We start from the raw sequence: 72,089 nt of genomic DNA, 5'->3' as shown, positions 1-72,089 counted from the left end.
TTTTGAATAGCTCCTGGAGCTTTATTCTCTCATTAGCTGGCTACATCTATAGGGATTATCCACTCTGAGCCACTGTAGGTTAATGGTCACTAGGCTTCACTTCAAGTCCTCTAAGCAAAGTAGTTTTAGAAGGATGTAGTTATTGTGTTGTGACACCAGATGGCAGTGATTTCACAAATGTTTCACAGATTTTGCAAAGGAGTAGCAACAGCAGTTCTTGGCATGGATGTAGTTGAAATATTTATTCAGTGTTAAGACATATGATAGGCATTATAAACCTTGTAATAATTAAGACAAATTATTATTACAAGACATGTAAAAATTATGACCTGTTATAAGAATTTGTGTGTAATGAAATTCTGTGATGATTTTTTTGTTGTTGTTAAAAGGACTTTTGGGGTTAGAACTATTTTCATTGACATATTTTTTTTGTTTAACTTTGGTTACTGGGGATGTGGTGGCTTAGTGGCTGGTGTTGGACTACTAAATGGAAGTCTGAATCCCTGGACCACCAAGCTGCCACTGTTGGGCCAATGAGTAAGGTGCCTTACTCTCAGGTGCAAGTAGTTCTGGATAAGGGTGTCTGCCAAATGCTGTAAATGTAATGGTTTCTTCCACAAAGCTGTTTGACTACACACTACCATTAGTGATAGTGGGATTTAACCGTTTCTTTAAGAAAACCATGCAGCAGCACTTTATTCATTTAAACTGTCCAGCTTTCCTACACTCTACTCAAACAGTTTAGGTTGTAAAGCTTTATTCAAATATCGCCATCAATCACAAGATATTACAAGCTGACAAATCAAGTTGGTTCTCTGGTGTAACTGTAAGTCAGCTGTGTTGAATAGATGCACTGCATTCTATAGCTTGAGGCCATTGCTTACTTGCTTACAAATAAAATACTGCATCAACCAACAAACCAAATCTCTTGATTTTGAAAGAATCATATGTGATCCAAGCTTAGGTTCCATTTCCTTAAAAATGCATCATTACTATCACAAAAATATCGCCATTACTTGATACAATTCCCTCAGCCTCTTCACAGTTGCTACTTGACTGTTCGGACATAAGTTTAACACAATTGCCTAGAAACCAGCCCACTTATAGGGTCAAAGTAGCAGGAAACGGACTCTGCAAGGCTGGGCAGAGGTTATTGTCCGTACATTGAGCATTCAGAGAAAGCCATCATAGAATAGTGGGCCCACAGCCAGACATTGTCCATTCATAACAAGCATCTGAATATGATAGTTGTTTACAGTCTCTGGAATAAATGCAGGGAATTTACACCACTGTTTACCAAATAATGTCAGTATGGTCCCACCTTCCATCGGTGGGTGCAATCACATGACTCATGTCACCTTCTTTCTCCTCAACCCCCTTGTTGTTACTGCTAGGAGCTTTTATTTTGGGATTGTGTTCTGAGGCTCACACAGGGAAGACTTTATCAAGAGCTGTAAAAAGATCTGCCTTCATATTTTCATGTAATAAGACACGGTATGTGTTTAGATTGAGCAATTATGCAAGTGTGATGTTTTGTGAAGTGCACATTTTTAGCAATGTCAGTGGAGGATAAGCAGCTGGCAAGACAGATAATGATACGGTTGCCAGGGATGTGGTTTTTATGCCAAATCAGGCTACTTTAAAAATACCCTGCAGCCACCATTAATTAAATCTAATGCATTTTCACAAACAAAGGCAACAGGTATGTTCACACATGAGGTCTGTGATGTTCAGAACCATTTCTGTTGTAAGATGCCGCATATTGCAAAGATCAGGAGAAGGGAAAAGAAGATTATGGAGTGGATAACGTCTGAACTTCAGAAATGCGTGTGCGCCACTGTGACCTTGTTTCCCACACAAAGGTTGAGGAAAAAAAGAAGAAAATGTTTTTTTCCTTTTCAAATGCCTAGATCTTTAGGGGGGTACAATCAGATCTTTTGTGTGTTTTTTTTTAAATGGAACCTGACAGTCCTGGCTTATGATAGACCTTCTCTGTGCACCTTGCACTGACAATTAACAAAGTTAATAATAGTAAAAATAATAATAGTAAAACTGCTCAAAATTATCTGCTAGAATGTATGCTAGATGTTGGTGAATCTCTGCTTCCTATTACAGGGTTACGCTAAACATTCAATAGTATCCTAATTAAGTATTATAGCGTCTTATATAGCCTCTTAACTTGTATTTGAAGCTGCCTAAATCTTGGGTCACAAGATTCATTTACAAAATCCTACAAAATTGTGCTTAAAATTAAGTTACTAGTTTGTTTTTATTGTAGAAAAAAGGACTTACAAAAATAAGAACTAGAAAGCATGATTAAAACACAGTCTCGTGTACATTTGAAATTGAGACCAATTAAATACTTGAGCTGTGGATCGGTCAGGGCCAGAAATCACAGACCGATGGTGACAATGCTCATATTTCTACCTCTTAGGGTGTGTTCTAGAAAAAGGTTCATATTCATATGTATCCAAATATACATATTTATTACATATTTGTGGACACATGACCATCACACCCATAAGTGGGCCTTCCCCAAACTGTTTCAACAAAGGGTGAAGCACATAATTATATAGAATATCTCTGTGTTCTGTAGTATTAATCATCTCTTCACTAGAACTAAGGGAAACATGTTTATGCTTGACAATCTCCCTATACAGGGCCATGGTTTGCTAAGGTTGGTGTGGGAGAACCTTAGTGTCCTTTACAGAACCCTGACCTCTGAAAACTCTTGGGATGAACTGGAACATGCCCCTCTCCTTCTCATCCAACATCAGTGCCCTACCTCACTAATACTCCTATTGATACATGAACACAAATCCCCACAGTCATACCCAAAATCTAGTGGAAAGCCTTCCCAGGAGAGATTATTATACCTGTAAAGGTTATACTAAACCTGAAAAAAAGCATGTGTGTGATGCTACAGTGTCCAAAAACTTTTGCCAAGACAGTGTATACACAGCATAACAATATTACTATTTCATTCCATCTTTCACAGCTGACCTTAAAATGTACCCCTTCTGTGAAATGGGGTTATTTTACACTAATTCAATTCAGTCTTAATTTTTTTTAACTTGGCAGAATGCAGACTGTAAGGGATACAAAACTTATTATCTTCCTATTATGTTTGCAGATATATTCTAATAAAACCTATCAGACTCACTGATATCTAATGAAATTCTTTTTCTTTTTTTTATTTGCTGTTAAAGTGTAGACAAAGCATTGCCTTCTTGGAAAATAGCAGGCATTATTGTGCATACCTTCCAGAAGTAAGAACAGTTGGCACAGGAATATTCAGTATTCAGTGTTTTTAGCAAGATTTTCATTCTTACTACAGTTACTACACGGAAATGACGGGCGTCTCATGCATTATTGCAGCAAGGTTTCTATATCTGCAGTGAGCATTATTTTCACCCCCTTAAATCATTTAATCCATCTGTCCTTTTTGGGGGAGCAAAGTATACTCCTTTAAGATTAAAAATACCAGAGAAAGAGAGCATTCATTGTGCAGAAGTCACATGGTTCTTAATGATGCACAACAGAATAATTTTGTCCATGATGCAATTCTATTATGTAACTGATTCCCAGTCATTTCATAAATCCCATGTAAATACTTTCTACACAGATTTTCTGCATTTTAAGTACATCTTATTTTAGGGTTTAGAAAAAGGTTTTTACCAGCAAAGGTATAACCCTCTATAGGAAACCCTAAAAGTTTTTTTTTTTTTTTTTGTAAAGCCTACAAGTGAGGGTTTCACTTGCAGAGTGTGCTCCTTTGGTAAACTAAGAACTCTTTATTTCTAAGAGCGAGAAACTTTAATCAAAACACAAGCTGTAGGCAAGTCAAAATCGTTTCAGAGACTCATCACTGTCTATTTCTTTTGCCCCTGACAGATAAACTGTTCTCTTGGACTGACACTCAATCCTCTGAGTGGGAGATCAGCAAAGATAAATTAGGGAGGATCCAGTCCCTCCTTTGCCCTCATATTTCAGGAGGGGATTGGAGATTTGGCATCAGGATTTGACATTCATTCTCTTAGGTGTGCAGAGTTCTCACATTTTAACTCCACTTGATAGCACAAGACATTGACATAGCTGGAGGCCTAGAAGGACTTGCCAAGGTCAACAAACAGCAAAGGGATTTTTTTTTTATGAAAAACATACCAGAACTGACATCATAACGCAAAACCAAACACAAGACCTCAATAAAATGTAAAAGAAAACAGACAGAGCTGTTCTGTACTCTCACTTTTCTTTTGAGTGGCACAATTGCACGGCTGTTTTTCTTTTCCACGTCATTAAACGAACGCCAAACTTAGTTTCAGGCTCACTTTGTGCAAAAACGCCTCCAAAGGAACCGGCACGAAGGCGGAACTCACGCGTGCTGCTCTCGCGTGCGCGCCGTGCTGCACGAGTAAACTGCGCTCGCGCTTTTTTCCTCTCTTTACTCTAGGGTGTAGGGTGCTATCCATGTGCACTTCTACCCCAATATATGCACTCACCGGACATCTCCCTCCTGCATCTTTTGGCTTGAACAAATCCTCCTTCCCAGCTGTGCTTCATGAGCAGAGCCTGCGCGGTGGCTGAAACGATGCGAGCTTTAAGGTTCTCTGCTGTTCACGATCACCTGAGTAAAACAGCTGCAGGTGGATTTCACTTATTTTGAACGATTCTCTGCTGGATGATGCTCCCAACTCAAGCGCACCTTCTTCTTGTCTTCACTCTCACCGGTCGCCTGTGGTGGTAAGTTACAACTTAGTATAATATTAGAATAAGCATAACCTGATACATGCACAGGATTAAGTCTAAACTAAATCTAGCCTACTTACGCACTTTGTTACTTACTGCATGCGTCACAGAAAGCAGAGAAATATACTGCACAGAAAGCAGAGAAATATACTGCACAGAAAGCAGAGAAATATACTGCACAGAAAGCACAGAAATATACTGCACAGAAAGCACAGAAATATACTGCACAGAAAGCAGAGAAATATACTGCACAGAAAGCAGAGAAATATACTGCACAGAAATATACTGCACAGAAATATACTGCACAGAAAGCAGAGAAATATACTGCACAGAAATATACTGCACAGAAATATACTGCACAGAAAGCAGAGAAATATACTGCACAGAAAGCAGAGAAATATACTGCACAGAAATATACTGCACAGAAAGCAGAGAAATATACTGCACAGAAAGCAGAGAAATATACTGCACAGAAATATACTGCACAGAAATATACTGCACAGAAAGCAGAGAAATATACTGCACAGAAAGCAGAGAAATATACTACACAGAAAGCAGAGAAATATACTACACAGAAAGCAGAGAAATATACTACACAGAAAGCAGAGAAATATACTACACAGAAAGCAGAGAAATATACTACACAGAAAGCAGAGAAATATACTGCACAGAAAGCAGAGAAATATACTACACAGAAAGCAGAGAAATATACTGCACAGAAAGCAGAGAAATATACTACACAGAAAGCAGAGAAATATACTACACAGAAAGCAGAGAAATATACTACACAGAAAGCAGAGAAATATACTGCACAGAAAGCAGAGAAATATACTACACAGAAAGCAGAGAAATATACTGCACAGAAAGCAGAGAAATATACTGCACAGAAAGCACACTGGCTACTACACAGATTGAAGGAACAATTGCAGGTTTTTATGTGATTACTGAAACAAATGAGCTAAGTTATGAGCTCAAAGCATGAAAGTAAGATAGTAAGAGAGGTTACTCATATCTGAGGATATAGTAGGTTATGCAATAAAGTAAAGCAAAACAATCATTTCACAGAGAAGAGCTCACAGTTTCAAATTTGCCTCAAGCAATAACATTTATAAGATGCACTTCTTGGACTGCTTGGTAATAGAGGTCACTGTTTGCAAAAAAAAAAAAAAAAAAAAAACACATGGTTCATGCAAGTTCATATTGTGTACACAAAACATTTAGAAGACAAACGAAAGAAGAGAAAAAGAAATTCATGTTTGGACAGATCAGTATGTTCAGAAAATTGATCTGTGTGGAGGTGTGTGTGTGTGTGTGTGTGTGTGTGGATGCTCTGAGAAAAGTTCTTAATATTATTCTATGCTTTACTAACTGCAGTGTGACGGGCAGTCCTCTTGTGATGGACCCAAACAGCATTTGCAGGAGGAGTAAGCCCGCAGGAGGTGCATATACTGAATTGTGTCAAACCCAGCCTGAAATAATCCAAAAAGTTGCCAAAGGAGCACGGTTGGCTATACGCGAATGTCAACACCAGTTCCGCTATCAGCGCTGGAACTGTACAGGTCACGGCAAGAGTCTAGGCAAGATCCTGCAACAAGGTGAATCTCACTTTCACTAATGTAGTTATATGTGATCACGTCTCAAGCCAGACGACAGAAGAATTCCAGGAAATTATAGTTTTCGAAAAACAGGGCTTTTATTTATAGAAGGGTAAAACATGTATTAAAGGCATACCTGCAATCAGAGGGTATATTTCTGTGTGGCTGTTTTTGATTTAACTCCTTTGGGATATTTGACAACTTTAATTACATAGTCTCAAATTCTGTAACACTATCACTTTCAGACAAATGAAACTAAATTAAACATGTGCGTTATAGTGTGGTGCTGCTCTTTAGTTATTTCAAAAAACACCCCGATATTTTGAAAGAAGGGGCTGTCTGTTGCTGAAAAACATTTTCTCTTGGAAATGTAACCTGCTTTAATTCCCAGAAAGAGAGCATGGTGGGAGCATTTTCCCAGGGAATGTCTAATATGTAGAGTGATGCTTAGCTACAGGAGGTCAACTCACTCCTTAGTCAAAGATTAGTCACAGCTTAGTGAGGCCTGTAGTGTTACAGACACATGCACACACGCTGTCTGTGTGCTCCGGTATCGTTTTTACTCACACCATCGTCAGCCTCCTGTACCTTTGTACTTAAGGAGAAATTCCATTACCATCATACAGCCTGTAACACTAGAGCTACTGAGTCAACATGTCAGAATATTTCAGTTAGAAAACATCCTCTCAATGTGCTTCTTCTGAGACATGTGAAGCCTCATCTTTTCAGACTGCATTAAATACTTGGAGGAAAACGCAGTCTGCCCTCCTCCACATACATGAGCCTACAAATGCCTATGATTGGCTAACATCTCCGTGATTGATAAGAGAGAGAGAATATACTGCTCCTCCCATGCAGACAGCTTGCCCACATTTACTCCCTTGGCACCTGTGTACAGATGACCATGACTATTGATCTCCCAATGATTGGCAGGTATAATATTTAAAAAAATCCATAGAATTTAAAGAATGTAGCAAAAGACTTTATTTAAAAGAAATAGACTAATCGATAAATCCCACATTCCCTCCATTCCCTTATACACTCCTGTGCTCATGCTGCAAGAGGCTACTTGTGTGATGTATTTGCTCAAGACTTCTCAGACATGAATCAACAAGAGCTTGTTAAAGCATTATTGAAATGCAAGACATGAATGCTTATCCTATGGTAGCTTAACAGAGTAGGGGTTCTCAACTTCAATACTCGGGATTCACAGCCAAGTGTTTCCTGAGCTGAATCAGGTGTATTGGGAGCAGGAAAAGATCTCTCTGAGATCACCTGTGCTAGAGAATTGTGAGCGCCATACAGTTCTTATGTAGGCCAAGAGAGGGCAGGACATTCCACCATCACACTGGTCAGGAGTGCATTAACAGATGACGATCTTTTCCCACCCCATCCATTTGAATTGAAGTATAATACTGTCTTGGTGTGAGTTCCTGGTAGTGACTGCAACTCGAGCCAAACTTTCTTATTGAGAAATGAGAGGCATTCTCTCATCATTACACACCTGTATGAGCAGGGCTTTCAGGAATGTGACATGCAAAAGGTCAGCAATTTGCTCAATTCCGATAGATGGAATGTGGCCTGCGTGAATTCGACACCAATAATTACTGCTTCTTGGAGAACTCCTTGATTCTTACAGAAGAAAACACACCCTTTTGGCAAATGAAGGTGCATCCAGGCAAGTCTAGACAAGAGAGATGTGCAAGGAATACATACACAGTTAGGTCAATAAGGTAATACTTCATAAATTCAGAATGTGTCTTCGGAATGTATGTAGACTATAAACAAGTGTTGTTAACTAAAAAGAGGAGGTATATACATATATTTCAAATGCCTGACAATATGTCAGTCTTCCCCCAGAACTGTAACCACAAAAAAGTCTTTGTTTGTCATAACAGTATGGCCCATGATGACATAGTTTGTGGTTTGGCAATGTTGGAATGGAGGAACTCAATTGACTTTCCTAAAGCAGGCTACAGTAACTCAAACAACCACTCTTTATAACCATGATGAGCAGAAAAGCATCTCAGAACACACAAGACATCAAACCTTTAGGCAAATGGGTTTCAACAGAAAAAGGATGCACTCAAAAAGACCAATGTAATGAGTATATGTAATGTTTTGTGTACATTATGTTATGTGCTTTGTTTTCAGATATTCGGGAAACGGCTTTCATAAATGGCATCATGGCTGCAGGAGTGCTGCATGCGGTAACATGGGCCTGCAGCCAGGGGGAGCTGCTACAGTGTGGCTGTGTGGCTACTAAGAGCTCTTCTGGTAGCCCCAAAGAGGAGGCTACGGAAAGTCCAGTCCTTGCTCTCCAGGATCAGCGCTGGGAGTGGGGGGGTTGTGGGGATGATGTGGACTTTGGCTACAAGATTTCCCGGCAGTTCATGGACACCAGGACGCGGAAGGGCAGGAATGATATCAGGAGCCTGATTGATCTGCACAACAACGAAGCAGGCAGACTGGTACGGAAAAACAGCATGTTTTACTGGTAGTGGTCGGGGTTTGGAAGCATTAGGAAGAAATAAGTTAAAAAGGTCTATCAAATAATACTTGACTGACTAATCAAAATCAGTCTTCAGTAGCCTCTTTGTCATTATGGACCTAGAGCATTTCCAAGGAATTAGGCAGGAATACACAATGCAAGGGACACCAGTCCATCTCAGGGCACCATGCACATATTCACACCATGATGTTGACCACATAGTGGCATGCATGTGGGAGATCGGAGGAAACAGCTCCGGGGGAACAGGTGGAGAGCATACAAAAAATCCTCACAGACAATAACCCCAGTTTAGGATTGAACCAGGGACCATGGAGCTGTTAAATCATGAAAATCATGAAAATCATTCTTTATTTTTATTGGTCAGTTACTTGAAGTTACTTCAAGTGTTTTGGCGGTTATGACTTTGCTAAATACTACACTGTAGTAAACTGTTAAAAAAGCCTTTAATGGTGTTGTGATGGAACTTTGCAGGTCTGTTTACTTAGAAAACACCAGACTATGAAGCCACTGTTTTCAGGATAACGCTTGTGTTTTGGGTCGAGTACAAGTTCCCAGAGCTCGGCAGCCCTCTACAGGAAACTGAAGCATTGTTGAACCAACAACACTGTTCAGTGTGTGTCTCTCTCCGGACTTTAGTGAGCTCTGTGTTTTTGCTTTAATGGGATCTCTGTTTTTGTTAACAGGCTGTTGTTATGATACGTTTTAATAGGTGTACCATTTACACAGTTTTATTCGTGTACACATCCATTTGAGCAATACAGAGCAAAAATAGCTTTAAGGAGTGGAAAATATAGTATAAATATGATATGTAATTAAGTATAATATGTAATGCTAGTGCATATGATCCGTATTGTGTTTTGCATTATTTTGTTACTGCTAACAAAGTGAAGAGTATTTAGAAAGGAGTTTAGTGTATCCATCGTATAAAAAAAAATAATATACATAATAAAATTTCAATATGCAACAAAATTGTTTTTCACAGTCAGCTCCTTTTGAGCATGATTAAAGTTTGTTGAGTAAAAAAAAAACATTACTATTTAGCAAGAAAAATAATAGCTGCATTAAATCAGTTAAGTTCTGCTGTTAAGCTACTATACTACAAGCAAGTGTAAATAAATGGAGTAGCATTTAGTAGACAGATTTGAATTTGTGGTACTGCTTAGCATGTGTTCAATCAATCTTGGACTAAATATCCCCACAAAGATAGGAATATCTGATAGTTTTATCCTTGTAGGGGCATTTGGCTGGTCCCCATTTGGCTTGTCTTTCTTGTTTTTTGTAAACTGTGTTTGTGTTTGTGTGTGTTTGTGTGTGTGTGTGTGTGTGAGGCAGGCTGTAAAGACGAATATGCGAACCGAATGTAAATGTCACGGCCTCTCTGGTTCCTGCACGCTCCGCAGCTGCTGGAGGAAGTTGCCTCTGTTCCGCCAGGTTGGAAATCACCTCATGCAGAGCTTCCGAATGGCAGTTCGTGTGATGGGTGGCAATGACGGCAAATCCATCGTCTCCCTTGACAGGGATGCCCTGCCCCTGGGTGCCCACAGTCTCATCTATTCAGATGAATCCCCAGATTTCTGCGTGGCCAATCGCAGGACAGGATCCGAGGGGACACGTGGTCGGGTGTGTAACGGTACAGAGACAGGGCCTGGAGCCTGTGATTGGCTGTGCTGCAACAAAGGACATGAGGAACACACTCTTGAGTATGAGGAGAACTGCCAGTGCCAGTTTCAGTGGTGTTGTGAGGTACAGTGTGAGCGATGTGCTGTGAGAAAAGAGGTCAATGTCTGCCTTTAGACTTTAAACTGCATTAGATTGTAGTTTCTCTGTCCCAAAGACTAAACTCGGGTCATCATTTGGAAAAATAGGTTCTGCAATGTGTTCTCATCAAGCCAGCATTTCTGAAATTCCCCAAATTCTGACAAATCATTTCAGACGGAGAAACACAGATACATGGCCATTCACTGAGCATTCTTTGAGCCCAAACATTTTTTTTTTTTTTTGCACACATGCAGTCATTTGGGACACGTGTATGTTAGGTTTCCTAAGGAAATCCTAGATCTGCCTAATTTATACAGGCCAAAAAAAATATCTTTTCAAAGACCTGTTGTACGCATTTTATTTAATCTCTGTCATTTAGTCTGTATTTAAATTCCTTATGCTTCCTGAGTGCATTTTCTTTGAATAAAATTCAGTTGTTATTCATTATGTAAAGCTGATTTAAAGACTCATTGTGTGTAGTCTTGGCTTCTAGTCATCCAATACATTCACACACAAGCCACAATGTATTTTTGTAATGAAACACATTAGGAAAAATATTATAACTGCAGTAAAATAGTACAGTTGATTAATTTATTGTTTCATTTTGGCACGAAACATTTTAATGAATGTTTAATATCTTGAAATTTGACACCTATTTTCAAATTAAACATTATGGGCAGCATTTCAACATATTTTATGCTATCTATATATTTTCTGTACTGTGTAGTCTACACAAGGTCACAGGTGGCCTGGAGCCTTGTGGAGGTGAAGGATACCCTGGATGGGGAGCCAACCCATCACACACACACACACACACACACAATTTAAATAAATATTGCAATCAGCCTACAACAGATGTCTTTGGACTGGGGGAGGAAAGCAGAGGAACTCCCAGAGAAGGGGGAGAGCATGCAAACACAGAAGGCAGAAATCCAACCCCTAACCCCAAAGGTGCAAGGTAAACATGCTATCCACTAAGCCACAAAGCCTTCATGTTATAACCTTTGCCAAAACATTATTCACAGTCAATATCTTACCTTAGTCTTCAGTCTTGCCCTGCCAACTCCTCTTTGATAAAACTTTGATATTTTCTCAGAGTCTCACGTTATCTGGGTTGAGGCTGCAGGCAGCATTTAGACTATGCAATACTGCCATCTTCTGGGATAATGCTGTATATGCGAACAAACTGGGAGTGTACAGGGAGTGTAAAAAATGGAAATATTTCATTGCGGATGAAAATGTTTGCTGAGTAAATTAGATGATAGAAATGTTTTTTTCTTGTGAGTGTGTACAATCAATGCATTTGAATGTGTTATTAGTTTTGGGGGAAAAACACTATGAGATAATTTTACAAAACAGGGAGGCATGGACCTTTTTTGTACAGTTTAGTCTATGAACATCATTCTTATAAGTCTTTTTTTCATAGTGCTGAAACACAATTTGCTGCTGTCACTTAGTACATTTATCAAGTATCAACTTTGTTGAAACGTGTAACTCTGGACTAAACTGAGATTATATACAGTATGACATTTGGTATTGGAATGAATTAGGATGTCAGTATTTGTTTTTTACATTTGCTAATGAAAATTACTTAGATTAGCAAATTTTGTCAATAGAGTTTACGATTCTGGTTTAATTGCTATAATTTTATATAGTGCGTCTTAGTGGGTTAATAGAGACTAGCTGTTCTGTGCTGTTTGTTTGTTTTGTTGTTGTTGTTGTTTACATACATTTTAATTCATTATTAATCGATTAATCATATTGGTCTACCCACAAGAAATTTTATTTAGAACAATTAAAAAAAACTTTAGGTAGTCCTGTCTACAGCCTTTATTGGGCAAATATGTCGGCCATGTAATTTACACCTCTGCCTTAGCCAGTTACTATTGTCCAGTGTTGTAAAGAAGAAAGATAGAAGACAAAATTGGAAAATAAACACACGTGTGCTTTATAACTACCTAGATACCTGAGGTCTAGCACAGTTAGTGGACTTAGTCTTTGGTAACCGCACTGTTCTTGCCGTCCAGTTGTGAAGCCCTTCTCTCGCACACTGCCAATGGCACTACTATAAACTGACCACTAGAGGGAGGAATTGCATGGCTCTGTGAATTTTGGCCCTACTTGTGATGTGAGAACAGTTACATTGCTTCACACCTGGCCGTGGGCTAGTTTCAGGTGAATTTATATGAAGGTCTTCGAGATATATCAGGGTATTTTGCTTAATGATGAATTGAGATTAAATCGATTATAATGATGTAAAATAATTTATTGATGATATTTTTCTTCTGGTATATACTGCATCCACAAGTAACTTGCATGCAGATGCTAACAAGGATTTTTTAACCAGATATTCGTCACTCAATCTCTGCAAGCAGGTGTTTTTTTTCCGTTTCCCTCCCTCTCTGTTCCACCATTACTCTGTCAATTCTGGCAAATTAATTAAAGAACTTGTCATTAAATCAATGTACTAGCCTATGACCTGACAAGTTGTGACGTCACCCTGCCTTTGGCTTATATTGTACTATTTTTTGCTGGTGTTGGATAAAATCCAAAAAAAAGAAAAAAAGAACTATAACCTGAAGCAAAAAATAGAAAACTGTGAAACAGAAGGTCTAACCCATATGATGCGCTGAGAAATAGGTAGACGCTGCTTTTATAGCTCCTCCTGGATTGGTGGAATAATTGATCAATCATGGTGCATTGACCAGGGATTGGCCGAGTGGGGAGGCTTATCCCGGCTTACGGGTCTTTGCCGTGTGTGTTTTTGCCCGGCTACACATCTCAGGTCCTGCCCATTCCTCGCGCTCGGTAAAGGCTGCGCGCGCAGCGGGATGCAGAAGGAGTGGCGGAGCGCGCGCACGAATGTTGCAGACTCACATATTTTATAGGCACCGTAATCTCTCCGATTCAACATCTGCCGATTTTTTTCTCCTTACCGCCTGTGCAATGGTCCGGTGAGTCGTAAATGGACGAGAATCTCTGACTCTGAAGTCGCACCTCCCCGGCGCAGTCTACGGGACATAAGGCGAGAGACATAGCATTCCAACAGGCCGGTGGGTGTTGGTCGTCAACCGCAACGATGGGCACAGTGCTCTCCATTTCCCCCACCTCCAGGAAAGGAGGGATTCTAGACGAAAAACCGGATGCTGGACACGGTGCCAGTGGCAAGACGGAGAAAAGCCTAAAGCGTCATTCCGTTCTCATATCAGCCCTGACGTGGAAGAGGTTAGTGGCCGCGTCGGCCAAGAAGAAGAGTGCCAAAAAAGTGAACCCCAATCCTCCAGTTTCTCAAATCAGTAACCCCGTGGACCAGCTGAACACCGAAAATCTCAAGAAATCACAATCAGGCTCCGAGCGCAAAAAGCCTGGACCGCTAGCAGTGCCGGTTCCGACTGTTCCAGATAAAAGCCTTCGCACCAATCAAACCCAAAATGGCTCACAGAACGGAAAACAACTTCTCCCGGTCCAGAGACAAGCCAGCACACGCTCGATAATCTCCCCACGACGCGTGATTGTCCAAGCGTCCACTGGCGAACTGCTGCGCTGCTTGAGCGAGTTCATGTGCCGCAGGTGCTACAAGCTCAAAGAGCTGAGCCCCAACGAGATCATCCTGTGGTTCCGAAATGTAGACCGTTCGCTGCTTATTCAAGGCTGGCAGGACCAAGGTTTTATCACACCTGCCAACCTTGTGTTCGTCTATCTGCTGTGCCGGGAAGCCGTGACCGAGGACATCAGCAGCGAGTACGAGCTGCAGGCCACGTTCCTCACCTGCTTGTACCTGGCCTACTCTTACATGGGCAACGAGATCTCGTACCCGCTCAAGCCTTTTCTGGTTGAAACCAACAAAGAGGTATTTTGGGAGCGCTCGCTGCGCATAATTGACAAAATGAGTGCCAAAATGCTGCAGATCAACGCCGACCCGCATTTCTTCACCGAGGTTTTCCAGGACCTAAAGAATGAAGGAGGTTCGAAGGACACTAACGCCAAATGGACAAACACCTTGGATCGCTAGCTTTATTTTAACGCGAGAGAGAAGCTCTCTGTTAAGCTCCTCATACACCCCGTCCATGAAGGGTGAATTGAATGTAGGGCCCTGAACGGGAGAATGCGTGAGGTCTGTTTCACGCTATGTACTGCCGGTGAATTTAAAAAAAGGCTGCGTCTCCAAGACAGGGGTTTCATGTTATTATATGTGTATAATAACCACCACACTGACCCCGTGAATGTCATCCGGGGGTTTCTGGGGGTCTACTTCTAGTTTACTTATAATGCATGCTTAAAGTATTCTAAGTGTATCTTCGTTGTGGCTTTTAAAGAAAAAAAAACGAAAAGAAAAAGAAAATGCTACCTGGTGCCGGGCTACAGTAAGAGGTGTATAAAATGTTAGCTTGTGCGTCAGTGTTCAGATCTTTTATTTCTCTATCCATTTGAAACTATTTTTGGCGCTAGAGGCTAGACGCGATGTTATCACTGATTCCGAGCGGTCCGTGGTGCTGGCCTCCGACACACACACACACACACACACACAAAATACAACACACTGCTCACGTGTTCCCTGATGCTATCTATTTAAACGTTGAATGTACCTATTTTGCAACAAAACAATTCTCTACCGTCCAATGTGCCAATTGTTATAGTATAAAACGTATGTTTTATATTGTATATTTGAAAATATATGAATAACAAATATGATCGGGGTCCTTTTTTATTTCTTTACTATTTGAAATGATAATTTGCTTTTTCTTAAATTATGATGTGTTTTCAGTATTGACGTGCTTACCCAGACTGGATTGGGAAAATGGAAAAACTTTAGATTTATTTAGATTTAGTTATTTGCTCTCTCAGATTTGACTGGTGAGTCAGGGTTCTGTTGACACCACGCATAAACAAGCAACAGTTTAGTTAGATATTTCTGTCATTCCTTGGCAGGCACAGGACGGCCTTGTCATGATCGAGAGATAATCATGCGGATAAAGACTATTACAGCACCCTGACACTAATCTTAAATCTAATCCTTTGATGATATAACAGTATTTTGGTGGATAGCCTATTTTTGCACTTGTCTAGCTAATTCTAGACAAGAGGATAATAATTTTTTTTTTAAATATTTATGTATTAGCTTGTTTGTTTGTTTGTTTATGTATTTAAAATCAGAGCAGGCCCCAGTTTTGAATGGTTGTCTCGGTCGCTGACCGTGGTGCTGAAAACGTGAAACCTCGCTCCATTTAAAATCACACTTGACACTTTCCCCCCCAAAACAAATAATTATTTGAAGCTAATCTGCTCCCAGAACAGCTAATGCTAGCTCTAGGGTCTATTTAACACAAAACAGAAGGTTTAGTTTTGCACTTGAGAGGTCACCTTTCCCAGACACGACACAGTGTGGTGTAGTCTGTGAGATTACGAATAGTTAAAAATCAATAGCCTGCAATGTTAACAGCAAGATGAAGAGCGGGTTGAATTTCTAAAGAATCCTGAATATCTGGCTTTTTAAAAGTAAGATCAATGTTTGCATGCACCCTGGAAGGAAAATGTATCATTACTGAAATTTCTAAAAGGCTAATTGCGGCCTCTTTGCTTCATCAGCACAGGTCTTTTGCAACAGATGTACCTAGGCATTGTAAGACTGATGGTGGGGGTTCGCGTGACTCATTGCGAGAGTAAAATAAAGCAGTAAGGTTCTGAATCCCCCAGAATTTGTGAATAGAGCACGTGGGTCGCGAGCTCATCCCACTGATTGGCTGGAATTTGGTGCAGTCTGACAGAGGTGTCACTGTGACGGAGGAGCTGCGGAACCGGCCACAGGAATTCTGCATTCCCGCGCGTCACTATGGCAACGCGCGCGGATACAGGGCGAAGCTTTTAGGGGTTATGCGTTGCAGCAAGCTAGCCACGATTTAAAAGATAAACCTGGTGAGTTCTGCAAACACTGTAGCACAAGCATGACAAGCAACAGGACAGGAACCTTCCTGCCAGTTCATCTGTGGTCACGTTCTCCTAAAGCTCTCCACAAAATTATAAAAGGTTGTGTGCATTCAGGTCTGGCTCATAATGCAAAGACGTGGCACAGTATAGCACGGTGCCTGGGTGGATTTGCGTTCTACTTTCTTATTAAGTATGTCAGTTATATAAGTTCAGTGTGAAGTCATCCTCAGTGATGCAGCCGAAGAAACGCGGTTTCCTTGGAGACCTCGGAGGAGAGGCGCTGTGAAAATGCTGCTCCATAAGTAATTCATAAAATCGCATTGCATTATCAGCCTGTTGATAGAGGGTGACATGATTCGTGATGCTATTTTAATTCATCAACTCATACAACAAAATCGCAATACCTACCGTGTTGAATAAAATATATAATGAATAATCTAAACATTATATATAGAGAGAGAGAGAACACAAATAAGCGAAGGTTTATTCACCACTGCCTATTGGCTGTGACAAAAGTAATGCCATCTTACTATATAAAACTGTGTTTTGCAGATCCATTTAAGAAGTACTTGAAACCCCTCTTAGTATCGGTTAGAAACGATTAATCTATAATCATGTATTGAATGTATTGATGTCTGTGCGTAATCCTTGTTATTATCACAGAACAGCTTTTCTGAACATTGTAACTACGCAGTGATGTCCCGGCACAGAAAAACATTTTTTTTAAATTCATTTACATATTTCGATTGTGAAGAATTTTAATGACCTCTGTTTATCTACAGTATAAACATCTTAACTGGACTCGAAAATAAAGGACGTAATATTTTGTTACTTTTATCTCATAAATGTTATTTAATGAGTTTCCCAAAAACTCTTAGAGCATAGATATCCAAAATTAAAATTAGCACAAAGAGAAGTAATAATAACAATAATAACAACAATAATATTGATTTTATATTTGCTACTTATAATAATAATAATAATAATAATAATAATAATAATAATAATAATAATAATAATAATAATAACAGTAGTAGTTATAATAATAAAAATACATATTTTTGTTTACATATAATGTTGTGGAACATTCATGAGACTATTTAGTTTTTGTTATCCCTGACATTATATCAGATATTCCCTCACCAACTTCTCTTTCTTTGCTCCTTTCACATTATTAAAATGAGAAAACACACAGCTGTGCCAGATTACTGGGAGACTGCAACTGATTCTGTCCAAAAACATTACTACAGCAGTAGTGTTTATCTCTGTATTTCTTTGTGAATCTACATGACATACAGTATCTGCCCTGGGTAAAAATAAATGTCCTCCTTAATTTAGCAGCAGGACAGTTTGCAAAAGGATACCACAGGAAGCTTGCTCTTATACTCTCTCCTCAGTTACCTCTTCAGATTGAAGACAGTGGTGGAGTTCTGGAGTATGTGCAATGTTGTAATAAAGTAAACATCAGCTATTTAGACGATGCACTTTCAGGGCCTTCACACCATGTTGCCATGGATGCTGAGGGTGTCAACCCCATCTCATCAACCTCAGGTGCCTGAAGGTTCTCCATTCAATCACAGAACATTCTTCATATTGTTCCTTTTTATGTACCTGTTTTAATTCCTTTCTAATTCAGACTTGACTTGGTTTGTAACACATTCTGATGCTGTGTAGTGTTAGCAAAGACATATATCACTGGTAAATGGTGCCAATACCAATACTGTGACTGTGATTCACTCAAACTGTTAACACCTACTTCCTACTTGCTTCCTGGGAATGACAATTACTCAATTATAAAAGTGTTGATAGAGTTCTTTAGACTCTTGATTACGACTATAAGTCAAGTCCTGATACTGTTCAAAAGAATAAAGAATACTCAGAATAAGAATCACTCAACATTCTGATAGTGCTCTTTGATGAGGGTGAGAATTACTCATTGTGCTGATACTGTACTCTATTGAGGATCAGAATCAATCAGACTTCACTCAACATTCAAATAGTGCTCTCTTTTGAGAGTGAGAATTACTTATGATACTGATATTGTACTCTTTTGATTATAATTAATTAGTCTGTATTCTATTGAGGGTCACTGGAACTCGTCACAAAGAACACAAAGAGCACAAACTATGTGCAGACCAATAATGCATACAATTCAGTTTGTCTGTCTGTCATACTGATTACTAGTCATAATCCAAAGTCACTTTAAATCAGCATCATGTATTGGATTAGATGGGAAATTATATAAATTAGCTAGGTGCCATGTACAGATCCAGCGCTATCACTGTTATGCATGAAGGTGGGTGAAGATTTAAGAACATTTTGGTTTAGTTTATGGTTGACACTTTAAATCTGGGTCCTGTGCTCAGACACCCAGAAAGGGGCTTCTAGTTAATTCTAGTTAATTCTGCAAAAGCATAAATTACTTTAGATATAAAAGGATTATATGTCCATGTGAGTTTTCCACATTCCTGCATACAACTTGCCTACATGTAATGTGTCTAGGAAATTTGTCTCTGTGATTCTGTGACTTTTTCTTCTGAGACAAGAGGTTTGTTATATGGGTAGAGGGCTTTAGGAGTAAGAGGGCCACTAAGCAATGCTAACATCAGAAGGTACCAGGATGGAGCATTGGGCACTGATTAAATGGTCCATCAGATGTGCTGTCATCCATACAGTGACAGAGGTAATGGGAAGGCTTATAGTACAGGTATGTTTCTGTATATATCCAAAATGACACATAATGCACTAAAGATTTGTCCATGGTTTATCATGCTTCAACAAAGACACCCGAACTTGTCTCCTCATTTGTGCTATCAGCTCTTATACATTTGCTTGAAATGATGTATCTGGAGTATCTCTGTGCCCACTGCATCTCTTGTTGTAGCATCTTTTCATTGAGAACCAGGAGTACATATGCCATGGTATTAGAAATATAAATTACACTCATCAGTGTATCATATGTTTTGCAAACCAGGATGTAAGCTCCTGTTTTTATTTGAGCTGTAAGTAGTGTATCTTTACTGGCAAGGATACAACTTGCACCTTAGTTCACAGAAATTCATTTACACACTCCAGGTTCATTTACACCCATCATTCCATTTGCATTTTTTCATGATTTGCCATGTTGATAACATGCAATTTACCTCATTCTCATTCTTTGCTAACATTTTTTTATTAGGTGTATGGATTAAATATTACCATGTACCTTTGATTATTCAACATGTCTGTCCACCAAAACCTGGCTCAAAAGCGGAGCATTGCAGAGGGCACACTGGGTAAAGGTGAGCACAGGGTTATCCACAATTATATGATAGGTGGGTATCAATTTCTACTTGGTAGCATACCTCTTTGGATACCTACAATTCAGTTGCACTGGATACACTCGGATGTCCTTACTGGAAGTAGCATAATAAATTGCTCCAGTATCCTCAAGTCCATCGGCTGTACAAGCATGAATGCTGAAGGCACAGAGTCAATAATTTAAACCTCTGGATATGTGCCGGTATGGCTGACCTTCAGGGTACCTAATTTATAGCCAACTGTAACTCAGGCTAAACCCCTGCCACTTCCATGAATGTCTCAGCATCATCCTGCAGAACCATCTTCATCTGGGTGTCATAAGGTGTTAAGGGTGATTACAGATGACTTGGGGTTAAGCTTGGAGTCTGGTGATGTACTTGAGATTCTCAGTACAGAGCAAGGGTTCCATTTTTACATATTTAATATTTTTTTGTGAATTGAATAATTTTTTTTACCCCCAGGTTTCCTCTCTCATGTGGCACTTGACCACTCTATCACTACAATGCATACATACAAGCAGGTTGCTAGTGGTAACTGTAATCTGAATTACAGATTATTTATCTATAAATAAATAAGTCTATTTATTCATCCATCCATCCATTTTCTATACCTGCTTTATTCCTAATTAGGGTAAGGGGGTTTGCTGGAGCCTATCCCAGCACAGATTGGGTGAAAGGCAGAGGCCACAGATAGACAGACAACCTAACACACTCACTCCTATGTGCAATTTAGAATTACCAATCAACCTAATGTCCATATTTTTGGACTGCGGGAGGAAACCAGAGTACCCGGAGTAAACCCCCTGCACAGGGAGAACATGCAAACTCAGAAAGGCCCCTGCCTGTTTGAACCTAGGAATCGAACCCAGGATCATTCTTACCGTGAGGCAACAGTGCTAAACACTAAGCCATCGTGCTGCCCTGCATTTTTTCAGTTAAAGTACTTTATGCCATATGTATAAGAAGCATGAAACTGAGATAATACCTGAGCAGTGTTTTAGCCTTAGGTAAATACTTGATTCTCTTTAAAGTTAGCTTTTTGAGTGTAGCAAGGAAGTGTGTATATGCCAACGCAATTGCTTTGTTTTGTTCAATTTGTTACCAATTGAATACAAGACGTAACTGATTGGAATGGTTATATAGTCTTGCTATGCTATATTTCCAAAGGTTTTGGGACACCCTCCCAAATTATTGAATTCAGATGTTGTTTTTCAGGGCTTGGCCAGGTTTGGCCTCTTAGTTCCAGTGAAAGGAACTCTTAATGCTTCAGCATACCAAGATATTTTGGACAATTTCATGCTCCCAACTTTGTGGGAACAGTCTGGAGATGACCCCTTCCTGTTCCAACATGACTGCACACCAGTTCACAAAGCAAGGTCCATATAGACATGGATGAGCGAATTTGGTGTGAAGGAACTTGACTAGCCTGCACCTCAACCCGATGGAACACCTTTGGGATGAATTAGAGCGGAGACTGAGAGCCAGGCCAAAAGTGGGACTCCTGCCTTTACATACACATGAATGTAATATAGAGTTGGCCCACCCTTTGCAGCTATAACAGCTCCAACTCTTCTGGAAAGCCTTTCCAGAAGGTTTAGGAGTGTGTTTATGGGAATGTTTGACCATTCCTCTAGAAGCGCATTTGTGAGGTCAGGCCATGATATTGGACGAGAAGATCTGGCTCTCAGAATTCGATGATTTGGAGGGGTGTCCCGGTCGTGTATGTGCATTTATAAAGCAGAGCCTGATTTCACATTAAAATCGTATGTGATACTGCAGTAACTGTGTATCTGAGTGTTTTATGAATGAACAATGAAGCATGTCTGTTATGATAAGTTATTATTTTAGTTTCTTTGTTTCGTTTTAGCAGACACTGTTGCATCCTGATTTTTTTCTTTAATTCTTTCTTTTTTTAATATTTCTTAAATTAGAGCCATGTCCTAATTACTGTGTGCAACATAATTAAGCATTGTTTTGCAGTGTGTCAACTCACTATATCTCTATGATACAATTCAGATTGCCATAAAATGACAGTACTCCAACATGGTGCACCAACTTATGTATGTATATTAAGAGTAAGTGACTACAAGTCATTTGGAAGGCAAGGGAAGGTCTAGTTTGCTTCTCCTCTCAGAATTGATCAATTTAAATCAAGTGAAGACATTACTACACCTTAGGAAAATGAAACACTAGTTACCCATATTGTTCAGGTGATTTGTCAGGAACCTCTCTGAAAAAAGGTGAACCAGGCAAAAGTATATCTTTTGGTAAGTAAAAAAAGGATACACCTCTGAACTAGTGTACAGAATGCAAGCATCAGCAAGGACAAAACTATTTGTTTATTACATCAAAACATTTTTCCCACCTGTAAATGACCTACTTCTTGAAGAAAACATGCCAGGGCCAGAGCCATGTAGAGCCAGATTATGTAGAACCAGAAGCAGAACTGCAAGGGGTCCAGATATTGTGTGGCTTAAAGAAAGATGTGGCCAGAATTTGCAAAATCTGTACAAACCTCCAGAGTATAGACCAAAACCTTGATCAAATGTCTTTCCAGCATTGCAGTTTGAGCTGATCTGACAATTAGCTAGCATGAGATGTCAGAAAACATTTTTTAAAAATGGGTCATTACAACAGGCACGGTCTTTATTCCTTTTAGAATTTAATAATTCAAGATGTTTAAAAAGGATTGTGATGGTTGCATTGTGACTCAATCAATGTGTTATAGATAATGAGCCATTATTCCAGTCCAGTAGATGTTGCTCTTAAGTTTTAGTGACAGGGAAACTGTATGAAATAGTCTGAATAAATTTGGTGCCAAAGACTGAGTTCACTAATTTCTATGTCCATTTCCTGGTCATTGTTCAGAAGGAAAGAACACAGCATTCAGGATGCTATATTGCATATGGCCCAGGTTCCCTTCCCTTGAGGGTATATCTTTTGTACATTTAGAGCATCTAGTTGAACATAATAAGATACATAATTGGATCTTAAAGATCACTGTTGGGGATGAGTTATATAAGGTGTTTGGGGTACTGTGTGTACAGTAGCCAGGGTGAGGAGTGGTCCTGGTTTAGCAGGACCAGGTGATATGGAGTCTGAGCTGATGTTTGGTGGTTGATGATTGATGGGACTCACTGGTCTTTTATGTCTAGTGTCATATTTATGTTGTATGTTTTAAGCCAGCGTACACCCATTAACTTAGTAAAGCTAAGCAGGATAAGTGAAAAGTTTTATGTTTGCTGCCCAGTGACCATGGCAAGGGGCCCAAGCATTAATTAATAAATGCTCATGCTCACATGTTGTGCCTTGGGTCTGCTGTGGTGTGCTGATAGATAGATAGATAGATAGATAGATAGATAGATAGATAGATAGATAGATAGATAGATAGATAGATAGATAGATAGATAGATAGATAGATAGATAGATAGATAGATAAGGTGTTCATCTATTACACAGACCTGAGCTTTTATGCAATGTGAAATGTAAGAATGATTTCCTTAAATGTTCTTTATTCATATTGAATATGAGCAGGCCTGTGTAACCCAAAACATGCCATGATTTATTATCTTGAGTGATTGATTTTACTTTAACTACTGTATAACAGATGTTGTAGTATCTGTATGTACCTTTAATCCACTCCATCTACATGTATCAATTCAGTTAGATTTAGAGCTGTCTAATGAGCAAGCCATAGGTGCCACAGGTGGGAAGGGAAAACTCCCTGAGACAACGTGAAGAAGAAATCCTGAAAAAAAAGACCCAAAAAGGAACCTATCTCTGTCTGGGTTGCTCTGGATTAGAGTAGTGGTAGCCCATTGCACTATTGGGCTATGGATTGCAAGGATGTGAGTGTGAATCTCAGCACCACCCCAAGCTGGGACCTCAAGCACTTAAGCCACTCAGTTGTATCCTGTCTCAGTTGTAAGTCGCTTCAGGTGAACGTGTCAAGGAAATGTAAATGGTAAATTGACCTTTTTGACATCAGGGTCTTTATGATTACATTAATGCTATCACAGCAGGGTGATTATCCTTTGAAAGATTCTGCCTGATGTTGTTTTTTGGCTTTTCAGTGTTGCCACATCGGATCAACTGGACAGCATATTTTATGTGGTGCAGGTTTTATGGCAGATGCCCTACCTGATGAAACTTTCCCATTTTAGTCTCCCTTTAGTGTCCAGGTTACTTCCCTGCCTGGAAATCAAACCAGCCCACGGCAATAAGAGTGCCGGATCCTGCTGCTGGACCACCAGGGGAAAATGTTTGCCAGTAACTAATATAATGAATCCGGATCTCAAGTGTAGTGTTATAGAATAGATGCCAAAAAATCATCCGGTTAAATAATCCTGGCACATAATAGACCAGTAAATTCAGTAAACATTGAGTGCTACAGTCAAAACCAGACCCATCCATTTCAGCCGCTGCTTGAATAAGCCTCAGTGCATCCAACACATTCCAGCTTTAAACCAGTCCATTTCTTTTTCCATTTAATCTTCACAATAGGTTTCTCTCTTTCAGATACTGAACCATTCAACAGAATAATCTAACACCTATAGTTTCTACATCATTCAACTAGATAAGGCTTTAAAATGCTGGTCCCAGAAGAAAGCCTGACCAGAAGAGCATTAGAGAAGAGGCCAATTTGGATCTAAGACCTCTCACACATTTCACTGTTCCTTAAAACAAGAGAACAATAAAAGGACAAGATAGATTTCCTAGCCCTGTTCAAAAGTGGTGCATGCTGGCAAGAACTCCTGTTGGTGTGGAGTAGCTTTGCTCTTCATTTTATTAAGTAGTCCCAATTTAAAGACACAACAACCAGCACACAAACCAACAGGAAAAAACACACTGCAAAAGGGGTAATTATTAAATCAAATAACAGAGGACAATGACACATTACAATACAATGACTGATTAAAAAGCAAAAAGATAACTGCTACTGTAACTTAATAAAACTAATACTTTTAAGCAGACTGTGATGTAGGGGGTTAACAAAGAGGAAAGCTATTTATATTTGGTTATTGAATTTTAAATCCAGGACTTAACTGGCAGAATGTGCTAATAATTCACACTGATCAGTTGAGTTTCGGAAACACATCCCTGTTTAGTTAGATATTCAAGAGTCAAGATTCAAAAGCTTTTTATTGTCATTTTAGCCGTGGATTCATTAGCTGGTGTAGTACATAGTGAAATGAAACAACATTCCTTCAGGACCCTGGTGCTTCACAGAAAGAACTAAGAACTAAGCACATTAACATGATTCTGTATAAAATGCATTATTATGTGTATATACAGCTGTGCTCAAAAGTTTGCATACCTTGCAAGATGTGTACCATTTTTTAAAGAAAACATGAGTGAGAAGGTGAAACCATTTTATTTTATTTCTTATAGGACTTAAGTTCATATGTAAGACATAACAGAATAGCACAATCTTCAAACAAAACATTACAATGAAGAAGATGAGGAGTTTGCGTTCCTTTAGTTCTTAATATCATGTATTGCCCCCTTTAGCATCAATGATGGCATGCAGTCTTTTGTAATAATTGTGCATAAGGTCCTTATTTCTTTCAGGTGGTATAGCTGCCCATTCTTCCTGGCAAAAATGCCTTCAGTTTCTGTAAATTTTTTAGTTGTCTTACTGCACATTTGAGATCTCCCCAAAGTGGCTCAGTGATATTGAGGTCAGGAGACTGTGATGTCCACTCCAGAACCTTCAACTTTTTTTGCTGTAGCCATTGGAGGGTCAATGCTTTGGATCATTGTTATGTTGGAACATCCAAGAGGGTCCCATGCGGTTAGAGGTCTAACTTCCCTGCGTTTCTTTCAGGGTATGCAAACTTTTGAGCACAACTGTATTCCTTCTTGTATATAGAGTGTGTAAACATTTGGAAACTGTTAAAACATATTAATGCATTTGTGGAAAATCCTTTCCCAATTCAAATGCTGAAAAGGCAAATTCACTTATAGATTCAGCCATGCAGTAATCATATTCATGCAGTATTCATTAGCATTAGTAGTAATACATAAACCTTTGAATATCCCTATGTACTTTTGATCTCTTTAAAATATAAAGGATATCTATAAAATATAAAATACTATAGCAGTTAATTCAAATACACTCACACCGGCCACTTTAATAGGCTCATTCACGCAGTTATACCCAATCAGCCCAATTATATGAAAGCAATACATAAAATCATGCAGATGCAAGTAAAGTTTATGTTCAGTTAATGTTTTTTTCTGCTCTTGTAGTCCATCCACATCAAGTTGTGCATTCTGAGACCAGGGTTAGACTAGGGGACTTTTTCGCACACACAGTTGTAGTGTTGTTATTCAAGCTATCATAGCCTTCCTGTCAGTTCGAGCCAGTCTGCCCTTTCTCTTCTCATGTCTCTCATTAACAAAGCTTTTCCGCCCACAGAACTGCCACACAAAGGATGTTATTTTTTTTGTTTGTTTTGTTTTTCACACCATCCTCTGTAAATTTTAGACACTGTTGCATGTGAAAATCCTAGGGGGATCGACAGTTTCTGAATACTCAAACCAGCCCTCCCACAATCATGCCATGGTTAGATTGACTGAGATCACATTATTTTCCCTTTTCTGATGTTGGGTCTGAATCCTAAATTAAGCTCTGCATGATTTCACTCATTGCAGTGCTGTCACATAATTGGTTGATTGCTTCAATGTAGGTATTTTTATTAAAGTGATTGATGAGTTTAGTTTTAATTAGGCGTCTGTGGCTTGTCAAAAAAAATAGAAGTACCATTTTTTTTGTCACTGGATAAATTAATTCTTTAAAACCCAGCTTCAGAGTTTTTGTTTTTTTTGGAACACTGGTATCAGTCTACCTCAGGTTCAGGACGGACCATTGTGCTGCAATTCTTGTCCATTTTATACATATATTTGTACATATATTATATGTATTTTAGCCTGCTGAACATAACTCTGAGAGTTAATAACACTCAGAATATGGTTCTGGGGGTTTCCTTCAGGTACTCCAGTTTCCACCCCCAGTACAAAGACACACATTGTAGGCTGATTGGCATCTCTAAATTGTGCAACTATGCAGTTGTACCCTGTGTTGGGTTGCCACCCCTTCCAGGGTGTCTACCACCTTGGGCCTTAAGCCAGCTGGGATAGAGTCCATGGTTCCCTGTGGCTCTGAGTGAGATAAGGATATGGTTTGCTTTACAGAATTCACTAGGGAAAAAATATTAAAATACAAATACACAAAAAATGGTTTAAAAAAAATACAAATCTCTAAAGCAGAGCTTTCTATAAGCTGTTTATCAGAAACACATTTTAAAAACATTGCACTCACTAAGTTAAAGCCATTTTACACATTGCAGGTGATTTGTATTTGCAGACTTTAAGATGCAATAATAAAATTGTTTCTAGAAGTTTGTGCAATTATCATTTAAACAAGGTACAAGCCGGTTTTATTGGAACTCCTTCTACTGGCCAAAGTCAAAAATATTGATTAAAGCAGTGACATGTCATTGATTTGAACTATTTGCTTTGATTGTTAATGAAACCTGTAATGGATACTGATACAATCTGACATGCCCAGATGTGCACAGCTGCATTTCTTTCCTAATAATCTGCACAGAATGGTGTGATCCATACGTTATGTACATATTAGCATTTTTTTACTACATCATTAATGTCCAAAAACATTACAAAATAGCTCGGATTGTGTGTGTTTTTTTTTCCCCTACATTCATAAATCTCATCCACTGACTCGAGATTCATGCAGCCTTAGTATTCTGACAAAAACAACTCACCCACACACACTGGTTAGGTAACATGAGCGAGGGGGAGTCATGCTCTGAGTTCAGATCATCCTTGAATAACCCTGGAGACATGGAGCACGATTAAAATGAAGAAGAATATGAAGAAGATGATGATGATGATGAAAAAGAAGAAGACATTAGATGACTAAGACTAGTCTCTGGGGTTCTGTTGCTTTTTCAAATTGACTTAATAAAGCTGTTGAGACACACTAGCAAGGAAATCATTAACGCTGTTTGGGTATACCCGTGTACTTTATTCTTTTTTTTATTTTTCACAGGGTTTCTCCTGGAACACAGGAAGTCGAGTTCCTATTTCACAAGAATTTCTGTCACTCTGCTGTGAGTCATTATTAAATATCTTCTTCACATCCGCCTGGCTCTAATGCAGGTGCGCAACATCTCCTGGTCAGTCCTATAGACAAAATACAGAGATACAAAAAGAGTAGAAAAGATTTCTTTGTTTAATCTGATGCAACAATGGTGCTTGTCATATAAAACTACACAACTGAAAAAGAAAAAATAGACAAAAGTACTGTATACAGTACAATCCATCCAAATAAAGACAAAAATAAGTGCCTTCAGTTAGTGCAGTTTATTGTGCAAAACTGCAAGAGGGACATTTCACACTCATTGTAAGGTGCCATCTTATCTCTGTGAAAATCCCGATTCACACGGCCATGGTGAAGATGCTTCATCTTTCCACCTTCTGGAGAATGTACTAGTTACCCAAGTGCTTGATTCTCCAGAAGGCCTTGAATAATTTTCTGTAACAGCTGCTCTGAAGAAAGTAGCACTGGATCTGAATCAAATAACAGGTTTATTTATATTAATGTGCTCACTCCAATATGTTATTGTTACTATAGTAACAGTTAATCCATGAGGACTTACGGCAGACTATATATAGAATACAAGGCTGATTTAACAAAGAAATGTAATGAATAATCGTTGATATGGTGAAGATTTCTGTCAGGGGGCATTTATTTAATGTTCATGGATGGAGTCTTCAGTGTCAGAGGTAAAGCAGGAACTTTCAATTTTCCACCACAGGAAATCTTCAGGACAGAGGACTGTGTTAGTATGACAAGTTGCTTTTTTCAAGAGTGCGAAAAATAAGACAGGTAGGTTGGTTCCTAGCTGCTTTAACATAACGATAACTGGAACTGCCTTGTCTTGTGGATATTCCACAGCGTTAAATGTAACTGCATGCTGTTAAAACTTATATAACTATATAAGCATGTCGTTCATTAATAATTATAGCACTGTTAAAAATTGTAATTGTTAGCACATCACTGTGGTATAAAAGGATATGCTTCATGATATGCTGTAAGTAGTCGTTTCAGAGTGATTATATTCCTGTAACAGTACATCCTCTCATGTTCTATTCCTTGCTTAGCTAAGGATTCCCTGTAAACCCAACACACAGGAAACACACACTGCCTCTAAAAAAGAACATGTGCTCCTTCAGGTTCAGACAAAACAGTAGTCATCCTGTGGTGTTTTATTTTCACTGTTCAAATTTTGATTCACATAATCACGGTGAAGAAAGATTCATATCATTGCCCCCTCCTTCCCTAGCCTTCTGGGGAATTGTTGGCAGAGCGTTGCCACGGCAGCAAGCAATGGCACAAGGAGCAGACTGAGAAAGAGGGTGAGATACACACTGGCAGTGGGAAGGGAGGAAGCGAGGGTGTGATGAGAAGGGGAGGATGGGAAGGGGGGAGACGTCTGGCTCAGAACACAGAGACAAAAAAAGGAACAGAACAGAACATGGAGGTACTCTGAGCCTCTGAAGGAAAATACAGGAACAAACAGAAGGAACGAGAAAAAATTTGGCCTAAATTGTACGCAGGGAAGGTTGATGAGGTAGCCGTTATCTTGTTTGCTTGTTTGTTTTTTTGTTTGTTTGTTTGCTCTGGATGAAATAAACAGGCTTGTGCCATATTTTATATAATTAGCCATGGACTCATCATTCTCCATCATCTCTGTCCCTATCACACTGATGAACTGCCCACTGCATCTCTACAAAAATAAATAAATATATCACACACATACACCAGGCTATTCCAAACCTAAAAACACACAGTTCAGAATTGTTGGCACCCTCTGAGACAAAAAGGATAATACTGAAATACATAAAATGTTTCAAATGTATGACTCAAAAAGCTGGGGAAAGTATACACTATTTCTCTACTAGATCTTATTTTTATTTAAAACTTTTTTTTGCATTCTGTGAGGTAAAAATATTGACAAGTTTATAGAATATTTCAAGTACCAATAAATGAAGACGCAAAAATATATATGTAATACATAGATAGATAGATATATATATATTTAAAAAAGTAAAATACACTAGCTATTCAAATGTGCAAATACTGTGCAAATAGAAGGAATTTAAGCATTTTCTAATATAAAAAAATTCATTCTTATTTGAACAGCTTTTTGAAATAACAGTATTTTGTGTGTGTGTGTGTGTGTGTGATTGTGTCCTGCAAAGCGTTGGCATCCAGGGTGTCCTGCACTGTGCCCCTGGGATAAGCTACAGGCTCTCCAAGACCCTGTGTAGAATAATCAGTATAGAAGATGGATGGATGAATGGATGGATGGATGGATGGATGGATGGATAACACATAATCCACAATCAATTCAAAATATCATTAAGCATAGACCAAAAGCATTGCTATACTAAGAATTGAAAAACAAATATTGTGTTAAGCTCAAAGTATACAGCATCCACATACACCAATCAGGCATAACATTATGACCACTGCCAGGTGAAGTGAATAACACTGATTATCTCCTCATCATGGCACCTGTTAGTGGGTGGGATAGACTAGGCAGCAAGTGAACATTTTGTCCTCAGAGTTGATGTGTTAGAAGCAGGAAAAATGGACAAGCATAAGGATTTGAGCAAGTTTAATGAAGGGCCAAATTGTGATGACTAGACAACTGAATCAGAGCATCTCCAAAACTGCAGCCCTTTTGGGGTGTTCCCGGTCTGCAGTGGTCAGTATCTATCAAAAGTATCCTTTAAGTCCTGTAAGTTGCCCCAGGTATACCACTGCACACCTTCAGGGATCGAGTGGAGTCCATGCGTCGATGGGTCAGAGCTGTTTCGGCAGCAAAAGGGGGACCAACACAATATTAGTTAGGGGGTCATTATGTTATGCCTGATCGGTGCATGTCTAAGCTCATAAAACTACCCATTGAGTATTAGATGTTGGATTAGGAGTGTTTACCTCTCAGAAAAGGTTCACAATATCCAAAGAGCTAAATGGAGAACCACTGAGGACTTTTTTTTATATGAAAGGACAGGATTTTGTACACATTACATCTTTTTTTCTTTTTAATAACACACCCTAGGCGTTGGCGACATCATGTGGAAGAATTTTGGTTGCAATTTCACTCGTACAGGCTTCTCAGGTCAACTTTCCACACTTAAAGCTTATAATTAACAATATTGCTAACTATTAGATTAACTATAATTTATTTGTTGCTACACTGTTAGGCGTCAATTTGTATATTTAGGCTGAAAATCTGAATTATTCAGAATAAATTGTTTCCCTGTGTTTAACGTTATCCAGCAGAGTGCGCTTTAGAGCAAGCAATACTCCTTTAAGGCTGTTTTATTTACATATACATGAATAACATTTTTTAAAATTTTTATTGTTTTAGATTTGATCATCTAATTGGTTATGTGATTATTGGTTATAAGCGCAGTAATTATTTTCGCACGTAGAAATGTTTATCTTAAGGCTTTGTTACTGTACACGTTTATTTCAATGTTTTGCTCCAGAGTGCGTTGCACTCTAAGCTCCGCCCACGTTACCATGACGTCATGATGTCATGTATGCATGAGTATATACCGTTTACAGTGTCTCACTTTATGTGTATTATGACATCTATTTCCTTTCCTAAATCCTATTTGCTTATAGTCGTAAAACTAACTAGAGTGGAAACACACCAAAACACACTGAATTTTTTTAATGCCAATTGCTAAAAATGTGGTCCTAAAACGTTTTCTTTTATCTTTTTAGTACATGGTATTTTCTAGTAAAGAATAAAGTAAATCATATTCCTGGAAATCCTTCTATAAAATGATATTTTTTTATTTTGTTAAATATGCTTAATATGCTGTACACCCCATTGGCATACATTTTCATAAGTACATTTTTTTTTTTGGAAAAAGGTTCAGTTAAAAAATACTTCAGTAAAACATCAGGAATCAACTATCAAATTTTTATTAATAAATAAATAGTTTATTTATTAAAGATTATTAATCAAAGATTATTGTTGTTAGTTGCAGGATACACCTACATTTCATATATAACATTTACTATTTTTTTCCATTTCCAAATTTAGACAGGAGATTTAACAAAGGCTACACACTACTGGTACAATGGCAGGTTTTTGTCATTATAAAAGAAGCCATGAAAAATCATGTCAGATCTTTTTCCACCTTAAATGTGAAATCACAACCAATCAAATTCAAGTTAAAAAAAAAGTAAATAAATAAACATTTAAGGGAGGGGGGGACTCGCAATAGCTAGATGTCATACATAAGTGTAGTACATTGTTAAAGCTCCTTTTGCTTGTAGTAGAGCACTCAGCTTTTTACATCATACAAACCTGTGGGTGTGTAGAAACACAGTTGCTTGGATGCAGATGCTTGGAAAAATCCAGAAATGATGAATATATTAGGCCACATATACCACATATTGATCTGTTTAATATGAATCCCCTTCATTTAAAGCCCAATTCAGAATCTGAAAAATGTCAGCTAAAAGAGTAATCTGAAAACTTTTAGATGAACTTCACACAGCTGCAGCTTTATGGGATGTTGGTTCAGACAAAATGTTTGGACAAGATCCAACTGGCAATGTCCATTTTAAATGCATTGGTGTTTTCAGACCTAATAAGAGCTACATGGAGAGAGCACTCCTGTCTACAGGTGAATCTTAAAGGCATCATTTACATTTCAGACATTTGGCAGATGCCCTTATCCAGAGCTAGGCTAGGCTCAGTGGCCTAGCAGCAGCAGTTCGATGGTCATCTAAACTGTAGGCCATCTTCTTAACCACTGAGCTACCATCTCATCATTAGATGGTGATTTTACAGAGAAGGGTGTAAAAAGCATCTTGGCTCAATCTTGCCCAATCATCAAGCAGCAATTCTGAGATGTTACGCCTCTACTGACATCTAGTGGAAACTGTGAACAAGAAAATGTCATTAGTTTTAATTTTCTCACACCTTTACGATTTTTACACTGTCCTGTAAAAATCTGTATGGGATAGTGTCCAGAAACCTGTGGAAATATGTATGAAATAAATGTATGTACAAGAGAAGCAGTACAGTAAGTGCAGTAAGTAAGTATGTATATATATATACATATATATATAATTTATTTATTTTTAAGTGGAGAGTGATGTTTGTGCTTGCTCAGGAAAAAAGATGATCTTCCTGGATCACTTCAGTGCTCATTTTATAAGGAAATCAGTGCATTTACATAACACACACACACACACACTCACACACACGCACACACACATTTACAAGATAAGCATTCAAAGTAGTTGAAGTGACGTGGCCAGAAGAGGAGGTAGTGATGTTTTATTCTCTTTTTTAAGCCCTACCTTGTACCTACAGTACATTCATATCTTGTATTAATAAAATAGTATGACTTAATCTGTTTTTTTTTGCCATTCATTCAGATGCGTCACTGGCAAAGTGTACCTGTGCTAGGGAAGTGAGCACCATTAGGCTTGTCTTTCTGTTCAGTCCAGTATGTACGAACAGCTGCTTGGTGAGGAAGACAGAGAAGAGAGAGCAGCTACTATTCATCACCTGTCCCCTAATGCTCAGGCCATTCAGAACATACGCAAAGCAAACAGCTCTATTTACACATCTGCGCCCTCTCCTGCTGCCTTCTGCCTCTGTGCATGCATGAATGCATGTATGCATGTGGGTGTGTTGGGGTGGTATTTAAGGAACTCCATCTCCTCCATGGTGACAGATCTCATTTTGGCAGCACATCACTGTCTGTATATATGTTGGTCCAAACACTCACACACACTCTTTTTTTTTTTGTCGTTTATTTCTTGGATCTCCATGTCGTTAGGAAGGCTCCACAAAACACATCCTCTCTGTATGACGCACATCTAAAGTGCTGATCACCAATCTACTGTCCTTGGGTTTGAACATGCTCTGAAATGGAGGGGAGGGAAAACACATCCACTCACCACCCCCCCAACACACACACACACAACCACACACACAACAGTTACACCTATTTCACTGCCAAATTACCTATTTGCATCTTTCTGACATGCACACTCCAGAAGTAAAAGAGGTGCAATGTGAAAGTAGTCATAAAGAACATAAAGCCCCACAGTGTAGGGTGTTGCTTTTACACTTTATGTATTAAAATATATGTATTGCTACAGAATGTCAACTTTGTGCTATTTGTTCTATGCATTTGTACAATTTGCATATCTCAGTTACATTACATATGATATTTTCCGCATCTGTGAACTGTGAGCATTGTATGTTACTTTTCCACATACATCTTTTTTAGGGATGTTCTCATCAACCATGTACCTCCATATCACTGCACTGTATTTAATATATCCTGAGTATATTGTGTAGGGCAATAAAAATGACTAGACTTGTTTCACGTCGTATTATATTTATTCGTATTCTTCTTCTTGCTAATTCTTCATTCCTATTTTTAATTTAGTTTCTTAAATTGTCTTTATGTATATGCACAGTCTAAGGAGGAGTAGGCCAGGTTGTCATTTAACTGCAAGTTGTATACCGTGTATAACTGTGTACTGTGACAAATAAACTCTTGAATCTTATCATCTCATTTCCTGTGTTTGAACACATTATATATTTCATTACTTCATTAATTCTTCTGATCCGTCTCTCCTTTGGTGGTATTCTAAGCAAGAATCATTGTTTTCTGGCTTAAAACAGAGCAAATAATAATCCCCAGATGTTGTAAGATTTTCAACCTTGTCCATCACAGGCATCAGTTTGAATAGTGAGTGTACCTGCACCATATGTTCACCATTTCTATGGCAACTAATCCCAGACTGAGCATGTGCAAAAAAAAAAAAAAGGACAGTTCACAAGCCAGGCAGACAGCAAGCATCTGTCTCAACAACACTCTGTACTCGTGTGATACTTAGGACTTACATGTTTTTTTTTTCTTTAACTTAAACATCCTATTTATTTAACCCCCAATAAACAGAACTGATCTCAAGACTAAGCATAGTATGCCCCAGGACAACACACAGCTGATTGTTCCTGGGTGTGAGGTAGATGAACAAGGTTTGCATATTTCATTAGCTACATTGGAAAGGTCTTTTGCTGAAACACATGGCCCCCAGAGCCACTTTAGTGATGGAGGAAAATCAATGGCCTTAAGCGAAAAGCGTCATTGAGAAAAAACAACCCTCTGATCTAATAAAAAGCCATAAATTAAACATCTGCTCTGAACAGTGACATTTCTGCTTTAGGTTAAAATGGATTTTAGATTATTTATGAGGCTCTGCCTGTGCTAACAATATTAAATGAGTTGTGCTGTTGGACAAATAACTGTAAAAACCCTGTTTGTTAATGTTAACATTCATGTCAGCGTGTCATTCTGCTTGGTGACTGACATACAATATTTAAAGAAAGGCAGAATGACTGGACTGAGAAAGCGGACAGGTGTGTTTGTGTGTACTGTGCAATGAATGGTGATTTATTTGAATCAACATGACTTCTGAGATATGGACTCCATGACTACAGAGCACTTAGTCCTGTACTGGGTCTGGTCTAAGTGCCCTGGGCAGATGGTCTGTCAGGTGGGAAAAGTGGAGAGGCTGGGCTCCACTAGTTAATAGTTTACCATCTATTAGTGCCGTTTACACATTACTCTCACTTCGCCAACAAATTCTGCTCTGACTCTCCAGTTCCCATGGAAACCCTAGGCCTTTGCACGTACTGACCCTGATGTGTGAAGTCAGCATGCACACATCTGGAGATTAACAGTGATGATGCATTTCAATTATAATAATCAAAGACGTTTCCAGTAGGAGTTATTGCATCTTATGTAGGTCAACAGACTTATTCAAGGGCTTTGAGGTAAAAGCAATGGAAATGGTTTGGCATTATCACATTAATTTACAGCAAAAGTACTGAAACACATCATCATTACCACACATGGCTGAACTCAGCTACTTATGAAACACTAAACTGCAGGATAATTACAGCATACTGTACACACACACACACACACACACACACACACACACACAAAAGGATGGTTTATAATCAAACATTTTGTCCTATTGGTCAGAACAAGTCATAATCATTAGAGCTAACAGATTATTATTTTATGCTTGTCATGTAGAAAAACCAGCAAAGTAATATATCTGTAACAGGAACCATTTTTTTTTTTTCATCCAATACGCCATGAAAACGTTTTCCACAGCATCCCAGAGTTTTTTTTTCCGGCTCTGACGTGAATCTGCACTTGCGTAACGCGAGCCGAACGAACAAAACTGAATGGTCACGTATTGTACGCGTGGCTCAACGTGAAGCAAGTACAGGTGAACGCATTAACCGGCGTTTCCAGGTGTTGAGCTGATGCAGTGCGCCGGACCCAAAGTGCGTGTTTTCTTCTGAAAGTGCACCGCTTTCCAATCATGACCTACAATAAAAAAAAATAAATAAATAAAAAACACTTTTAAAATGGCACTGAACACTTTATGTAAAATATATCTCCTTTACCTGAAAGTCCTTTAAAAAGTAAAGTAGTAAACGGAATAAAGTAAAGTAGTAAAAGTTGGTTAGTTGGTCTCAGGAAGCCGCAGATGTCACGCCAGCTGTGCTCCATCCATGCCGGTAATGGAAAAGTGAACCAAAGCGTCAAACGCCGGATTTTTATAGACGGTCAACATCCTCCACCCACCTTCCCATACTTCCGTTAAGTGAGTGATGAATACTGGTTACGTCCTAAATCACACACAACTAAACTGTAGGCCTAATAGTCAGTCACCTGTACCATAATAGGTGCCTGCTAGTGTTTGGTTTTGGACGGAGCCCTTTGAGACCACCTGGGGCGGAGCCAGTACCTGTATGGGCGGGGCTTTGAGGGTGCCGTTTGGCGTTTGGATGCTGAGACTTCCGGTACTCACCTCACCGTTCGATGCAAAGCAGTTTCCGTACAACGCGGCTTATCGGAGTGATAACGCTAATGGTATGACTTGTACATGTATGAGGATAAGTGAAAGTTTAGTGGCGTAGAAAGGGAAGGGAAGGAAAGGGAGTGACCTCATTTCTTTATGTAGACCTCATTTGCAGAAGATTTGCATGAAGCTTGCAGGTGTTTCACTTCCCTTCCCTACGAGAGAGACAGAGAGAGAGAGCACGCGCTACCAAAGCGCCATCTTGTGATTACTAAGTGCCATGTGCATCTCTATTCCTGTGTGCAGTTTATTCAGACCTCTTTTACTTCACTGCCTACTGCTATTCCTCCAAAGCTTTCACGGCCACCCACATGTAGCATTCATTCATTCATTCATTCATCCATTCATTCATTAATGTACACGTCAAGTAAGGATTTTCCATCATTCCTTCCTTCCTTCCTTCCTTCCTTCCTTCCTTCCTTCCTTCAATACATTCACATTGCATTCGTTCTTACTAAGTAGTAATTCTAGTCCCATATTACTTTCAAACACTAGGTGGTAGTAGTAGTCTAATAATTTCATCATGTGTATAGTAAGAAGTACAAAGCATAATGGGTCTGTAGGTCACATTTAGTAGGTCTGCATTTACACACTTCGCACATTTGTAGCTTCACTCTACTTTGTTCAACTCTACGTCGATAGGGACCACATAGAAACACGACATGAGGCATTGTTGCGGTGGTTTTTAATGAGCTACTGTGCATCCATATGGTGCATCAACAAGGTGGCAGTAAGGGAACACAGTGTTTAAAAATCTCAGTAACACTGCTGTGCCTGAAACAAACTGTTCCTGTACTACCGGGTCAGCATGACTCCTTTCCACCTGATCCACCACACAAATAATATCTTGTCAGCAGTGGTCCATTGTCGGTCCCTTCCCACTGATGGACAAGGTGACAAATTGTGCTTGCCAACAGATGGACTGTAGCAGGGATATCACAAGTCCCTTTTTCCCAAGTCCAGCATCCAGGTAGGTGTTTCATTGCACAGGATCCGGAGTAAAACACTGCTATAGTGGTACTTTTGCTATCCAAACTATCCAACATTCTTTGGTGTGTTTTAAAGTATCTTAATCTCTAAAATAAGACTGTAATTGCAATTTATTTTGATACCACATTTACTGTAAAAAGTACATCAGGCATATCCATCAAACTGAAACTTTTTCTTCAGTCTAGCCCATTTAACCTGTTAGTGGATCCACTAAACCTCCCCCTAGTCCATGAATGTTAAATGTTGGACATTCCCAGGCCTTACTGCATTATGAAACAATATCTCAATGAAAAACAAACTACAGTACGTAGGTGCCAACTTCATAGATACCAAAGATCATTGTGGGTGCTTTTAACAGGCAACCTATCTGTGATGCCATACATCACACAGACTATATCTTTTCATTAATTCATTCATTCATTCATTCTCCTTTCTCTCTGGGGGTGGTAAGAGGTTGAAAATTTCATCCTAGGCTTTTCTATCCAGGCCACAGATTCCAACTCCTCCAGGGGAACCCCAAGAGTTCCCATGTCACTTGTGAGACCTTTCCAGTGGATCCTTGATCTTCCCTAAGCAGAATGTGTCTGAATCAGCTCCAGTGAGAGCCGACTGTGGGCATAATTGTGTGCCTGAACCATCTCAAGTGGCTGTTCTCTAATCGGTAGAGCAGTGTCTCTATTCTGAGGTGCTCCCAGAATGCTGAACCCCCACCCTTGCACTTCACCCTTTAAGTGTTTAATAATCGCTTTTTCCATCTTTCATGAATAAGATCCCAGCTTAAATTGCTCTGCCAGCAGCAATGTCTCTCCTGTCATCTAAAAGGAGCATCTGTTTTCTGAGAAAAAAACATGGCCTGGGATCCCAGTCGTTACACACTCAGCAGCAAGTGTGTTAGAGGGTGCCAAGTGAACATGATCCGTAAATAATCTCATTTTACCTTACATTACCTCTAGTCTCCTATATATGGCACCACTCCAGCTGTGGAAGTGTGATGTTATTCTATACATGAAAACCACACTCAACAGTATTTGAGACAAGACATCGTTGATGAAGTCCAACACCTACCTTAAACATTTTGGCTTAATGCCAAGAATGCGGACATGGCAAATGCTGAAGCATGATAGGCCTTTTCCAAATCCACAAAACACATGTAGACTGGATTAACACACTTCCATGACCTCTTACAAAGCTGGGCAAGAGCAAAGGGCTGGTCCACTGCTCCATGGCTTGGGAGGAATCCCCACTGTTCCTCTTGAATCCTAGGGTCAACCACCAGGAGCACCTCTCCAGGACCCTGGTACAGAAACCTTGTGGGAGGCTAACAACTGTGATTCCCATTCCTCATAATTGTAACACACTATATGTATGTCACACCACTATATAGCATTCTGACCGTATAGTAACCGAAGAACTTTAGTGGCTTCAAGGGTAGATCCAGGTAAGCTTATTCCAATTTTGAGAACTATATTTTGCTTATTTTTATTGGGGTCTTGGTGATCCCTCAATGTCAGAAGTCTTCCATCAGGTCTTTCTTGATTGAAGTTTTAATGCAACCGAAAGACACTCTTTCTCTACATCATTCTCAGTGCTGTTTAGAATGTTGTACTGACTGCCAAATTTTCCAGTCTAACCCATTTAGATTTTTTTCCCATCTACTTGAAAAGCACAGTACCGTTCATCACACTGAATAACTTACAACATGACGTCAGACTACACGTCCTTCCTATATACTAGGTCATGATTAGCGAAGGTGGTAACAACCATAACGCAAGAGGACTAACTTAGAGGATTCGAGTCATTAGCAATCTAATACCAATGCCAATGTACTTGTGACTAATTTGCCTAGTAGGCTAAGTTAACACGCGGTCAGTCAGCAGCCTAGTGCCTGGCACTGCCCTACATCTTTCAGTGACCCCCGTGCGTTTCAGTGAAATGGTACGCTCCAAACCGAGCTAGGTAAAGAGCATAGTTATGCGTGCAGGGATTCACAGAAGTGAGAAAATACTGTTACTCTGGAGGGGTTATCCAACCAAAATAGCGTCCTTGTTTGGACAATGTAGTTAGTGTGTAGCATGCACACTGCCTTTAAAGCTGCTGCTGTTCTGGTGCTGTACATGAGCTGCCGAGTTAACTGGAGCGGAGAGTAACAACAGTGGAGAAAACAGATAGTGGGAAAGAAGTGAGCGCTTCAGCAACTTAGGCAGTCATTTATTATTTTATCATTCATCTTCAGCTCTTACTGACATCACTGAGGAGTAGGACTGGAAAGGTGAGGCTCGCCAGAGATGATGCGGAATTTGCCGGTTGCGCAAAGCCGCAACGAAGGACACAGGCCGAGCGAAGGGAAGCGCAGGAGGATGCTTATTCCCTATCAGGGTGAGCAGCCTACATTATGCCTTTTCTTATTATTACAAATGTACACTGTGTGCATGCTGATACCTCAAATGAGAGTATATTATATGAATGTATATTATTAAACCAGTGGCACTGGAGTTATGAGAATCTTATCACAGCCTGCTTAACCCCACGTCATTTAATAAAGGACGATTTTCTTTAAAGCGTCAATATGTCAAGTGCATGTGGGAGAAGACTTCCGGTCGAAAGGTAGCGCGCGCATACCTGTGCTGAACAATTAGTACTCCGATAATGTCGGGGGAAAGGACGACAAAATAATATTTATATTAAGGCAATGTTACTGTCTGAATGCCAAATACTCTCTTTTATACGTGCACTACATAGGATGTCTACATCTAATACGGTATGCAGCTAAATACCGACTTCCTTTCCCATAGGAAGTCAGGGTTTAGTTTATGGTACTGTTCATGTCTACCTTTTACTCAGAGGTACACTATATTCATATTTCCAGGTGAAAGACGCATATTAACAGTACAAAAGCTAAGGCTACAATGAAAGTTTTAGCACCCTTTTTGTATCAGTGATGTGAGTACATGTGAAACATCCCTGTGTGTGTTAGTGTTAAGTTTCATAGAAATACAGTATTTTGTTTCATGTAAGTTTGTGTGACTGCAGTGTTGTAATTGCTTGATGCAATAACAGGCCTCAGGATTGTCATCGAGTTAGCGTTAATATTTCTTACGGATGTTTTTTATGCCTTTGTGATGCACTAGTTTAATCTCTCTGTGTAAATATAGAGAGAAGCTACATGAAACACAATTTTCGGGACCCCTAGAAATGTATTAGTCTTTTGTCAACTTGTGGGGGAAAGTAGAGAACTCCAAAATGAATTAAGCCCCAAAAATAGCAGGCAATAGCTATAGAAATTTTGACCGTAAAAAAAAAAAAAAAACTTTTTTCATTCAGCCACAAAAGTAAGCCTCACGGTTAAGAATGGAGGATGATCGAATGGAGTTCCTTCCTTCCAAAGACCATGGGAAGCATGTTAGGATACGTGGTGTCATGGGCTTTATGAAGTAAGAAGGAGATTTTGGATGAAAAGCAGACTGCCTCTGTCAGGAGGTTAAATGTAGGTCATGGTTGGATCTTATAGCATGACAATGATCCAAAACATGCATCCAAATCTACACAAAATGGTTTAATGACCACAAAATCAAACTTTTGATATGACTATCCTGGACCCTTGAACTAAACGTCAGTGAAAGCATGTGAAATAAAGTGAAGATGACTCCGTATTCTCTGTAAAAGCACACAGAGGAGATTATGTACTGTCTCAAATTCCTTGCTCTTTGTTCATCTTCCTCATCAAGCATAACAGGAGGCTCCATACTGTCATGTTGCCAAAGACAGCTTGTACTAAATTGCTAAATATAGGGGTGCCAATAATTGTGACACATATTTTTGTTAAAAAATATATAATATATTATCTAGTGTCTTAGAATAAATGTACTTCCATTAAAGGTTCGATTTCTCTCGTTTTCAGTGTGAGATCACACTAATTATCCACGACGAGCTTTTTTTCCCCCCCTAACCATCAAATTAGTAAAGTGCTGTTTGAAACAAATCCTCTGGGATCCAGTCTTCCTCATCCTGACATTAACTATCTTCTCACATACAGCAGCGGTTGCATGACTTATTCCCATCTTTTCATAAGATTCCAAAACAATCCGGCTTACGAAGGAGCCTGTTGAAACACGCAGGCCGAAAGAAGCATGAAAAACAAACCAAAACAAACTGAAAGAGATTATGTCACTGTCAGCATAGCACTCTGCTTCCTGTGATCTCTCTGAGTCTCACTTACATGTGATTTGATGTAGCTGTAAGATAAAGTAAGTATTGGGTGCAAGCCAGTCCATAAAATTTATATCATAAATTAGATCCAAATTATAGCATTTTGTATGACAGCATGAAAAGCTGTGTTTTTTTTTTCAGGAGAAGTCTGGTTAGGGAACAGCTACTTTATCATAAGCGATAATGAGTACAAGTTTTAGTAGTGTTAGTACTGTTTTTCAAAACGTTAAATGAAACAATAATAACTTTTTACTGTTATACAAATTCGAGATTTATTCCTTACATAATCTGCATGGGTATAGATGTGTCTTTTTTTGTGTTATTTTTATTTTTATATTTTTGGTCAGGAAGAGGGCAGCTGGTGGGCTGTGGGACTGCCCGCACACACTCACACTATATGCTTTGATGTTTGGCCAGACTCCATGCTCGTGACGGATGGCTGCTGTTAGTACACAGCACCCTTCGACCACATCAAGCCCAGCACTGATCGTGTCCACGGGCAAAATCCTGCTGCAAATGTACAACCCAACGCTTGTCTCATCACCCTGCCAAATTAGCTGAACACCTGTGTGATTGGGCTTGAAATCAGTTCTGTCTTTACTAACAAGATATATATACACACTACTCACAAAAAGTTAAGGATATTTGGCTTTTGGGTGAAATTTATGGAAAATGTAAAAAGTTCATGCTACAGTGATATTATATCATGAAAGTGGGGCATTTAAGTAGAAGCATGCAATGGTGATTTCCTCATCTCAAACAATTTATTGAAACAAAAGCCAACAACAGTGGTGGGTATACCACAACAAAAAATGTCTCAATAATTTGTCATGTGCCCTTGACCATCAGTTACAGCTTGACAACGACGTCTCATGCTGCTCACGAGTCGACTTATTGTCTGCTGAGGCATGGCGTTCCACTCTTCTTGAAGGGCGGCCCTCAGGTCATTGAGGTTCTGGGGTGCAGGGTTATGAGCCTCTACATGGTGACTCAGCTGATCCCATAGGTTTTCTATGGGATTCAGGTCTGGAGAAAGGTCAGGCCACTCCATTTGAGGTACCCCAGCCTCCAGCAGCCATTCCCTAATGATGCGACCTCGGTGAGCTGGAGCATTGTCGTCCATGAAGATGAAATTAGGCCTGTGTTGTTCATGCAGGGGCACAATGACTGGATTAATGATGTGATTCAGGTAGTATTGGCTCGTCACTGTACCATTCACAAGATGTAGGGCAATTCTGTATTGAGTAGACACACTGCCCAGACTGTAACACCACCACAACAGTGGCTGATGCATAGTGCTCTCCTTGACGTCTCCAACATCGTTGGCGGCCATCATTTCTGCTCAACGCGAATCGACTTTCATCAGAGAACAGCACTGAGGCCCACTGGTCCCTCCTCCAATGTAAATGCTCCCTGGCCCGAAGCCTGTGCCTAGTGGTGTGGTCAGGTACCCTTGCAGGTCGTCTAGCACGCAGACCACACTGATGTAAACGGTTTCGAATGGTCTGATGTGACACTTGGGTGCCTCTCACCTCCCTTAAATGTGCCTAGAGTTGAATGGCATTCATCATCCGGTTCCCCAGGGTACTGTTCACAATGAAGCGGTCATCAATGTGGGATGTGGCCAAAGGACGTCCACTTCTATGCCTTTCTGTGACTTTTCCAGTCTCTCTGTATCTCTGTCGCAACCTGCTGATGACACTCTGTGACACTCTAAGCTCAGTGGCCACTTCCCTCTGAGAACATTCTGTCTGAAGCCTCGCAATGCCGAGGTACTGTTGATCAATTGTTAGGTGTCATCTTGGTCACATGATGTCAAAATGTGAACAGCATGATGAAGAGGACTGTTTAAATACCAATTCTAATTGAACCAGAAAATTTGATCGATTCATCGATCAAACACCAGTTTTATATTTTGCACCTTGTTAGAGAACAGCAAGTTATGCAAAAAGTACTGAAATACTGAACAGTTGGACATGTTCATTCAGAAGTGTAGAGAAGGTCAAATTAAGTTCACCTGTAAAGGTTATAGTGCATTTTAGGTGCATCCTGAAATTTCACCCGAAAGCCGAATATGCTTAACTTTTTAGTGTGTGGGATATATTAGGCAGCAAGTGAACATTTTGTCCTCAAAGCTGATGTGTTAGAAGCAGGAAAAATGGGGCCCAATTGTGATGGCTAGAGGAACAGTAGTAAACTGGCAACAAGGTCATGGGCGGCTAAGGCTCATTGAAACACGTGGGGAGTGAAGGCTGGCCCGTGTGATCCGATCCAACAGACGAGCTACTGTTGCTCAAATTGCTGAAGAAGTTAATGCTGCTTCTGATAGAAAGGTGTCAGAATACACAGTGCATGATGGGTCAGGGCTGTTTTGGCAGAAAAAGGGCGACCAACACAATATTAGGCAGGTGGTCATAATGTTATGCCTGATCGGTGTATGTGTATGTGTTTTGTGTCGTACATCAGTTCTGTCGCGTGATCGACTTCCATTGATTCATGTGGTCGGTTTGTGGATTGAATAAATGGGTCAAATCAGAGTACAGAGTAAGAAGGTCACTAAACATGTGCTGATCAGAGCTTTAGAGGTCAGTGAGTGAGATTGATCCACTTAAACTGAGAGAAAAACATAACACAGTTATATAAAATTCAGTAAGCTGTTACACGTCATGGCATCTGGTTAAAACAAGATAGAATCAAGCTGCCAGAAAAGCAAACTATAATCAGAGTGTATTTGTGCAGTTTAATTACGACGATTGTCTTCTAGAAAGTCAGTTTTGTGGACCGGTGAGCAGAGTAAACTAGTTAAACACACACACGTGTATAAAAGGAATAACTGAAAGTAAGGGCTCATTGAATTGATTTAATTTGTATATGTTTATCCAGTTCCACTGGATTTAATTGAGTAACATTTAACACAAGACGTTTTCGTAATCCAACATGATTTACAAAGTGTATTTCGAAAGCCATGGATAAAATCAAACACTGAGTTCACATCTGAGCTGAGAATCAAACCCATGCCTCAGGTGTTTTGTAGCTGACATACAATATTAACTTTTTTCTTAAATCTGACTGACCACATATTCACTATCTTTGCTACTGGATTAAAGATCACAATTTCTCTGAATTTTAGATGCTGCAGATAATTCCCAATCCTGAAGCTAAAGAAAAAAAAACCTTCACTGCTCCAGATCTCCTCTTATATCTCCTAAACTGATCTCTACGGAAGTCTTTGCTAATTTCCGCTAAGTATGAAGACTTTTTTTTTCCCCCTCACGCTTCTCCAATGCCACAGTCCCAGCTGGCTTCACGACTTACACAAAGGTAGATGATACACATACATAAAGCCTGTGATCTCTATAATCCCTCCAGGTGCCCACATAGTGTTCCAGAAACCGACTTGTGCTTTTAGAAAAGGTCACAACCGTGTTGTGTAAAAGAACATCTAATCTTCAACTCTGTCACCTGCCATGAGGTTATTCACCAGACTGTTTAGGTGTGAGTGAGAGAGAGAGAGAGAGAGAGAGAGAGATGGATGTGTGGAGGTGTTGGGCGGAAAACTTTTTGCAATTTCAAAGTTATGTAATAATGGCTGTGAGCTAAAGACTCGCTAAAGCACTTAAAGCTAAACAGGGAAATGGGTCTGAAGAGATGAGGAAGAATTGATAAGTGCCACAAAGCCAGACAGCAAGAGAGGAAGGGCGTGTAACCTTTAGGTTGAGATATAAAGTAAGTAAGTAGCAAGTATATTTTTGGTATTTTATTTTAAAACTACAAATGTGCAGCGTCCTAAAAGCTACACTATATTAGCTTCAGTGCAGTCCAGTGGAAAAACCTCAATAAAGATAGGGTTACAAGTTAGTCTGTGTGTAAGTGGGTGAAAGACAGAGATAGATCATAATGCCATTAATCCACCCTTCTGCTGCCCACAGCGTAAGCCACAGATACTGCAGAATCTTGTTAACTGAACACACATATACACCAGAGCTGAGACTGCAGTGCTGAAATCACGTGCTAACATTAGCGCTTGAAACCCTACTGTACATACAGGATGGGAGCAGCACTACAGTGCAGACAGTAAAAAAAAAAAAACACGCATGCATTACCTTGGCTAATTAGGGATTTTTAATGATTCATGCTGCAGTTTTCTGAGGTTGGGCCTCCTTTACCAGTAAACAGATTTATTCATAAGGAGTGTTTATACAATCATGAAAATCTATTTAGTTTAGAAAAATGAGCTCATTTTACAACAACTCCTGGGTGTGTCTAAATGTACGCTCTAATGTCACCCACCATTTAGTCTTAAAGCCATATAAGCTGGGATATGTGGGAAAAAAAGTATTTCACCATGCTGTAGAGTTATACGTGCCATATAAAGGCTTCAGCTTCTTCTTCTACATCCACTCCAGACTCTTCACACACAATGTCATTTGATTTTGTACTTGTTAATATGAACAAAAATGTATGCATTCAAAGCAGCTTGAGAACATAATTCTTAGGAGGAAAAGTATTCAGACAAGGGTTTTGTAAAGGTAACTGGTTCATAATACAGTGAAGAGTGACTATAAGAGTGAGATAAAATCACTGTGTGTGTGAACACAGCATTAGAATACACTGGTTAAGTAGGAACATTTAATACACAGCTTTACTAAAGGATTCCTTCATGAAGCCAAGTGTTACTATTATTATAGTTAGGCATTTCAAATGTATAGACTACAAACTAAAATAAGGCCTAGTAGTTATTCACACATAATCCAGCTTAAAAATGATTACATGAACTAAACCGACGAACGTTAATATTGTCTATTGTTCCTCACTTCCCTGATTAGTTCGGAATGATGGGCGCAGATGCCGTTTGTTTGTGGAAGCGAGTGTCGGTGATCAGCACCTGGTCTGAGCTCGGTCTTGTACAAAATCTCTTGTAATCTCAGTAAAGCCTCTTCGGCGTTCAAGTCATGTCAGGAGAAATTCCCAGCCGCACCATCGGACTCCCCATCTGCACCCTTTAATCATCTATTTATCATTCGCTAGTCAGTTCTACACATCTGTCACTCTGTGCTTCTAGTATTGTTTCTAATACTCTAGTAGCACAACTAGGCAGATCATTATTCAGTCCCTCAAGGATTTTGCAGATTTTATTTGCAAATTGTTCCAAAAATACTTGATTTTTGATTTTTTTTTGTGTGTGTGTGGAGAAATACTTGAATTGGCTGGGAATTTCTTTTGAACTATTACCAGTCGAGGCACATACAGAGTGGGAAAGTGTCCAATACGTCACAATTTTTTGTTAAACACAGTTCCAATTAAAAGCAATTCACATGAAACTCAATCCATAAAAAAAGTTCTATTTATAGTAGTAGTAGTAGTTCCTCAACAATTAAATATTCCTGTGAGTACCATTAAAACCATTGTCCACAAGTGGAAGGAACATCACTCCATCACAATAGCCACCACGCATGCTCTCCCCAGAAGGCTCCATTCTCCCATCAGTTCACAGGCTTTTCCAAACTTCAAACCTTTTGCCTTTTTTTTTTTAAAATAATGAATTCTTCTCTAATTGACACATTGGTCTGTATTTACTTTGGTTACTTTTGGTTTGTAGCAATCCCCATAGTCACATTTAACTACCTGCTGGTGTGAATTAAGCCTTGCTTCATTTCTACCTCAAGAGAGTGCTGCAGCAGCGCTTCGGTCTGTCAGGCTCTCTCACCTCCTTATATGCACACTCTGCTCAAGCAAATAAGATTCCAAAGCTGTAATCTTTATGCTTATAGCATCATGTTTGTTATCTCATAGATCGCTGACTATACAAGCTTAGTCTCTACCCTGTGTGGCTGCATTACTTTCTGTGACTTTGGTCTTCACTGCTATTGGTACCTCCACTACTTCTATGGTGGACTTCTCACAGAGAAAATAAGCTGTTTCATTTTAGCTTTTAGATGCTAAAAAAAGCAAAACTTAACCACAAATGACCATGCCATTTTTATGATAGGTGACAATTTTTATCCCTTTTTATACTCCATTGTAACTGGCATTTGGAAGATGCCCTTATCCAGAGCAACTTACAGTTTATCTCATTTTATACAACTGAGGGTTAAGGGCCTTGCTCAGGGGCCCAGCAGTGGCTGCTTGGTGGACCTGGGATTTGAACTGACAACCTTCCAATCAGTAGGCCAACAACAAATAGCTAAGCTACAGCATCCCAGGACTCTGGGCACAAGGTGGAGGACACCCTGTTGCCAACCCAACTCAGGGCACACTCATAGACAAATTTACACACTGTGGCCAGTTTAGAGATGCTTTTCAGTCTAGGCATGTCTTTGGACTGGGGGAGAAAACCAGAGTACCCAGAGGAAACCCTCAAGACATAGGGAGATTATGCAGCCTCCATGGGCACAGGGCAGAGGCAGGAATTAAACACCCCAGCCTCAGAGGTATGAGGCAGATGTGCTAACCACTAAGCCACTGTGCAGCCCTGAATCACAATCCAGTTATTTTAACACTAAAATAGTAACACACAACTAAACATGTGATCAGTGCTTAAATTATTAACAGATTCTAAAATTCGTAGTAAAATTTAAATACTTTTTAAGTGGCATGTTTATCCTCTCTTTGAAATCTACACCACTCGTTCCCAAAGCAGTCAGCCAACTAACAAACATTACAGACATGGCTGTCCAAGTCGAGCAAGGCTAGCCTGCGATTATAGAGCCAAGTAATAAACATAACCGCAGTATCCTCAGTAGTGCAGAGGATTTAGAGCCATTAAAGGCAGCGAACAAACTGTTCCTAATGACTCAGTAAATCCCTGACGACGTGAGAGTGCGTGTTTAAAATGGTCATCTCTGCATAAACCCTGTATGTTCTGATTAGCCCTGTTGGCAGATAGAAGAGAGACAGTCGGAGACATTTTGTAGATGAGTAATCATGCTTGCATATGACAGAATTACATAAGCTAATGCCCTCTGATTCTCTCCATCCAGTCATTTGCATTTTTTTAAAAATAATTTTATACTGCAGATTTCCTCTCTTTTTTTTTTTTTTTTTTTTTTTAGATTAATATTCTCTCTCTCTCTCTCTCTCTCTCTCTCTCTCTCTGTCTTGCTTTTTTCATTCATGTTCTTAGTCCATTTTTATCCCACACAGATTTTCCACCCACCTCTTTACCACCCGGGATTCTTCTGCTTTGGCAGTGTTCCTAGTTTGCCCACACACACTTACACACAGAGTAACAAATTCTGCTGTTCACAGTAGGATGGAGGAAGAGACTAGGTTCATCACGCCACATTAGGCTATTTTAAGGGTACTTGGAACGGAAAAGCTGTTCTGACGTCGAGCTCAAAAAAAAGGAAAATTTGCTAACCTTTACTGTTCGGAACCTGTTGAAGTTGATGTCCTTTTAAAAAGCTGCTCTCATTAGTTTGCACCGGTTTGGTGTCTGAGATTATAGTATGACAGTATAGTATTATAGTACTTATAGTATTAGTATTATAGTATTAGTTTAAATCAGTGGCTGATTGTGAGACAAATAGCTAAGAGAAAATCAGCACAAATAAATTACTAAATCATTTGATTAGATTTCTGGTGTGGATTTGAGTTTTAGTGAGTCTTGGCTTGTTCTAGACTTATAAGTCACAAGTTCTATGAAGTTGCCTGTAGACATTAAACAAGTTTCTATAGTAATAACGTTTCTCAGGGGGTGGCACATGGATATAGATAAAATGAAACTATAAAATGAAATAAAGATAAAATGAAACTTTCTGGAGAAAGAGGGTTTGTCTATAAAATTCACTATCATATATGTATCATATCATATATACGAGATGAAGGAGAAGCAGTGTATTCTCATGGATCATGGCTCACGTCTTTTACTGTCTTCACTCCCATTGGTTGTTTTTGCACCATGTTTACATAAAGTTAAAAAAAAAAAAAATTTTCTCAACTTTGTCACCTGGCTAGGTTATAGTAATCTTATATTTGGTTTGTTGTAATCTTCTAATAGGAAATACTAGATACATTTGACTATATTCAAGATTTTTCACTTGCTAAGCTGCTATTTTTTGTGGTGCATCACTGTTGTTTCACTGTAAAGATGGTGTTGATTGAGGTCCGTGTTAGTTTGCACCACACATATGGCTTTTGAAACCTGCCCAAATACAGTATCTCGCTCTTGGTGTCATCACTCCAAAAAAAAATCACACCTTCACTGGTTTGCTTTTGTGCTTTCATATGGCTCTTCTTAAGCAATAGTTTCTTTCTAGCCACCATCCCAGGCTCTACAGTTAGTAAGTATGCAGGGCTCTTGAATGGTTCACCTGGTGCACCTTCACTCCACACCCAGCCCCTGTACTTCGTAACTCCTTCAGAGTGTCTGTTGGCCTCAGTGTGGCTTCCTTCACCAGTCTCTTGTTTTCTTTTGAAGGACTGCCTTATATAGGTAGTGCTTGGGTGATTTGATGCAGCTTCCAATTCCTCAGTATAGATCTAACAGTGATCAACTGGGATGCTTTCATTTTACAGTTTATTCCTTATTTATGACATCTATTAACTTGTCTTTAACATCCACTGAATGCCTCATTATTACTCCTTTCCTTCACTGACATTTAAACTGAGGTGGTCTTTGCTCTGAAAATTGGCACTGTTTCACAGGTCAGGGCCATTCATCACTCTGGGATTTTCTTTAAAACATTTGGACCCTGACCTTTTTTTCCCTTGTGTATATATAATGACACATAAATCATTAGATTAAAACTTTGATATTGGACTGAGGTAATGCCATAGGCCGGAACAATACACTATGACACACACACTCTGCTCTCTTTACAGCCAAATTAGTCAGGAAATTGACCTCATTCCAGACACGACAGTGCGTTCTCACAAACATAAAAACCCACCCTGTTATGATCAGCTCAGCCAACACATAACTCAGAAAGACGTTCTGTACTGTAGGTGGCTTATCTCATGGCCTGTTCATGCTGAGGGAGGATGAGTAAGGCAGTCGTGAGTGTGAAGAGCCCACAGTTAGCCGGGTAGGAGGAAACAGCTTGCTGGGGTGGAGCAGGTGGCCTGGATTGCACAATATAGCATCACACCCTGCGCAAATGGCGCACCTGTCACGCATCTAAGTTGACTGAAAAGCGTACACAAAAGCAGCGCTGCACAGATTTTCTGCACTGTGACCTGTCTTTCTGAATGAATGTAGCCATGTTTACTGACACATGGAGCACTTAGTGGTCTGGAAAGTTAACAGATGCAGAAAAACTTGACTGTATTTACTATCTAAGGCTTCATTCCAAGGGCAAAATAAATTGACATGAATCTGATGGTAAGTGATACTGAAAGGAAAAGGTGTCGGAAGTGGAAAAAAAGATGCAGAACTAGACAGTGTGTGTGAGAGAGAGAAGTCTCCTACAGACCAGTAGTTGTAGACTAACTCATCGATTTCTGAAGGGTAGGGGGTGTAAGATGGAGCAATAGCTGAACCGAAATCCACTTAATCTTCTTTGCTGCTTTTGCTTTCAGCCTATTGATCTGGTTTTGTGTGCATGTGCGTGGCAGTGCATTTCTGCTGGGAAACCTAACTATTTAAATAAGTAAAGAAATAAACAGTGGCTCTGTTATGCTCCTGTCTCACCTAAGAGACAAGGGTTACTCTCGGAGTCGAATATAAAGAAGTATGTAAAATGAAGAAGTTGTGACTTTTTAGATGTACTCAGGTATTCAAAGTTAAACGTTTCAAGTTATAAAGTTTACAGCACCAAGCTTATAAAAAGAAGTGGGCTACATAAAATTTAGCAACATAAATGAATAGAAGGCAACCCCTCATTATATAAAATGGTGCGATAGTGTGAGTGTGTGTGTGTGTGTGTGTGAGATAGAGAGAGAGAGAGACAATGGGTTCTGCATTGTTAAGTTCTGATTTGGTTACAGTGTCTAATTTGAATACAGGGTCATGTGTGACGCAATAATCACATCGTCAATGAGACGTAAAGTGAGGAGACTGTTCTACAACACACAGTGTGTTTCACTGTAACATACCCGTATCTACCTTTTTTCCTGACTTCTCCATGTTTTCCTTTACAGATATATTAGTCATACTGGCTGTGATGGATCGCTGGACTTTGTAAAATCCACCCAAAATGACTGAGTCATGAGGGAATAAGGTGGAAAAAATGTGATGCCTGGATTTTAAACACATCCTTGCAATGAAACAGCATCAGTCTGAAGTGTCTATCTTTTTCTGAACAGATTTAAGTTAAACTACAATCTTTGATATGTAATATTACTGCTAATACTCATTGTTCTTCCTGTTTAAAATACACATACAGTATTCCATACACTTCTGTATTATGTACACCTGAAATCCAACCAGTTAGGGGTTAACTCTCAGTGCTGGTCCCAAGCCCAGATAAAATGGGATGGTTGCATCAGGAAGGGCATCCGGAATAAAACTTGCCAAAATGTACCAAAACCAAATATGCAGATCGGATTATCCGCTGTGGCGACCCCAAAAAGGGAATGTTGAAGGACGGCAGCAGCATAACCCAATCTTATTGTGTTTTTCTTCATGGATCCCCATCAAACCCATTTATGAGACCAGCCTTAAAATCTCAGTAGATAGTGCCAGACTCCTTAAATAACATGAAAATTATGGGTCGGTACATATGAGTGACACTAATGCCATGCTGTCGCGAGAGAATTTGCCATTACATAAGAGTTCATGATAACTTTTCCCTATTAGAATATGCCAAAATCTATTAACTTAGTTTCCTTGTTGTCTTCTTTACTGTCTATGGAATAGACTTTTTTTAATAAGAAGAAATTTAATACGTAGTAAGCAGCCATTCAGAAGTAGAAAGGCATTAGAACAGGGCTCAGTGGATCTTCAAGAAAGTTATTGATATGATTAATATACTGCCAGCAGAATGTGATTGATTATTGTTCTGTATGTTAGGATTATGTCAGCAAAAATGTCCACTACCTCATGTGAATGAATGACCACTTTGTTTGCCCAGTTGAAAAACTGAGTAAAGGATTAATGTTAAATGTTAAATCCCTTGTTCTGCCCAGTTGTTTTTCATGAAATTTGTCCCTTTGCTTTGTTTGTCTGTACATTTGTGTGCATTTTAGTCAAGTATATTTATTTTATGGTGGCCTTTATACTCACACACACACATTTATATTTTTTCCTAATCGGTGTTTCATGTTGCAGAACAGCAGACGGAATGACCATGTGATGACAAACTAGAACAAACCATGAACGTGTGAGGATGTATGAGTGTGACTCTGCGAGTGTAGGTGTATGCATGCGGTTGAATCACAGCTTTGCTTTTGTCTCTCTGCCCGAGTGCGAGTCGGAAACACCAAAACGAGACACACAAACCACAGGGAGATGGCACCCTTCGGATTGGCTGTCACACTGTTGCTATGGGAGGTTAGACTGCCCTCCCATTGGTCACTTCAAGCAGCCGAGGACAGTGCTGTGTGGTTGTTATGGCAATAGACAGGAAGTTGGAGATTGTTATCATTGGGCTATTGAATGTACAGGATGTGCTACAACACTGAGGATCAGACTGTAACACTGTTTTGGAGAGCAACAATAAGTAACACAACTGTTCTGCCCTGATAGACCAGTGATACAATATTATAATCTCTAAAGTAGAGATTATCATGGTCAGGCATTAGAGAGGGAGCAAATGTGAGACAGGAAGAGAGAAGTAGGAGGGAAAAACCGAAAGAGAAGGAGAATAATGAGGGGGGAATTAGAGTAGGAGAGAGAAAATACAAAATTAAAGAGGGAGAGCTGGGAACACAGAATGTTAGATAGAGAGAGGGGAAGAAATAGAAGCAGAGAAGGAACAAGAGAGTGTAATGATAATGACTGAAAGAAAAGCATATGGAGAGATGAAGAGAATATATTTATCACAGCATCTTTTAAATCATGGTAATTAATTGATGGATGGATATACAGAGATACATGAATGATGGATGGATGATGACAGACTGTGAGGTTTTGGGATGCATGGTTAAATTGATGGATGGATAGCTGGAAACATGAATGGATGGACATAGGGATAGCTGGAAAGATGGATATAGAGATGGAGGGTATAAATATGAATGAATTTAAGATAGAGATAAGAGATAAAAAAAGAGAGAAGGAATATGTTGAGAAATAAAATGACAGCAAAAGAGAACAGAAGGAAAGACAGTGGGGAAAATGACGTGGATAGATTAAAAGTACATGTTCATCTGAGCTGCCTGGATTAAAAAAGAAATTTATTGTGATGGATGGATGTTTGGACAGACAGACAGATGGGAGAACCATAGATGAACTGACAGAGATACTTGAATGGATGGGATAGGAATGTTTAATGGATGGATAGCTGGGAAAAAGGGTGAATGTTGGATGGATGGATGGATAGATGTAGAGATACATGGATAAATGAGCCTACATTTTTACAGCACTGTGTCCTGATTATCTCATCATAGTGCAGCTGCTGTGCTAATACCCCACCATTAATACATAAACTATTACAATGTAACTGTTATTAGGAAAGAAGTGTGAAAATGGGGCTGACGTAAGCAAATGATTGGGACTTTGGTAGAACTAAGAATTTCTGAAATCTCTTTTAGCTGGAAAAAACCTTTGTTCTTAGTTTTGCAGTCGGTGGTAAATTCACCACAGAAGCTAACTTGAATAAGTTAATTATGAAATGTAGTTGACGGTGCCTAAAGTATTAGAGCCTGGTAATAACCAGTTAATGCAGAAAGGATTGTACTGTCTGTTCTATTTTTAACACAATATAGCAAGCCTTGATGCATTGAAAACTCAAAGTGTCTTGAGTTTGATTTATATTTCTAGGCTGACTCACTCTTTAGCATGTGGTGTGGGTTTGTATTAATCACATTTAAAAAGAAGAAACAGATCTCAGTGATCTGCTTGGAGGCTCTCGCTGATATTCAAAAGGATGAAGAGATGATTACATCATGTCTGTACACGCAGAGTGGAGAATTTTGGGGGACGGGGACAGCAGGAGATCCGCACCTCTTTTCCTGAATGAGGTCTCCCGATCCTTAGGAGTGTTTGAGGAAAGACTGAAAGGAGAGAAGCTCTGGTGTGCCACTGCTGCACATATATTTTCTTATCCTCATAATATATATATTTTTTTTTTACATTTTTGTATTTCCAGGTAGATCCATGTGGACAGGAGGTGTTCCCTAATCTCAAAGCCTCCCTCCCCTTCCCTGACCCATTCCCCTCCTTGGACCCTGCCACTGGTGGTTCTTTTCACCCATCACACCTCGGTCACCATGACGTCTACTCTGCAGACGTTGGCCTTCAAACTGGCTCTGCCTCCACGTGAAGTCGGTCCCGAGCCACTGGATCCTTGCGATTTGGGAACGGATCGTCGGTATGAGGTGGTTCCCTCTGTGGTCTGCTCCATGTGCTGCCTGTTCGGCATCATCTACTGCTTCTTTGGTACGTGTGACAGCCATGTTTGTTGTGATATATATTACTGATTAGCGTCAATTACTCTCGAGCTTAAAACCGTGTACATTCTGTGCCACAAAGACAATTTTAAATTATATAGATAAAGAGTTGTTTGACACTTACACGCTATTCGTCAAATCATATATGAATGGTTTCCAAGTTTAATCAGTGTGGCTTTTAACATGGAAGCGAAAACTTTAAACAACCAGCCAGAAAGTCACTTCAGTCATGCTTCAGACAGTTAAAAATCCCAGTGGTTAAAAATATGTAGATATAGGATTATTTAGGAATTTATTAAAGCAGTGTTGATCAGATGGACAGATGGGAATATAGATGGGAATAAAATAGTGATGATGGATGGATGGATGGATGGAATGATTTGATATAGAAATAGGACAGGGATACATGAATTTGGGAAGCTTGGATAGGTAATGGGTGGGTGGATGGATGGATGAATAGCTGAAAACATAGATGGGTATATGGATATAGAGAGGGACACGTAGATGCAGGGACTGAATTATGGATAAAAAGAAAACTTTTTGTAACATAAGGCCAGAGCTCTTAGTCTTTATTCAGGCTAATTCAAAACCCAAATGATTAAAAACCCGGCTAATGTCTAAGAAAATAGTTATTCTGTCGGTGCATACAAGTCACTGTGGTCAGAGCAAGATGGAGGTACCTTCTCTTAATTAACTACAACACAGCAAAGTTTTTAACTCCACTTCCAGAAAATGAAGAACGCAGAATTCACATTAGGTGGTGTTTTTGTTTTTGCTCTTTTTAATCCATTTAATAAGCCACTGTAATCCTTATTGTGACGTATTATATTGTAATTGTAAATCAAATCTTATTTGAAATACACTGCTTGGATTTCAAAAATGTGTCTGGTGTATGCAAACACATAATGACGGAAATCAGTTTGTGAGAGGAGTAAATATTCAATTTCAACAAATTTAATATCAACTTCAGACCAGCTGATTCCACCCTGTTTACATGTCCCTAACTCAGAGCTCAGAGAAAAACCAAAGTTTTCCACGCGTAATTTCGACTTTGTGGTGGTGTTCCACTTGCAAATACGATCTTTCCGTCATGAATGCAAGAGAAGTGTGCTGTATGTAAACTGTGTGATTACATAAATGAAGGCCACCTATGCTCTTGGCAGGGATGCATTGTGTTGGTCCAGAAAAGCTTTGAGTAACATTTGTTTTTCTTACAAAATGCTTTTCTTCAATGATAATATTGAAAATGGAATTTGCTGCTCTCACTGTCACTTTCTAATTATGTCCATGGTAAACAACCGGTTGGCTCATTTCATTGTATGTACCGAGACACCAGATAGGAAAACGTCTGATCATACCATTGCTAATTCAAGGAACTCTGCAAATTAACGCAAAAAATGCAAATTAACACTTTTTTAAATCTTTGTATAGTCATTTCAGTGATTATGTAACTGTTCATACAGACCCAAACTTTTCTAATTATTTTGTCCAGCTAATCAGCATTCTGCAAAGACTGAAGGCCCAAAATGAGTTCTCCATAAATCTTACCTACAATTCATGCACAGTACCCTTTTACACTAGCCTCTGTTTGCCCATGAAAGGCCACAGTGTGGTATCACTTTGTTTCTGTAGAGATGAAGCTCAGTCTGTCTCTCAGATTCGTACAGACGGGTGGGTGATGAAAGCGTTGACATGCTAATGAGATCTGAAGAGTCACAAGATCACACTACTGAGCCATTTTTGAACTGTGAAGTCAGCACTGCTGGTAGATGTTCGTGTTACCACCAACTCCCATCCTCTCATTTTACATGACTCATTTAGCTCTCATTTAGCCCATTTTCTACATCACACAACTTTTCTCTCTCTCACTTGCCCTGTCTGTCTATATCTCACTATCCAATCTGACAGAATTCGGTTGGTCTCTGCACACTTTGAAGTAGTGCTTTCTTATTGCAGCCTGCGTATAATTTTTAGTTCTCAGCAGTTATTGACATGACATGTGGAGATGTAAAAGTGGTGCAGCTGTCTAAACGCTTCCCCCTTTTCAAGATATTGCAAATTCAACTCCCACAAACAAGCATAATTAGACTTGCTTTCAGAGAAAGATGGATTTCTTCTCTCCTCTAGTGATTCTAGCAAATTGTGGTTGTCTTGCTTGTTCATGTTTACAGAACAAGGCAGTTAGGGGTGTCTAAGCATGCTCAGGGAATGGCAGTTGAAAGAGAGAAAAATTGGGGGAAAAAATCGTGTCATCATGATTTCAGTAGTGTCTGTGTTTATACACTATATAACGATCAACAGTAACATTAGAAAGATCCATGAAGATACCTAGGTTGGAGTGGAAGAACTCGAGTGGCCTGACTCGAGAGTCCTGACCTCAACCCCACTGAACACCTTTGGGATGAACTGGAATGCCAAATGACCTCCAGTCCTCCTCAGCCAGCATCAGTGCCTGACCTCACTAATGCTCTTGTGGCTGAATGAAGAAATACCCATAGCCACTCTCTAAAATCTAGTGGAAAAAAGATTGGAGATCATTATAATGGAAAAGGGAGAATAAATCTGGAGTAGGATATTCAGTAAGCACATAAAGGTGTGATGGTTGTATCCACAACATCATTTTCAGTTTAAGGTTCAGTGTTGTCAGGTTATGTTATTTTAGCCTGTGGTATGAGCTAATAGTTGAGTGAACTAATCAATGATACTGTCTCTCCCACAGGCTACCGCTGTTTCAAGGCCGTGCTCTTCCTGACAGGCCTAATGTTCGGCTCGGTGGTGGTCTTCCTGCTGTGCTACAAGGAGCGAGTGCTGGACACACAGCTGAGTGCTGAGGCGAGCGCAGGCATCGGGCTGGGCATCGGCACACTGTGCGGTCTGGTCACCATGCTGGTGCGCAGTGTTGGTCTCTTCATGGTGGGTCTGCTGCTAGGACTGTTGGCAGGTATTGGCACACTGGTGGGCATGGAGGAGTTGTCATCAGCACCACCACGCTCCGTGTGGGTGCCGCTCGGGGTGCTGCTGGGCCTGGGAATGCTGTTCGCTGTTCTCACGCTGCAGTGGCAGCGCTTCTTCACCACTTTGTCTACAGCAGCGTTTGGAGCAGCAGTCATCGCTGTGGCGGCTGATTACTTTGTGGAGCTGTTTGCGTTGGTGCGCTACATCTACGAGCGAGTGAAGGCTGTACCGGCACGCTCACAGTGTTGGGTGATGTGGGCTGTGCTGGGAGCATGGCCTGCTCTTGCCTTGCTGGGAGCGCTTGTGCAGTGGCGGGTGACAGCTGAGGGATACTCACACACTAAAGGTGAGGATAATGAGAATGGGAACAAGAAAAAAATGTTTTCGGGGTATAGAAATACAAACAAGGGCCAAAGTCATACTGTTAACATAAAAAGTGGTCTTATATATATTTTGCCTACTCCAAATGCAATTAGGGTTGTTTTCACGCTTGGTCTGTTTCAGCACTCTATGTGGTCTCAGATTTGCTTTTCATGCATACTAAACACAACAAATGAACTCAGACCCCTCCAAAATAACCCACAAGTGAACTATACTTGATCACCTTACGAGAGTCTGAGTGTGGTTCACTTGTGGCTCAGTTTGTGGTCCGCTTGATTTGTGCTTTATGAATCCACTTTACATTTTACTTCATATAGATAACAGACTTGAGTGCTGTACACAGCTCCAGTTTTCTGTCAGCTTTCCACTGGGTCATTTGGTCCCTGAACATGGTCAGCTGTGACATTCACTGTTAATTTAGCCTTTTTGAGTACACTTTAACGGCACAGAGTATGGTTCGTGTCTATAAAGGAACAGACTATTACACACTCACTGTTACACTCTCCTGCAGCTCCTGCTAATCATCATAGTTGGACATGTACAGTATCTAATATTATTTTGTAATATAAGTAAATAAAACAACAAGGAGATTTTGAGTTTCTCTTGCCACCTCATTTGTAAATCAAATCTTGATGCAGATTGACCACAACACTAGAAGATAACATCTGGTTTCATTTGTGTTTGCCAAGTACAGAAATCTGAGGCTCAGCAAAACTGGGCTGTTGAAGATTGGAAACATGTCACATGGTCTGCTGACTCTTGATTTCTGCATCAACCTGAACCATTTGGTGTCAACAGCATGAATCCTTGCAACCTGCCTATGTACAATTCAGGCTGGTGGTGGTGGTGTAATGGTGTGTGGAATGTTTTCTTACCACACATTGTTCTCATTGAGTCATCTTATAACAGCTTCCAGATAATACAGCATGACTCAAAGCACACATCATCTAAGACTGCTTCCTTGAACACGACAGTGAGTTTAGTGTATTTCAATGGTCTTATCAGATCCTTAATAGAGCAGGAGTATCTAATAGAGCCCCTTTGGGATGAGGTAGAGCAGGAGATTCACAGCATGACACTGCAGCTGGTAAATCGGCATCAACTACGTCACACGCTGATGTCCACACGGATCAGTATCTCATAGCAACACCTCGTGAAGAACTGAGGCTGGTCTGAAAGCAAAGAGGTTTCATATTTAGTATTAGTGTGGTGTGCATAGTACAGATAGCAAACAGACATTCATTTTATACTTGCACAAGCAAATTTGAAGCGCATGCAGTGATTGGTCATAAAATATTGAAGAGTCCACATTGATTTTCCCACAAGCTTGATGGTACATGTCTGCCAGTACAACCAGCAGTCCTCTATCTATAGAACTCGGCATCATTATCAGTTCCTAATGTGTTTTGCAAGGTTTGGATTAAGTGAGCAAAAGAAGCATGCATCCATTTCATAGCTGACAAAAATGAAATGCATTTTTTGCAGCAAAATAAGATTTGGACTTGTTTATGCATTGTAGCTATCTTTCCAATTAATTGTGCATATATAGTGTTTGTGTGTGTGTGCGCACGCGTGCATTTTTAAGAATGCCTGATTGAGGCTGTCTGGGTGAATGAGTGTATTAGAGAGTGTGTGTGTGTCTGTGTATGTGTGGGCAGTGTGGCAGATGGCTCGGTCTGTCAGTGTGCTCTAAAACGTATCTCCAGCAGGAATCTCTGAGTGTGTGTGTGTTGTAATTTACATTCAACACATCATAAACACTGAAACCAAACTATTTTTTTTGTGTGTGTGTGTGTGTAGTTATTTTTTATTTTTTTTCATTTAATAGTAAATGATAAAATGAAGTCACACTATACATGTAAGTTAAACCCTGTGGTCTGTCTCCACCACGTATTTTCCATGTGTCAGTGATGATAAGCCGTCAGCAGCGGCGAGTGCAGCTCATGCGGATCCGACAGAAGGAGGAGAGAAGAGAGTGCAGCAGGAAGAAGAGGAGGAAGCAGCAGTCTCAACACCACACACACTCAGGCAAAGCCATGCATCCAGACCCACCGTACCGCAGGAAACCCCAGCCCGTCCGCCGCTATGATGGAGATGTCCTCTCTCCGGTAAGAAACAAATGCATGTGCAGAGACAAACACACACACGTTTATCTGAACTCATGCACACTTACCATATGGTCACTAGTAAAGTGCTAGAGGATAGTTAACCCAAATTGTGCTTGCAAAAGATTTAGAGAGTTTCACGTGTCCCAAATGATGTAATATACATTATGCACAACTATACTGTCTAATATATGAATTTTAGAATGGTCGTATCATCTCGAATAGAACACTAGGTAAGATAATAGGATCAGCACCCATCTCACCAATCACTACTCACTCTAATTATACTACACACACAGAATAATGTACCAGCATGTGATTTGGGACACACATTTAGTCTCTTCTGCTCTTGTGGCTTGTGACCATGTAGTAACCAGTCCTATTGTCGCTTGTGTGTGTTCCAATGAGAAACTAATCAGTGTGAAAATCTTTGTTACTCGCTAGGATTCATAGATTTGCGAAGCAAGCAAACCACAAGTCTTCTCTTTTACTTTCTTCCAAGCTCAGTTTTTCTTGCTAATGTTTTATACACATTTAATGTGAGGCAGAAACGTGTTGCACACAAACATAGAAATTAACTGGTCATCTGTTGCTTTATTATTTCAGTCTGAATATAAGATTAAGTGTAGAGCGTGTTGGTGTCCGGTTTGTGTTTTCTATGAAGAGGCCAGAAAGCATCACTTTCAAAACCTTTTCTCTCTGAAATGTGTACATATATATGACTTCTGTTTTCACTTCACTCTCCTTTCCATCTGTTTTAGAGCTACATCCAGAGTTTCCGAGAGCGGCAAGGGGAAGGGTGTGCGTATCCTGGTGCCCGGCTCTCTGGTGCACACACAGCCGTGGACATTGACTACGACTGCGGCTCAACCGTCCCTCTCACCTCTGGGGCTGTACCTAATCCTCGAGTGTGATGACACACAGTTACAGACTCTGACACATTCATCTCACTGTCTTGGTGCTGTCCCTGACCTGACCTGACCTGACCTGTGCATACACAGCTGGACGAACTGTATAGACAATGAGTGTGGGGATAGGGGGAGTTACAGGCATGAGCATGTTGCTAAAAGAGTGTATTCAAGACTTGCACACATCTACACACACCCATACACAAATCCATACACACACCCATTCATGCATATGCACACTACTGTTGAACATGTGCCCGAGGCATGGTATTTTAGTCACATGTAGAAATATGAGGTGAACATCTGTAAAACAAGAAATCCAGGCCTGGCTTTATCACACTTTTTATTATTAAATATTATGTCAGTGTGATAAAGCGGTGCAGTGAACCGTCCCCCAACCCCCCCGCACCCCCGTAAATATTTCCCATCTGTCCTGCATTATTGCAGTGAGGAAATTCTCTCTTGGTGCTGAATCTTGTAACATGAAGATCCTTCTTCTCATTGCAAATCTGTGGATTCTACCATTTCCATCTGCATTGTCATAGTTTCACATTTTTTCTCATGAACTGTACCAAATAGCTGTGCAGGTGGGGGATTGCCTTGAGGCTCCAGTGGGAGGCTGTCTCAGGAGAATCTGCTCCTTGGCCTCGTGTTAATGAGGCTGCAGGGGAAAGAGCCATATTACAGCAGACTCTCTGGTGCAGTCTGAGCGCAATTTCTGGCGGCGACAGAAAAAAAAAAGGAGGCAAAGCGATACTCAGGGACGGCTGGAACACTGCAAACTGTTGAAACAGTTGGAAGTAGAACTAGTGTCAGTGGAGTTGAAAGAAAGAAAGAAAGAAAGACAGAGCTTTTTTTTCCCCGTTGTTTATTTTTTTGGACTTCAACCCAGAGTCGTTCGGCATCAGCGACTCCCTTTCCTGTGAAATCCTGTCACTCATTGGTGTGCTTTTGCCGTGCCGTCGTTAAAGTGTAGTGATGACGCTGATGCCATCTACTAACATCTGTGGTGTCCTCAAGAACAAAACAGGTTTTCTCATTTCTGATGATCTCTGTGTTTGATAAGACCATGCTTTTCCAGGGCATCTGTTGATCTTTCTTTGTCTTTCTTTCTTTTTTTATTCTTTTCTTCTAGCTGTATGTTTCAGTGTTTCAGTCAAGTCGCTGCACTTCTGTTTTGTACATAGAATGCACTAGAATGCACATTTCCTGGTTGATTTGCCTTTATTATTTATTTGACTTACTCGTGTACTGATTTGCCTTTTTTTTTTATTAATAGGATGATGGGCATATAGATGTGTATTTATTTGATGGCTTATTTATTTGCATTTGAGACCTGCTTACAGACCATTCCCCCTCTGACAGCCGAGTTTAATCACAAAGAACTGAGTGAACAGTTTTCATCAGGACATGCACCTTACAATCTAATGTTATTCTTCTTATTATAAAGCATGTATTTGTAAGAACCTGGATATTATGATAAAGTATGTGATTCCAACATGTGGGTTGTGATATGTTTTTTTTATTTTATTAGATGGTTCTTTATTTGCATACTTAACACACACGCACACAGAGTAGAGTGGTTGATGCGTATTTACTTTATTTTGATTTCATCGTACATGTCACGGCTACCAGTTAATTCCTCATCGTTTACCCTTCCTCCTGTCCTCTCTTGCTCTCTTTATTCACCTACATATTAGCCCCTTCCTGTGTTTTGACCTTTGTCCTTTCTTCTTCCCAGGTTCCTCTCTTATGGTTTTGCTCTGCGTGAATACAGAAGGATCTTCAACATACATTCCATAAGACTTTTTTTTTTTATTTTTATTTATTTTTTTTTTTCAAAAGCCAAAATGTTAAAGATCTCTTCCTTTCTCTCACTTTGGAAGCAGTGCTCATGTTTCAGATAAGCTGTGTTTGGAGTAATGGGAAAAAAAAAAAAAAAAAGCACAGGATATATGGCTGGACCTTATGGATTTATTGAAACCACTTGTGGCTTTTGTGGTTCAGCTCCTTTGGTGAAGCTCTACATGATGTCCTGCTGGTGCTGTGTAGATTCACTCACTACCTGTAAAGGGCACAAAAATGGTGAAGAGATGTGAACATATGAGCCTTTGGAAATAAATCGCAATGCAGAAATGTGTATGGAAAAATTGTTATAAGTGTCCCAAGAGAAATTGCTCAATAATCTTGAACATACAGTATGTTAGGATTGTAGGTGTTGTAAAATAAAAAAAAAAGGTAATTAACTCATATTAATGAACTTATTTATTTATTGCCACTCGACATTTCCATAACTAGCATACATTTCTTATTAATCATGCAATTATAAGTAGCAATATTAAGGTTTAAGGGCTTTACATAGGAGCAAAGCACAACCATATCTGACAAGAAATGTTAGATTTTGTTCAGAACTGTGACTACTAATCACCTTGACATAGTAACAACCAACCATAACTTTTCGTGCACACTGTTCTAGGAATTTGCAGTCATGTTGTGATTGTTAAATATTGAATATTCCCGAAAAGTACACACCCTTCCTGTATTTCTCTCATATAATGAGACTGCAATGTACTGCTGCTGTAGTAGCGTGAGTGAGTGTGTGTTTGCATGGAAGGAAAAATCACGTCGAGGCAAGTTACAGGAGCGTGTTTGGCACTGAGGTTGTGTATACACATTCGTGCAGTTATTTTATCAGCCAATCATATGGCAGCGGCGCAATACATAAAATCATGATCAACTGCCTCAATATTGGCTGGTTAGATAACTGCATGAATGTACAGGTGTTCCTAATTAAGTGGACAGTGAGTGCGTGCACACGTGTTATACCTCGCCATCACGGGTTTCGATGGTTTTGATGAGCACTGTCTTCTTTGAGTGCATTTCGGAGGCTCGTTGCTGGCGCTCTGGGCTGGTCTCTGGGTAAGGGTCAATAATCACAACAATAAGCACAATAATCGGCTTTTCCAGCCATTTTTGTCCAGGTACAAAATTTGAAACAACATACACACTTTAACATAAATGTCTGTCGTTTTTTTCCTCATGTAATGAAACATTAAATGTTGAAGTGTTAAAAAGAGGCACATTTTTGGCTGCAAATGTTAAAACGTTAAAAAAGATTTTCACGAAGATTTTTTCTGCCAACATCTTGTATACGCAGCGGAGCTAGAAAATAAAAAAGAAAGACCTCCGTCTCATTAGTTACAAGGTTGTGATCAAACTAAAAGGTTTTGTTCTGTAGAATGAAACATTTGAATTATCTGAGTTATCAGACATGGTGGAATTGCTATGTTGGCAGCGGTGCCAGGTTTATATTATATTTATATTGTTTCTATAGTAACAGATTTACAGGGTGCTGTTTAATGGATGCTTAGTGGGAGGTTGATTATTCATCTTTTATATGGTGAAGCTTTCAGTAAGGAGATATTTATTTATTTAACATTTATGGAAGGAGTCTCCAGTGTTAGTATTTTGTCAGTTTTCCTCAGTGAGATAATATTCAGGGGAGAGAGAGAGAGAGAGAGAGAGAACTGGAAGTAAGCTGTATTGTGGATGTTCGTTACAGCAACAATTTGGACTGTCACCATTGTGTGTGTTTCTTTTCATCTGTCTTTCCATTCTTTTCTCAGAGAAAAGTAAAAACACACACACTCGTACTACAAATCATATGGTTCGAGATTTAGTTCAGAATGTTAATGTTCATGCAAATTTTATCTCTATTTTATCTTTACAGACATTTCAGCTGCCATCCCTAACACAGGTTTCATCCACTCGAGGTCACATTTTGTTCTGTCATATTACTATAGACAACAGTTCCTCTAGATGAACACAGTTTTGTAAGCCAAAAAAAAAAGCCAAGTCTTACCTCTAAAGCTAATTGTGGAGTAGGCCTGCATGGGCAGCGTAATCCTGTTGGAGAAATTACAGAGACACTTAAAAACAACGTAATATAAAGAACTCATTAAAGTGGGTGACTTTAAGGATTAAAGAGGGTTATGGTGACCATTATAACAAAACAGTATATAAATTATATATTTACATGTTTCTATTTTATTTTTAAAACAATTCTTCAAATTATTTGTTAAAAAAGTATTATTTAGTGTCTACTTTCTTTGTGTTTTGCCTGAAATGCACTTCAACACCTTTTCAAGGATATTATAAAAACCTTTTGTCTTGTGGATGGATTTGTCCAAGGTCAGAACAAGTACAACCTCCTTTCAGACAACCCCATCTCCTACCTGCTCTCTTCTCCCTCCAGCAGTTTCCTGTAGGTGGCAATCTCCACATCCAGGGCCATCTTGACATTGAGCAGGTCCTGGTATTCGCGCAGGTGTCGTGCCATTTCATCCTTCATGTTAGCGATCTCGGCCTCCAGCCGAGCAATTGTGTCCTGGAAGCTGGCAGCCTCGCGTCCATGTCGGTCCTCCATGTCTTGCATCTGCCTCATCAGAGACTCGTTCTGGGGAACAGAAACAGCAATGACATTCACCAGTGCAGAGGTGTTGCGGATGTTAGTAAAGAGTCATGTTATAAACTCACCGTGCCCTTCAGTGAGTCAATCTCACAGGTGTAGGACTGAATCTGGTGTCGGTACTCCATGGTCTCCAGCTTGGCCTGCTTCAGGGCTTCGTTGTTCTTGGATACTGCTTGGTTCAGGTCTGACACCTGGAGGTTAAAAACATTCATTTATGTTCATTAGAGGGTGAAATTTGTTTGTATATACTGTTCTCCATATACTCTTTTCCATAAAGAGATTTTCCATGCAATGTTGCCCTTTTTATCATTTATATTCTGTTCACAATTTGATAGTTATTATCTCCATCCATCCATTCCATCCACACAGGGTCACAGGAAGCCAGGAGTCTATCCCAGGGGGCACAAGAGAGAGTCAACCCACTGCAAGGCGCACACACACTCGCGCACACCCATCAGTCCACATGCATGTCTTTGGACTGAGGGAGGAAATCCTGAAGCATTGGGTGAACTGGGAAGCAGGAATCAAACCCACAATACTAAACTGATTCATGAATCAACATGGAACATTTCATTATAAACTTACCAGCCAGTTTAATAGGAACACCTGTAAACCTACAGTTAAGCAATCATCTAATTATATGGCAGTAGAGCAATGCATAAAATCATGCAGATAGAGGATAAGAGCTTCAGTTAATGTTCACATCAAATATCAGATTGTGGGGAAAAAATTGCTCATGGTTGTTGGCTGCCAGACGGTTTGGTTTGAGTATTTCATAAAGTGCTGATCTCCTGGGATTTTTATGCAGAACTGTCTCTTAACAGTGGTCTGAAAAAAAGAAACTTTCGTTGAGCAGCGTTTTTTTGAGAAGAAACACCTTGTTGATGAGGGAGGTCAGAGCAGAATGGCCAGAATGTTTTAAGCTGACAGGAAGTTTTATAGTAACCACTTTCTTATAAGCATGGTGAACAGAAAGAGGTGAATGGGCTCCAATAACAGATGACCACACTGGGTTCCACTCCAGCTTTTATTCTAGCCAAAGAGGATTTTTAGATTTTAGTGTCTCTCTCTTTCCTTACATCTCTATTTGGACAATGCCATCATCTATTCTCACGTGTTTATACTGCGATTGATAAAACCTAAAAGATTTAAATTTCCAGTTTGTCCTTTACTTTGCCGTACCTTGGACTTGTACCAGTCTTCAGCCTCGGCAATGTTCTTGGCGGCGATGGCCTCATACTGAGAGCGAATGTCTCTCAGAGCACCAGTCAGATCAGGCTTGGACATATCCATCTGGATCTGCACCTGAGTCTCTTGCATCTGAGCCTGCAACTCACGGATCTCCTAAACAGAGGAAATCAAAGAGATGGGTCTAGGTTAACAAGCTTGGTGGCATCACACACACACACTTACACTCTTTTGCATATCTACAATGTATTACGTATTATATACAGATAGACTGCTAGAGTTTAAAGTTGCACTGCAACCTCCAGGAACAGATACGGCTTCAGAATGACATCCAGTGAGATAACAGTCAGTCATGTTTTAAATGTTTTGCTAAATTATAATTAATGTTTCATTATTAATGTTTTTTGTTATTACATCTATTGCAATACGTTTTACCTGTGTGTTTGATTGCATACTGTGGTGGCAGAATTATCAGTCTAAGTTTTGTTTATATTTGGCATTTAAAAGATTTGTTAAAAAAATGAAGTACATGTGAAAGAATAAAGGCTTATAAAAAATAAATGGGAGGGAAAAAAAAATGCTGATTTAAAATGCTGAATATCATAATAAAATAGTTTCCAAATTTTACATTTTAATATTGTGATATTGATTATAATTGTTGCCATTATAGTGCGACATCATGTGTGTATATGCCTAGGTTCATCTGACCTCCTCGTGGATCTTCTTGAGGAAGGCAATTTCCTCTTGCAGAGTTTCGATGCGTCTCTCCAGGTCCAGACGGGCGAGGGTGGCTGCATCCACATCCTGTTTTACAAAAATATTCAACGTCTCATATTTATGTTATACAATATACACTGTACTAATAATTAGAATGATTGTTTGTAAGCCAAACTCACAGCTCTGAATGCTGCAAGGTTGTTCTCGGCCTCCTCTCTCTGTGCAATCTCCTCCTGAAGCCTGCAGTCAGAGACAATACACAGATTTTAAAAGCCACTTCCTTCTTTTCCTTTTATAGTGACAGGATTCTTGTTGCCGTCTCACAACATACACAGATTACCCCATCCAACTGGTGGTGAGGCCAAAGATGTCTTGATGTCTTGATATTTAGTCCTGATTAGGAAAAAAAGACTGTGGTGATGTAAACTCTGTCAACAACTGCCATTATTAGAGCAGACCTTACGTAACTAAGTGGTGTGCTGTATTATAATGAGGAAAGCAAACTGAGAGCAAATGCAAATTGCCTAAGAAAACAAATACATACACCTACGCTAAGAGATCTACAATTCCTTTTCCACACCCAACAGTGCAAGCTGCTCCCTCTCACGAGTTTGCTGCTCTTGTCTTTCATCGAACAGAACTGCAAAATGAAACAGCAGGACCTCCAGGTCCTGTGAATATAAATGTGTTCTGACACAAACCTCACCTCTAAGGGCATTCACGTGATCATTTTCCAGACAAAAATAACCAAGTTTCGTTAAGCTTATGACTCTTCTGACCTCTTAACATCTCTGGCTCTTCTAAAATAGACTTCGGTGTCACGTACAGTGACACTGCAATAACAGACTGCTGTCATTGTCTCAGTGGTAGACAAAGCATCCTGGTGCACAGTCAAACATGTGATGTGGTTCTCTTCATTCATACACTGCTTTGTCTGCTGTAACAGTACTGATCAGTTGATCTATCTATTCAAATATTACCTGATCTATCTTCTGGAATGAGGTTTATTTATTGACTGCTTCTCACCTGAGTTTGAGTTTCTGCAAGTCATCAGCCAAGTTGTCTCGCTCCACTTCAACTCGGGACCTCTGATTGGTCACGACCTCTATCTGGCGCCTCAGCTCCCTCATCTCTTCCTCATAAAGGTCAGCAATACGCGTTGGCTCACGGCCCCGCAGTCGCTCCACTTCCACCGTCAGAGTCTGGTTCTGCTGCTCTAGGAAGCGCACCTTCTCAATGTAGCTAGCAAAGCGGTCGTTCAGGTGCTGCAGTTCAGCCTTCTCGTTGGTGCGTGTTTGCAGGAACTCCTGGTTGAGGGCATCGGCCAGGCTGAAGTCCAATGTCTCACCCATGCCGGCATAAGAGCGAGAGATGCCTGTGGACAGAGCAGGGAGGCCATAGGAAGATGTGCGGTAGCTGCTGTAGCCCGGTGATGCTGAAGATGATGTCTTGGTGACCTCGTAGACCCGTGAGCTGACATGTGAGCCCCCAGAGCCACGGCCAAGCATAGAGGAACGGGTAATGGGGGCTGTGGTGAAGCCGGGCCCACCGAAGGCACGGCGGTATGAGGAGGACTGGGAGGAGGCGTAAGAGGCGCGGCTCATTTTGGAAGGACAAAGCAGCCACACGCACTCACACAGAAGAAGAGAGGAAAGAGGACAGGAGTGAGGGGACGATCAACAGCTGTGGCTATTTGTAGAAGTCAGGCCCTCTTTGTGGATCCCCCTCCCTAAAGCCTTTTGGACAGTCCCATCTCATCCCCTCCCATTGCATAGTTTTTGACCTTTTCTCTCACTCTTCCTTTCTCCAGTCTGAACCTTCCCTATTTCAAACATATTCCACGCTTAAATTTGTGTTGTGTTCTCTGCTTTTTTTGTTTTTTGCTAAATATCTTGTCAGGTGTATAACCGCAGGTGTGTGGGTTGAGATTTATATCATCAGGGTGAGAAAAAAAAGGATGTATTATATTATATGAATCCTGATGAATCCAGGATAGATCATTTCATAATTTTCTAGTACGTATTATTCTATTGAACAGGCTTGTTTGATTCAGATTCCCATCTATTATTTCCATTTATTTCTCATTCCCTTAAAAGGATTACACAATGATTTCATGTGACAAACCAGAGTTTGTCAGCTACAAGAACATCAACATCCCACATCATGCTATTTTGATATTCTGACATCACAGCCTGTGGATGCAACAGTTGCATCTTAAACAGCCGAATTCTCACATTGTTAAGGCAGAGTTACTGAATGCTACACTCAAGGCAAACAGTGAGGTCTGTTCGACTCTGCCTTAAAAAGGAAAGGCATGAGGCAGAAAAGAAGCACGATGCATGTCTCCTAGATGAGCGAGATTCATGCTCCTCAGCTTCAGCTTTTGTAAACATGGGGCGCCGCTATCGATGTCATTTGTCATGATACATCTATGGATGATGACCTCACCTAAGAGGTTGTAAAAATGTGCAACGGGGTTGGGCTAAAGCAAGGTACTAGCAGGATCTCAGAACTAATGCTTGGGTATTCAAAGCAAGACGTGCCACTCTAGAGACTCATTTCATTTATTCCAAATTTAATGCCAATGACAGGTTTAGTGTAATGATCAAATAAGGTTGGACCAGCCAATAGGAATTGTTCACCACAAGTAATAGTCTATTTATAGGCATTCAGGGATAGCACATTGGAATTACGTCGATCTCTGGAAGTCTTCAAGCAGAGACAGAGATCAGAGGTGACAGAGGATGTAAACTGGCTCTCTGTCTTTCCCTCCCTCGAGCTTTCTCTCACCCCCTCCCCAATCACTTCCATCTCTTTCTTCTGCTCTTACCTCTATATAAGGTAGAGCTGTAGAACTTCTACGGTTACAGAGGAGGTCCGTGTGAGAAACATAGCAGGGTTGTCAAAATTTTCAGTGTTAAAATGTTTAAAATATAAAGTACATCAGTGAAGTAAACCATTCAGGATTCATTTCCTAAATGTTCATTTTCCTATATATTTAAATATTTTCGGACCTAAAAACCAGGCTCCATGCATATAACAGTGGCGGTGGTGGCTCAAGTGGTTAAGGCTCTGGGTCGTTGACCGGAAGATCAGGGGTTCAAGCCCCAGCACTGCCAAGTTGCCACTGTTGGGCCCTTGAGCAAGGCCCTTAACCCTCTCTGGTCCAGGGGCGCCGTATCATGGCTGACCCTGCACTCTGACCCCAACCTCCAAGGATGGGATATGCGAAGAAAGAATTTCACTGTGCTGTAATGTATATGTGACAAATAAAGGCTGTTTCTGTTTTTAACGTTAAATTGTAAATATGTACATGTCCATACACTTCAAGCAAGTCACAACACACCTCAGCTGATAATAAATCATTACCACTTACTTTACAATAACCAACAATAAGTATGTCTGCAAGCACAGGCTGGACCTAGCCACATTCCAAAAAGATTGTTCTTGTTAAGATAAATGAAATAGTGACATTTTTGTCTAAATGATTGTATTTGTTGTCCACTTAACTGACTTATAAAGTTAGATATGCTGGCGCAAGACCTCTTTAGCAAGCCAGTTTCCCTTAACACTTAACACTAACACAGTGATTAGCTTCTTTAACTGCACTATACTATAAAACTAGTGCTGTTGAATTAGTAAATGATATTAAGTACAGATTTATATACAGATCTATATACAGACCTGGGAAGAAAATTAACATCCCTCCATCAACCCTGCTACATTCTGAGAAGTGAAGTGAACAGAAACAGTTTGTGACCATAGCTTTTGTTGAGGCACATCGACATTAACAATGACATAACCTCAAACAAA

The 72,089-nt window shown here is 39.8% G+C and overlaps 4 protein-coding genes across 6 annotated transcripts; 3 read left to right on the top strand and 1 right to left on the bottom strand.

Annotated features, from left to right (window-relative positions):
- The first annotated feature begins 4,067 nt into the window (after positions 1-4,067).
- Positions 4,068-11,052, top strand: wnt6a (wingless-type MMTV integration site family, member 6a). The gene is made up of 4 exons (XM_058402213.1): positions 4,068-4,743; positions 6,124-6,344; positions 8,499-8,815; positions 10,189-11,052. The coding sequence occupies exons 1-4, from the start codon at positions 4,682-4,684 to the stop codon at positions 10,648-10,650; spliced, it is 1,062 nt and encodes a 353-aa protein (XP_058258196.1). The 5' UTR covers positions 4,068-4,681; the 3' UTR covers positions 10,651-11,052.
- A 2,324-nt stretch (positions 11,053-13,376) lies between these two features.
- On the top strand, positions 13,377-15,304 carry cdk5r2a (cyclin dependent kinase 5, regulatory subunit 2a (p39)). The gene has a single exon (XM_058402231.1). It carries the CDS (start codon positions 13,694-13,696, stop codon positions 14,624-14,626), a length of 933 nt encoding a protein of 310 aa, XP_058258214.1. The 5' UTR covers positions 13,377-13,693; the 3' UTR covers positions 14,627-15,304.
- A 24,324-nt stretch (positions 15,305-39,628) lies between these two features.
- On the top strand, positions 39,629-63,398 carry tmem198b (transmembrane protein 198b). 2 transcript variants are annotated; one of them, XM_058403211.1, is made up of 5 exons: positions 39,629-40,233; positions 55,251-55,540; positions 58,271-58,852; positions 60,796-60,995; positions 61,754-63,398. In XM_058403211.1, the coding sequence occupies exons 2-5, from the start codon at positions 55,372-55,374 to the stop codon at positions 61,904-61,906; spliced, it is 1,104 nt and encodes a 367-aa protein (XP_058259194.1). In that variant the 5' UTR covers positions 39,629-40,233; positions 55,251-55,371; the 3' UTR covers positions 61,907-63,398. The 2 variants fall into 2 exon arrangements, with proteins under 2 accessions (XP_058259194.1, XP_058259195.1); XM_058403212.1 differs by lacking the exon at positions 39,629-40,233 and adding an exon at positions 45,214-45,384.
- Positions 63,399-63,477: 79 nt separating this feature from the next.
- On the bottom strand, positions 63,478-69,960 carry desmb (desmin b). 2 transcript variants are annotated; one of them, XR_009206069.1, is made up of 10 exons: positions 69,303-69,960; positions 68,456-68,516; positions 68,268-68,363; positions 67,554-67,715; positions 66,437-66,562; positions 66,136-66,356; positions 65,763-65,806; positions 64,727-64,815; positions 63,866-63,965; positions 63,478-63,663 (listed from the first exon to the last, which is right to left on the bottom strand). XR_009206069.1 is itself a non-coding variant. In XM_058403210.1 (9 exons), the coding sequence occupies exons 1-9, from the start codon at positions 69,878-69,880 to the stop codon at positions 63,924-63,926; spliced, it is 1,419 nt and encodes a 472-aa protein (XP_058259193.1). In that variant the 5' UTR covers positions 69,881-69,960; the 3' UTR covers positions 63,707-63,923. The 2 variants fall into 2 exon arrangements, 1 of the variants encoding a protein (XP_058259193.1); XM_058403210.1 differs by lacking the exon at positions 63,478-63,663 and having other exon boundaries at positions 63,707-63,965.
- Positions 69,961-72,089: the final 2,129 nt, after the last annotated feature.

The sequence above is a fragment of the Hemibagrus wyckioides genome, linkage group LG11 (genome assembly GCF_019097595.1).
Source record: "Hemibagrus wyckioides isolate EC202008001 linkage group LG11, SWU_Hwy_1.0, whole genome shotgun sequence".
Classification (NCBI taxonomy): domain Eukaryota; kingdom Metazoa; phylum Chordata; class Actinopteri; order Siluriformes; family Bagridae; genus Hemibagrus; species Hemibagrus wyckioides.
Note: the sequence above shows the minus strand (reverse complement) of the source record. Positions and strands in the feature narration are given on the sequence as shown.

Bases quoted from the DNA above. Each gene is read 5' to 3' on its own strand.
- desmb (XM_058403210.1), bottom strand. From the start codon at position 69,880: ATGAGCCGCGCCTCTTACGCCTCCTCCCAGTCCTCCTCATACCGCCGT. The intron at 66,357-66,436 runs GTGAGTTTATAA...TCTGTTCCCCAG, and splicing joins TTGACTCACTGAAGGGCACG to AACGAGTCTCTGATGAGGCA. The intron at 63,966-64,726 runs GTATAACACGTG...TGCCCTTTACAG, and splicing joins TCGAAACCCGTGATGGCGAG to GTAGTGAGTGAATCTACACA.
- cdk5r2a (XM_058402231.1), top strand. From the start codon at position 13,694: ATGGGCACAGTGCTCTCCATTTCCCCCACCTCCAGGAAAGGAGGGATT.
- wnt6a (XM_058402213.1), top strand. From the start codon at position 4,682: ATGATGCTCCCAACTCAAGCGCACCTTCTTCTTGTCTTCACTCTCACC. The intron at 4,744-6,123 runs GTAAGTTACAAC...TACTAACTGCAG, and splicing joins CTCACCGGTCGCCTGTGGTG to TGTGACGGGCAGTCCTCTTG. The intron at 8,816-10,188 runs GTACGGAAAAAC...TGTGTGAGGCAG, and splicing joins ACAACGAAGCAGGCAGACTG to GCTGTAAAGACGAATATGCG.
- tmem198b (XM_058403211.1), top strand. From the start codon at position 55,372: ATGACGTCTACTCTGCAGACGTTGGCCTTCAAACTGGCTCTGCCTCCA. The intron at 55,541-58,270 runs GTACGTGTGACA...TCTCTCCCACAG, and splicing joins CATCATCTACTGCTTCTTTG to GCTACCGCTGTTTCAAGGCC. The intron at 58,853-60,795 runs GTGAGGATAATG...TCCATGTGTCAG, and splicing joins GGGATACTCACACACTAAAG to TGATGATAAGCCGTCAGCAG.